This window comes from Perna viridis, chromosome 1 (genome assembly GCF_037379345.1).
Source record: "Perna viridis isolate PV_CMFRI_1.1 ecotype Kerala chromosome 1, ASM3737934v1, whole genome shotgun sequence".
Taxonomy (NCBI): Eukaryota; Metazoa; Mollusca; class Bivalvia; order Mytilida; family Mytilidae; genus Perna; species Perna viridis.
This window is the reverse complement of record NC_142445.1, coordinates 17,063,904-17,125,836: the sequence shown is the minus strand read 5'-3', so window position 1 is coordinate 17,125,836 and position 61,933 is coordinate 17,063,904. Positions and strand designations below refer to the sequence as shown.

The window sequence follows — 61,933 nt, the reverse complement described above, 5'->3', positions numbered from 1 at the left end:
GAACCAGCCCATTCTCTACAATTGTGAGAGAGCTTTTTTGATTTCGAGTTAATGATGCACACTTGGTTAGTCATTTTATTTGCACATTTTTAAACTATTTTATCTAAAAAAAGATCCAAAACATTTTTGCCTTTTTTCTTTTGGAAAAACACATGAAATAATTGTAAAATGCACTCAAAATGCAATCAAAGATGGCGTACGCCCTCGACGACGACCCACCCGAATTCGCCTAATATGCTCGATACACAACTGAAATAACGCCGCTTGTGGAAGGATGGTTTCATTCCCTTAAAGCATAAATCCGTAGTTAAATCGTAAGAATGACGAGTCAGGACAGCGGAATACAGGTGATTGCAAACTTCAACATCGGCGTAGAAGCGGGAGTCGTAGGCGAGGGGAGGGGGGGGCACATACCCCTACTTTTGGCGAATTGGCCAATTGAATGTGAAGTTCTGCTATTATTCGGGTAATACTTTGGTCATATTTGCCTTTGTTGATGTTCTTAATTTCTTTCTTAGAAAATTAGTTAACGTAATTTTTTCCCATCAGCTTTTCTTTTTATCAAGTATGTCTTTAATTAAATTGTTCACATGTACTATTTTTGTTACATAGTCTATAACCTGTCCGTCCGTTTATTTGTTCGAAATAGTCACCTACATCTATAGAAAAAAAATATTAAAAATCTACACTATTTGATCGTCTGATTCTTCTTCTCGGCTTTAAAGTGTTTCACTTTCTTTTTAGTGAATAGCTACATAGTTTATCTTCAAAACAGAGGTTTAGTCAGCAAAATGAGTCGTTTAGAGTTTACATGCAGACTTTACCGGGAACTGATAGGGAATTATGCTTGTGAGAAGAAAAGAACAGGAAAACAAGCCGTTCACCCCATCCCATTAATATTGACTGAACGTCCTTTTATACATTATATCCCAGATACATGATTATGATAACACTATAATTTGTGATATAAACTTCCAGGGTTCAGGCAAAATAATTATTATTATACATAGAATTGCGTTTTTGATTTCAAGAATCACTTTCTCCTATTATTATATATAAAACTACATGTTGATGACTTGTTATAACTTAAAAAACTGGCATGTTCTCCATCCGTTTGTCACAACATTACTTGTCTTTCGCACCTCAAGTTTATTTTTGAGTTACATGAAATATCTCAGTTTTTTTAGCACGGTAATCTGTAAAAAAAACAATTATGCTGATGATGAACTTGGTAAAAGATCGGTCAGAAGACGCAACCAAATATATACCGTGCAAAAATATATACATTCCCAGTTCGCAGAAATGCGGCGATTTTTAAGCGGTCTGTAAAAGTTTACCGTATGTCATATTTTATTTCAGATAAAAAGAGAAATTATCATCTTTAATAGCTATCAAAAGATGTATAAAAATCACTTGACAACGGGACTCGTTAACCCGCCATGCTCTCCTAAAGTGGGAATACTTACCCTTTTTTTTTCGGGTTTTTTTTCGGTAATGTCAAAATTTATTTCGGCGACGTCACATATTTTTACATGTTATACGGTTGTAAATGAAACGCTAGGCTTGCTACGACACTTGTTTCATGTATAGTACGTGTAGCTAAAATAGTGAACGGAGGGCCCTGGACACAGTTTTTTCTTCAGTTTCAAATTACTTCAACGATGTTGGAAAAGGGAATTAAAATATCGAAAAGGCAAAGAAACAAAGTTTTTCAAGAAGGCGATTTACAAATAAATGTAGCATTGTTTAACCATTTTATTTCAGATTGCTTTATTTTATGAATGCATTTTCTGTGTATTCATTTATTTTATAACACGTACTTGTATGGAAAAAAAGATGTCTTCAAAATTAAAAAAAAATGGATACATGATCGCTGCATTATTGTATGGCCTAAATGATATAAAAAGCTCAATGAACATATGTGATATTTGGTAGGCGTGATATTTAATGAAGTCATTGTATTCTTACTGAAGGAGACACCAGCTGACAGTGATAGGAAAGCTGTGAAATCTTTTGAAGTATTACACAATAGGTGCCCTAGAATGAGATACTGATTTTATGGATTATATTACAGTGAATTTATTCCCCGTCATGAGGGGAAATGGGACATAGAAATACCGGTGAATTACGAATTTCGTATAATTCTGTCCTAATCCAATCAGTTTATTGTAGCACATACCAATTTTATTTATGTTCTACACTCCACTACACGTATAGCTACTTGTACTCATAACAATCTTGTTGGAAATACATCATAATAACAGCTTTTCATGGCATTTTTTCACGATGGGTCTCGGGTTTGTTTTATTTTTTTGTCACGGGGCTCATATAAATGTCAGACATGAAAAAAATGCATTCTACTTTTGTAATGTGCACATGCCAAACCACTGTAACCCCGTCAACTTCGCCTCTTTTTGCAAACCCTTGTCTAAGGCAACTGATATTTCACGGGGTATAGTAATTTTGATCGTGCAGTTTTCTAAGGAATGGTGTCAGTCTACGGTATGGTGTTATTTGTAGCACTTACGTTATAGCTCATCAACTGTATTATGAGAAGTACATGTACATGTAAAAAAGGGCATCTGGAGTTCGCTAAATTGAATTTTGACTTGAAAAACTAAAAAAAGACAAACTAGTAGTTTGTAGTTCAACTATGCAAGATTTCAGTGAGTTTTGTGTTCATTCATTTAGGTGTTCCATGTAAATTGACAACGAACCTGAATATCACACAAACTGGCGCACTGCTACGGTGCCAATTGAATTTTACTGTGCTACTTTAAAGACAAATTGATCATTTGTAATCAGAATGGTGAATTTAAATAAATGAGTTTAATTTCGACAATTTACAACATCAAGCTTGTGTTTAAATACGTTTGAAAACGATCCCTATTCTTTCCTTTTATCTTAACCCTATTTTTGCAATTTGACGATTAATTAAAACAATTGATGTAAATTGATTCAGTACAAGAGTGCTTTGACTTATTTGATAGTTTGTTGTAGGGATGCCAATTTGATATCTTGTGCTTTTTCCCTTGACCACCCCCACTTCTTCCGATTACCACATTATTTTGGTTTGATTTCTTTTACCAGTGTTGGACCAAAAGTCGGATAAAAAATTCACGCGGTATTTTGTCAAGAGTGATCAGCAAATATTATCATGTAACCCCTCTGGAACCCACTTTTCAATATCTGTGAATCCGCCCTTGTCTCATGTATCGTGTGGTTTTCTGTCTCCTATTCTCGGAGCTCCCAAACTCAATGAAAGGCCTTTGGCCGTTCATGTAATGTTTGGGAGTGGAGAGATCCGTTCATATATGCTTGAACGACCGAAAATAGCTGTCTAATCCTACAACATTTTGTAGACCGTACTTATTCAGGGATATTTCCTTTTGTATGGCTCTTTGGCAAGATATATCAGCGCAGCTTTCAATCCTTTTACATATTTCTTTTCTCTTTGTGTTTTTTTTTTGTTTTGGTTTTTTGTTTTTACGCGCATTTTTTGTAAGTTGACAAAAATATAACGCACTCTTCCCATACAAATTATTTTAAATTATCGTTCGTCTAACTTGTTTCATGTATATTTTATTCGTCGACATATGACTGGTCATTTATTTTTAATTGGAGAAAGTTTCCAAATTTCTCTTTTTTTTTCAAAAAGAGTGCTGCCAAGACCATATCTTCGCTCAGATTTGCAATTATGCAAGAATAGAGGAGAATTATATACAGTTTTTTACACCTTTCAGCGTATCTGACAGATGTCTACTACTCTTCTATCATGGCCGGTCTCCATTCCAAATTGTCGTTATTACTTTCGTGTGCATTCATTTTTTCTTTCTTGTGAACATCTTCTGGTCTCTCTTTTCCGCGAAGGTTATGTTATTTAGTATAATACAATTTACGAACGAAATATTCACGGGAATTTCAATTGCCGTCAAACATTTTTTTAGTCTGGTCTAAATAGGGAAATAACTCGCATAGTAACGGCAACGACAACGTTTTTTTCCGCAATCCGCTAGAGGCGTTCATTTACGTAACTACTACGTTAAGACGAAAATTAAAATCAAAGAAAGATAACTATATTTGATCAACCGGAAGTTGAAAATTCAATGGAAAAAATGTACAAAAGACACCCGACCTGATCAATCCAATTTCCCCGGCTTGTTCGCGGTTATAAACTTCCGCGATTTTCAAAGCCTCGCGAAAAGTTTATATCACGCGAAAATTTCTTGGTTTACAGTACATTACATAGGAACAAAAAGATCAGTGAGATAAATTTACCCTGTGCCACTCATATCATTGGATCAGCCTGATTTTGTACATGGACAGCTTCTTAATGATTTACAAGACCAAATGAATTTGATTTTAGATACAAGTAAAAACAGATAGATGAATTTAAATGTGGTGCAATAAGTGTAATACAGAAATATCTAATTTTCTAATCAGCGAGAGATAAACTGGACACGGAAGGGGCGGATCCAGACACTTTTAAAATGAGGGGTCCCAATCGGGTTTCTTCAGAGAAAGGGGTGCTGGGATATTATTTACCATTCTTTGTCATGTCAATTTTACCCCTGAATTCGCAACTGGATGGAAAAGGTTATAACTTACGGCACAATTCTGAATATACTCTAACCCATCGGAAGTTCTAAATTACGACTGAAAATATTAGTTTAAAACAGAGTTCTACATCTACAAAAGCTAAATTCATCAAAGTTTTTTTTACATCCAATTAATTCCTTACTCCATATCCTGTTATCTATTAACCGAGTGTATTAATATAGGCACAAAGTTTATCAAAGCGTCTTTTAAGTGCAAACTATAGTTAAGTGTATTATTTTATTAATTTTTTTTTCTTATCTGGTTTTGTCATGTCTCGAATTGTTTCGTTTTCTTTTTCATTTCGTTTCGCAGCTTACAGGTACCCATTTCACGCAACTCGACAGATTAATACGTGTTCGATGTTGCCTTACGTTTATTTCATTTATATATTTAATCTAATGATTTCAGCTTAAGTTAGGCAATTTAAAATTATGTCTATCTGAATTTTCGCAGTAGTCGATGTATTTTTTAACGATTGAATACTTAATCTCTACATTTCAATTTAGATTTATGGCCTTATCTGAAACAAAATGGTATGTTAACTATGTTATATTAACATCACAATAAATAATTAAATTCCTTACGTAACATCAGTTTCTTTATTGTGACTTAATTTATGTCAGAATCTTCTTCAGTAGAAGGATGAATTAAACAATATAAGTCAGATGTACTTTTTGTGAACTTCAATTGAATATATCAATTTATTTAATGTAAGATAATACAGTTAAAACTTTCTTATCAACAAGAGATAACTCAACATACACCAAAAATGATTCTTATACACTTCCATACATTCAGCGACCAACCTCTAATTTGAATAATGCAAGAATTTCTAATGGTCTGTATTCGGCTGTTAACGGGAAAGCAAATTGTTCAATATTCTTAATGAATTTTGATAAGAGTAAGACGAAGAAGTAGTACTGGACAGACACTAAAATAAACCACCAAAATTACCCAAAAATTGTGTCCAAAATAAAGTTCGCTTTTCATATAAACCTTGCATGACCGTTTGAACTGCTAATAAAAGGTACAGATTTATAATGCCCAATAGGTTAGTGGCTCGTTCAGTCGACTATCTGTCATGGTTTACTAAACCTTATGCAATGACAAGAAAAGTAAGCACGGTTGAGAATTTCAAACATGTAAAAGGTTGTTCTCTTCAAAAATTCATTTAAAAAATAAACATCTCCCATGTATATTCATATAAAGCTAAAGCCTCACTATTAATCAACTAAAATCTAAATAACGTTATTTTAATCTTTATTTAAAAAATGGGGTTTTATTTTGTGACAATTAGTGTATAAAAACAATACATATCGTTTCAAACTTTCCTTAACATACGGCTGAGATCTAATTATGAATTTTATTTTCAAATAAACATAAATTAATATCAAGGGTTTGTTTTCTGAATTAAATAAATTGAATTGGGAAGTCCATTTTACTACAAAACAATACTACAATGATAAATTTATGATGTAATAACATGATCATGAACAAATAAAACGTTTACACTATAAAAATTACCTTTCCGTTCTATTCAAACTGTGGTATTCAATTTATAAAACATTAAAAATCAAGTTGTAATTACAAATAGTGTTTATGCATTACATCGGTACGCAAGTTCGTGTTCAGGACTTATTCCACCTCGTGCTCCCCATGTTGGTGCTGGCTTGCAAAGCTTTTTCAGCTTCTGAAATAAAAGAATGGCAAAATGGGTTATTTTTAAACTGATAAAATCGTACCTTATTAGAGCTAAACCATAGAAAGATGACAATACAATAATACTAATGATAATATTTTTTTTTCAATTATGCTATAGAGTATTCTTCAGTTTTATTTTAAGAAACATCCTACAGCATGAAATAAAATTCATATTTGGTAATAGTTGTTTTTTTTCATGTATGCCATTTTTACCTTTTTATCTAGAGTACGTTTTTATGAATGTAAGGATATAAATACAGACGAACAAAAGATGTTAACATCGACTTGCATGTTTATAAATTAAGTTATAAAACGTGTTTCCATTCAGTTATCACATGACATATGGAATTATTGTCTATTTACTGTCTTTTGGTTCTTTTTTTTTTACTACCTGCTGAAAAGAAAACTAATATTTAACAATCGGTAGTGTTGTATTATTATCTGGTAAACGGGAGATAACTCTAGCACAATTTAAAATCTGTGCACTTTATTGTCATTACTTTCTGCACGGGAATACTTCTGAGGGAGGGTATCAAAAACACTGCATAATAGTATTTATTTATATGTACACTGTTTTAAAATTAGTATCATTTCAGCAAAGAGAATTGTAAAAACTCAATATTACCCTGCAACTCTTACAGGTGTTTTGTTCAAATAAAATCTGATAAAATTAGCGGAGGTATCATAATTTATCAACAAGAGAAAATGTTATATTCACCATGCCGCAGGCAAGGTGAATAACATTTTTGATTGATTAATTAATCATGAGTAATTAGTTTATTAAATAAATCAATATGGTTGAGAGACTCTTATTTTGTGTTTCATTTTTTAGATTAAAACTATGACCCTTATAATATATTTCTAGCGTAACCGTGAAGGGCGAAAGAATAATTAATTGAATTTCAGCGAATTTGAGCCATTGTCAAGGTTTAACATGACCTGAGAGTACTTTCAGGCCAATAAAAAAAGAAACAGAAAGAAAAAGTATTCATGTAATAAAAAAAAACAATAGCGACCAGAGATTTATTATATAGTTTATTTTCTGGCATGTTGTGTAAGGCTGCATAACTACAGAATTTATACTAGTATTAAACTCAGGTTGAATTTTTATATTAAACTAAGTTAAAAGGAAAAAAATCTACATGTTGACAACACATTTATGTCATGGTTAATTGGTACTCCACACACTTACCTGAAACACTGAATCAGTGCCTTTCGTTTTGAACACAGCCCAAGGTATATATAGAAGAATGGGAATGATTGAAACAAAGCTCATACACCAACCAAAGCCGATGGCCCAGGATGGATACTGGTAATCTTTGTATGATACTGGTTTCAGTTGAATCATGTTAAATATGATCATTAACTAAAAAGACGCATAGAACATTATAGAATTATATATTTCACAACATTTTATTATAGACCATAATATTCTAATCAAATTAAGAATTACTGTTCTTTAAGATCTTTCCCTATAAATTAACTTGAGGAACTGATACTATTGCAAATCGTAGTTCATAATAATCTTAAAATATTTTTTAACATTTATTTATTGCTCATATGATTTAATCGCTAAGTGCATTTACATAAAAACAATTATTTGGGCCCGGTTGTTCAATGACTGGGAAAAAAAACTTTCAACTTGTATAAATAGTACTAGATGCTCAGACATCGTGTATCCAGTGAATATTTGTCCAGCGAATAAATCTTCTGAGCAACTGGGCCTTTGACTATGTGATAAACTCCATAATTTGACTATGGAAATTTAAAAAGTAGTTCAGCGGTTTTAATGTCTAATCATGAGAACAAATATATATTGCGTGTTTTTTTCTGATATGATAATATACTCACTATGAGCAACAAGGGCACAACAAACTTCCAAAGAATGCTCCATAACATGGTTGGTTCATACCCAAGCATCATTTTGATATCTTTGTAAAGTCTTTTTGTACCTACAAATTAAATTATGTTATAACATCTTGTGCATAAAAAAGTTTTTCATATTAGTTGTAGTTTCATATGCTAATACAAGTTTGATAGGAGTGTTTTTATTTTCTTTTTAATCTTTTCAGTTGTAATTTTATGTTGAATTGAGCAACTGAATATACTACAAATTGTTTTAACTGTCATAAAAGGGTGAAAATTCTTTAGTTTATGATGAATAATGTGATCATAAGATTTCTTTGTAGACTTCACCATAAAGCCAGCCGATAGCAATACATTCTGTTGTCGCTACAACCATTGGTGTTAACAACCCACTGTACCAGTCTACAATCTGCAATACGTACATTCCTCCCTACAATAAACAGACAAGTCAAACTCAAAGCAAGGAAGGTTCAAACAAAATGTATAAGACAGACACAAAAGCTCAACATCTTTATTTATACCCATAAAGTTCTTCTTAAAATCGTAACGGTGTACCAACTAAATTTAAAAGTCTTATGACACCTGTCATCCTTCATATATCAATGGTTCGGACAAATTTAAAGTTTATTGCAAAATTAAAATGCTCAAGTGGGTATTATAAACCCAGTAGCTTCCTAAGTTTGCATATAGTTTCCCCAGTTTACCAGATATCGAAAATGCGTTTGGTCACATGTTGTCAAAGAAACAGTCGGGAAATGTCTAAATTTTTTTTTAATACATAAATTTATTAATAATTCCTGAAAGACATCGAAATCCCCTTACAGCCCAGGGTAGCTGAATAAGGAGTTCCCTGTTTTTACACCTCTCATATCCAGGGAATGTATGAGAGTTACTCCCGTTTCTTAATAAATGACCGTTTTCTGATGCACACGGACTTTAAATTTCTTTAAACTTTTAAAAGTATGTGAATATATTATTTCAAATTATATAAGTAAATTCTATAATGGTGAAGACTTAAATTATACAAAGGTATCAAAAAGATGCACAGTAACATGCCTAACCTGAAGAAACCATTGAAAACATATACATGTAGGGAGTTTCCATAACCTCGGGTACAATAAATGCTACCCGTTCTTATACACGTGTCAAAACTTTACAAATTGCATGGTATATGTAATTGCCTAGTTCGTACTTGATGATATCTGAGAAAAAATTAATTTCATTTATTATCATATTTCGAATTATTAATTTGGTTACAACCTTCTTTTGGTATTCAGTAACATTCCAAATTACCCACTTGACTGTTACCAGAATTGAGTCAATTAGTAGCATTCTCTTATCGGCGGTTTGAGTACCTGGAACTATTACCTTTTCTGACTATGTATCTGGCCAAACCCTATTATTCCACCCAATTATCATCCCAAATATTTCCTCCCAGATTTCTTTGACTAATTTACAGTGGACAAAAATGTAGAGTAAACTGTCGTTTTCTTTACAAAAGTGACACTTCCCGTTTGACCTATTAGTTTTGTGCAGCATTTCTTCAGTGTATGTAACATTATGCAATATCTTCCATTGAAGTTGCTTGGCCTTTCTGCAAGCAAAATTATCAGGTAAACTTGTCCATATTTTTTACCACCCAATATATGTTTGAAAGTGGGTCTCCCATTTAAGTTCTTATTAATTTTTTATCATTAATGATTACCTTTTTTTCTAGTCAATAGAGACCTACTCCTTGTAAAGAGTCTTATTTGTTCCAGTATTTTATGCCACCTTCTATTCACATTTTGTCTAACATGGAAATGTTTCAAAAAACATTGTAGTTGAATGTAATTTGTTGGTTACATCACATATTCATATCTTAAAGGAATTGATAGAGATCTACTACCAACAAAAGTATTGAAAAGAAGAAAGGTAAGTTTGAGTCATAAAGTTGATCATTCTCATTCACTTCATTCATTTTTCAACAGGCTTTATTATGAGGTCAGTGCGAAAATCATTTATCCTATTTATTCACAATCTACATGAGCATAGACAATCAATATTTCCTTTTTTATACAAAACTAATACCATTACTTTTACTTTTTTACTTTGTGATTTTGATAAATCATGTCTTTGTACATGGACAAGACAAGATTTAAGTTCTGTAATTTCTGTCTTACGCGAATATTCAATAGGTGAAAACTAAATGTATTTCCGCTTAATAAATACACGTTCATGTGGCATTGCTTTGAAGATTGTAAACTGAACCATAAAACAAATCTACTGACAATTTCTGAAGGAGAATATTTGTGAATAAATAGTGTTAGAGTAACTATGTTTTATTGTTATTATACCTGCATAATTAGTGGTATGTTTAATAGGAATCCAAGTAAACAAAACCCTATTGTTAAAAATATTTTCTTCTTCCCCAGAAGATTTGGAAAATCGTCTGCTATTGAGCTGGTAACTGTTTCAAATGTTCCAAACTAAAATAGAGTAGTAATATTTACTAAGATATTATTAAATAAACATTATGATTCCAATAACCTTTAATAACGACCATAAACTGTTGGTAAAAAAGCATTCATTAATTAACAACTACTAAGGGAAGTATTTCAACCTTAAATCACCCTCAGCAACATAATTAACTTCAGGTAATAAAGTTGTTTTTCCCATGATTATATTGTCAACATTAGGTGGTTAATTGGACAAAGAGATTTTTAAAGTTTTTTTTCAATATTTAAAACCCAAATTTTGGGGCCTTAATTAATTTATGTCGGCTATGAATGCTATTTGGTTTGCATGTTGATTATCAGCTAGGTGTAAGATTTATGGTGGTACAGTTAGGCTTATTGTGACCAATTTCTAAATTTAGACTAGATCCCTCAATACTAGTATCAGTCACTTGGATCAAAATATTTGTTCACGTGCTTCTGAGTGCTTCCATCATCAGTGGAAAAGTTTACCATCAACTACTCTAGATTTGTTTTGGTGAAAATCGACGACTCAACAATTGTTTTGGTGAAAATCAATTTATTTGGGAGTGCCAACACATCTATAAAAGCATTTAAAACCTAGCAGTTTTAAGCTTCTACAATGGAAATGAGAAACATTATGTTGGTACATTCTGCACGGGAAGTTCACCAGGTAATGTTCATTCAATCGAGGGTAGAACAACTCTATACTTTAATATACTAAGTTACTTTCTGTAATGCGGCAATAATAACTTCAAGGTAATCTTGCTGCATTATGTAAATGTATCAGATACTCAATTATTCGAGCATTAACCTGCTTGGTTTTTTTTTAATTTCTGACTATGTAGAAGGTTGGGTGTAACAATATTTATGATTTCCTTCTTCCATTATGAATTAAACTTGTCTTAGTTTATAATAGACTCGAAACTCATTGCCCTTTTGTTTGAAATTGACATCTTTATTTTAATCTCGGTGTTTCTGTTAATTAAACATTATGTAGAGTACCTTGTAACTGAAACATACCTGCGTGTCAAGGGAGATCGTCACTAACATTAGGAAGAACAGTACAGCCCACATTGGCGAAATGGGCAAGTGTGATATTGCCTCGGGGTAGGCAACAAATGATAAACCCGGCCCTAGAAATATGAATCAAATAAATGTTACCGTCCAAAGTATGTGAAGTAAGCATACTGTAGAATTCATTTATATATAATATTTCAAATCATTTCATATGCCTGCAGAATGTCCATTTTCTGTAAATTCAACTCTTACAAGTAAGGAGTTGAGTTCGATTCAAAAAGTTGCACGCGAATGGCAATTCTATAATTTAATTCATTTAAGTTAATTATCTTTTACTTATAAATATAAATTTGCTTTCCACATGTACTCGAAAATGTATTTCAGGTACAATTAAGAAACATTTTACATGAATAATATGATCGTCTTATTAAGCATTGTATTTAGTTTCTCTTTAAAAAGATTTGATGGCAACTCTGTACCGTGTGTTACACATGTAGTTTTAATGGTTACATTAATTTAACAACTATAAATACAGCAAATTTGACAGATTTTTATCTTTACCTTGTGCTACAACCTCGTCAACAGTGACCTGCTTAATTTTTGCCATATATCCCAACATGGAAAATGTGACAAATCCAGCTAGAATACTGGATCCGCTGTTGATAACTGGCACAACTAATGCTGATCTATATATGTAAAAGCACTAATAGTTATGGAAGAAATCGTATCACGTGGTTCAGTATCATTCTATTTCTTCACTACAAAATGCATTTACAGCTAACTGATTATAAGTGTCAGTCTCCAAACTGTTTCCATTGTCAAATGTTGCATACCCCTTCACTGGACATTGTAACTCATTCTATCTCTTTATTTAGTATTTATCATATGAAATTAAAAAATTGCTTTACCGCCATTCAGCAAATTAATAATTATTTTTACTTTTAAAACATGCTTTTCAATGTGGATAATCTAATTTCCTGCTGGCTAAAATGATGACTGTAATGACCATGCCTAATCATAATGTAACTGAGATAAATAAATTATGTCTACTTAATAGCTCATTTTTTTTTGGTCATAGTTTGACCATCTAAACACCTGAAATGTTTAATAAAAGATATTTTGTCAAATTCAACACAAGATTTACCTTTCTATCGACAACACTGAAGCATTGTGGGATATCTAGTGTTGACTTGGATATTAAAAGTTTAATATCATGTTTTGTGCGTTAGATGGACAAAATATGGCTTAATAAAATATTTTAGGTAGAAAAATTTTGTCTAAATAAACACAAAAAATGTTGACATAGACATATTTTGGTTGAACTAAATAATCTTTTGATTAGTCGACGAACACTGACTGGCATGACGGTTGTGGTAGACAATATGTATTTATCATAAGCAGACAGAGCATTTCTATGGATACAGTATGTATGTATCAGCCATAAGACGACTGTGAATGGTAATATCAGACATTAATTTGTCTAGAAGTGTTAGTGACATGATTATTTTTAACATACCTGTAAATATTGTGATGAAATTTGTTAAATCCCGCAAATGTTATAAGATTCCCCCATCCAGCACCACATGAGTAGAAGATCTGAACTGCAGCTTCACCCCAAACCTGTAGATTCCAAAGAGATTTTTGTAAGCATTTCTAATCCAACTTTTAAGAAAACGCAAGTAGTATGTTTACACGTAACCGGATTCTGTAACGAATATGGATTGTTTCTGTGAAAATCACCAAAGGAATTTTATAATTCAAGATCTAATGGATTCAAATCCAAATATTAAGAATTGATTCGTAATCAATATCATATCATTTTGTTTTGCATTATTTAAATTGCAGAGTGCGGGTTAATCGACGTTACTGATGTCATATATCAAACATCAGCTTTGCTGAAAATAAGAAAACCAACAAATAAGAAAGCTTGTTTCCAATTAAATTAAATAATCATAAAACGATGAATTGCAATTTTGAATACTACCTCTGTTGACAACAGCTTTTCAAACTTTGGAACCAAATAGAATTCGATGCCTTCTCCAGCTCCAGGCAGTGTAACTGCTCTCACCAGAAACACCATCAGGACGACATAAGGGAATGTAGCTGTAACGTACACCACCTGTTTAAAGTAGAAAAACGAACATCAAAATCGTGAAACCTGGCGCTGCAAAGCAGCTTTATTTGGCCGTAAAAATGAATAGGTACGGACTTGGAGGGTGGAGCAGTGTATAAGGGTGGTAACTATGTACATACCACTACACACTTTACAACTCTGGTTGTCAAAAGTACTTGTGTGGTGTGAGTGACCAACTTCGATAAGATAATTTTATAAACGAAAATAAATTTGTACATGAATATTGTCTTGATATCTCATAATTATGTTAACAATAATTGTTCATGTGTGCCAAAAACTACGTATGTTCATATAATATTACTCAAGGTTTTTTACCTCTAGTAGATTTCCCTGCTAAGTTACGCTTTTCGTTTCATACAAACCAATCTACGCGTTTATGCTTGTTTTATGTACATATATATTTTTTTGATTTCATTATGGTTCTATTTTAAACAGTTGTAAAGGATGTGTAAAATACTAAGGAACTATATTTATGATTGTAAATGCAGAGGGAGTGCCAACACATCTATAAAGACATTTAAAACCCTAGAAGTTTTAAGCTTCTACAATTGAAAAGAGAAACATTATGTTGGTACATTGTTAAAATTCAGCAAATCAACTTTGTCATGCGTTGTAAATAACCAAAAAAGTTAACTTTCACAAAATACGGATAATCAAACACCTGAAAAAAAAGACCTAATAAGAGTTTTTTTTCCTTTAAATTTACTGTATCAAAAATTTAATCCATTTAAATGTAACTGATTTGCAATCGGCGTTCTTTGATTTTAATCCAGAAGTTTTCAATTGCTTCCTTCTCAGATAATGGTATCAATGATAACGCAACATTGCTTACTACCAGCTCATCATTATCTTCAGTAAGTAGATAGAACGTATTCGTGATAAATTTGACAGCTCTTCAATACTAGGTGCTAATTGATTGTTTTGATAAACATGTATTAAATAAATACTACAAGAATAGCATTTTAAAGTCATAAACAGCTATTGTTAATAAATGCTTTGAATTGTGCCTATAAAATATTTTATGAGTTCTTCACATGTACTTTCATATGTATGCATCATTTATTTTTCAACTATAGAGACGCAGTTAGGTTGTACATACTTCACTGCTAGACTAAAATTAAACTGAAATATGAGTTAACATTTGAAGAAAAATATACAAAAATTACAATGTAATTTAATGAAGTTGTATGACCATTACCAAACAATCCCGTTCTCTTAGAGGTAAAACTTTTCAGGGAATTCTTTATACCAATGAAATGCACTTCTATTAAACAGGACTTCAACGTTTTGTTTATCTTTCATTCAAAAGCATGTACATGATGACTTAGAGAGCAGGATACATGTACAAATCCTTTTCAATCAAAGACGTTACAGTATGCTTCTAAGTGTACCCCATAAAGTTTGCTGAGAAAACTGTCGATTCTTCCAAAAAACAAGTCGATGTTCTATTACAATAACATACATGTACAGTCGTCTATACAAAAAGTGTTATTATGAAGATTCAACCGACTTTTAAATACGCGAAAGCTTAATAAATTATCTTGTATGGCAACACAATATTTGCCACAAAAATGCAACCAAGTGTAAGCGTGCAAAAAAGTTTCTACATTTATATTACAATACGTCATCGATAACAACCTAAGGTGTAAACTTGGAGAGTTGTTTTATGAATATTCGGAAATATTTTTTCCTCGTAGTGTATTTATTGCACTCGCACACACGTGAAAAGTTAGATAACTAATCATGACAATATTTCACGAACATTCGTACTAAAACCCTATTATATTAATCGTAATGTCGAAAATTATATATGTAAATATCAACCAAAAAATGACGTTTCAAACTAAAACTGTGGGATAAAATCAATCGGCGCAATAGTTCACACGTTGTACATGTATATTATTTACAGGTATGCACATTCAATTTCGTCATTATAAGAACTTACAGCTAAATTCTGATTAACTTTCGTGTTTCCACACAAAATAAATTGGAAACTAGTCGTTGCAATGTTTGCTCTTATTTTTTTCTACTTGCTCCCCCTTAACTTATCCAACGGTGAAGAAGGAATTCGTGAGCTGTGTTTTCAAAGTTACCATGCCTTTCCAAATCAAATGATATATGTATTCTTGCAAGTTATCTAAGTTAATCTCTTCATGGGTGAGAGTCGTCTACATTTTTATACGAATATGACGTCATATCTTTGGTTTTATGTTCTCAAAACAGGATGTTAATGAATACTTGGTCCGTTCTAACAGATAACATGAAGATCGCAAGCAACTGAAAGTTTTTTTTATTGAAAGTCGCCCTAAAAGAAACTTTAACCCTCTCATTCCAAAGATCGATTTAATATGTTTGGAAAAAAACTTCTATTTTAACGCAGGATAAACCAATATACAAACACTGTAAAATTAACACTAGACGAGTTGCATACGATCTTGATGGACAGCGCTTCATAGTAATCATTAAAGAAATGAAGTCACCTACTGTTCGGTAATTTATAAGGATATTTCAATACTCAAAAAGATAGTTATTTACATTACTCATTTCATGTTGAAAGTATGTCTGAGTATTGTAACATCGCTATTCTAAACCGAGACAACAGATTCTGTTTTAATGCAAATAGATGGTTAAGAACTGAAATGTTACTGTAGGACCAATGCAGTTATAGTCCGTTTGTCCTCTACAGGTTCCCATTCACAATTATATTTGGGATGGACAAGGTCATAATTTAAAAAAAATACTTCTAATATTTGTGCTTGTTGTTTTATTGTCAAAGTTGTGGCATAGTTTCGAACAAATTAAACAAATATACTAAACAAATAACTTATCTACATATTATGAAACAAACAAGTTCAAGTTAACTTCAAACAAAGCAAAAAGAGGTCAATGATCTTGTCACGACAAGTCAACGACCATTTTTAAAACTCCAGTGGCCTCCGTAAATAAGATTTTAATTGTTTTTATGACATCTCAATAAGAAATATTTAGATAAATCATTGAATCTGTTGTAAAAATTCTCGCTGAAAAAGATTTGGTTAATAACAAAATGGATTCACAGTTTGGTTTTTTGTGGATTTACCCCCAGGGTCTGTAGAAATAGGACGGACTATAACACAAACAAACGTTGGTCTTCGATCGAAACAGTATATCGACTTCAACCTAAAAAGGTACCAACGTCAAATTAGAGTTATGCAGGTGCGACGAATATATCTATTATGAAATTGACCCATTTAGCTATGATAATTAATCGAAATTAGAGATCTTTTCATGGAGATACTGTCCAAACAATGTCTAGTTGTCATTAAATTGTGTTTAGCACCTTATTTGTTTTGTTAAAGCATTGAACCTGCATAATTCTAACAGAGATTGATATAGAGTATAACCAAATACACTACATCACTAGTGAATTCTGCCTTTATAGTTTGGCCCGCATCGGAGCTCCAATTCGGTAAACTACGATGCCGACTCTAAAATTTCGCTTTACACCCAAATATCGGAAGTAATTTGATAAATTCTATAGCAATTGTTTGTTGAAAAAGGCAAAACCCATTTGTTTTGTCGTGTATAGAATACTTAGCTTTCCTGAACTCTTAATGCCTTTAAACAGACAAATGAAGATGAGCAGCCATGATAATACCAGGCACACAAGAAGTTCCAACCTTAATCCTCCCATATCTTCGATCCCCTCCGTTATTTGCAGAACATTGTATCTGCAAATAACTATTATTTACATCCGGGTTTCTTTGACAACATGTGAATTCATGAAATTCAATATTCATGCTTAATGTCAACTCCTGTGAGTCGCAGATATCTGATCTGCCAAAACCTGTGAGTTTCATTTTCTAAATAAATTTTGCATTGTCATGTATATATACAAATACGAGCAAGAAAACAAACTGTCAAAGCATCAGAACACTTTGCAAATTAAAATGTCAGTCTCTTCAAGGCGCTTAGGATGAAAGTCTTGGGAATCAGAGCCTAGTCTAATTTCGGTATCATCATGCAAAAATGTCAAAAGCTGTTATATGTAAACTAAAGCTTACAATTTGATAATCTTCTATATGGCGGAAAAAGAATTATATCAATTATTTTCATTAGCATGCAAATCGCGCAAAAACACTTCTTCCACAAGTTTGTAAAACCAAACTAGAAAATGAGTGTAATGTACTTAAAATAAATAGCAACATTTATATTATTTATTTGTGTGTCAGTGTGTGTATGCGTGTGTGTGCTAGAGTAAGAATAATGTTTGTAAATGAGGATAGTACAAAGGTACATGCATATTCAAACGACAGTAGCCTGATTTTCTTCAACTTAATGCTTCTTCAAAGAAAGAAAATTCCTAATTGATCGAGGAAAAATACAGTTTATATACATAAACCGTTGCAAAAGTAAAAAGAAATAAAGAGGATATCATGTAAGTTTTTTACACATTGAGCTTTTTACGACTTTACCTCCAAAATTCTTCTGATGCAGTATACTTTGTGGCATTCTTCATAGCCGATGGGTCGGGTAGGGTAGCGTTCGAATCTGATGAATTGTACAAGTGGGATCCAATCGAGGAATAACAATTAACTGTGTTCCATTGGTTGTTGCAATGACTCCATGGTAACACGCTGGTGAAGGAACAATACAGGAAGTAAAGCACCCACGTTAGCAGTACGTTAATATAAATGCAGTAAATCATTGATACTATTAAAGTTCCGTATCCAACACCTGCAAAAATCAAATAAATCCTGCTTTATATTCTATAAAAAAAATCACTGAAATGTTGTATCCTTGGGTACCATTTGGTAAATATTTTTTGTGAAAATGAAAAAAATTGTAATACGTTGAAATATCATATAAGAAAGTTAGACTTCTATAAAAACAGGTTTTTCGTATACGTATACTATAAGATTACTGTTTTTCTCTACTAAAACAGGGTCATTGATCGTTTAAATGTTTTTTTTTCTCTAAATATTGTCCAACCGTGGATACCTTGACTTCACTCTCAATAACCGTCAAATTATGGAGTCGCCTTTTCTGCAGAAATTCGGTAAAGTTTACTATTAACGACTTATAAAACTTGAAATAAAACACAAATATACAATAACATCGTACGTCGATGATCCATCGTATATGACGTCACAAAAAGTGTAGAAAATATTAAGTATGTTAAAGGTAATAGAGCTTCGTTAACGTAAAGGTGTTAATTAGTACAACATAAGATGCTCAAGATGTTAATGACTTTTTCAGTACAACACCGAAATTACGATTAAATACTTTTATAATAATGCTCTGTGTTTTCTGTGGTTTCGTTTATACAAAAGTGGGAACAATTCAAATTACAAATATAAAACATCAAATAAACTTTGCTTTCTGAGAATTTTTGAGGAATTATAATTTAATTATTCATGTGTACTATTACTTTATTGGTGTTTTTGTTATATCTTAATTACATAAGCTATATACTCTAATCATCTATTGAGAAGATATTGAAAAAGATGCTATGTTGATGGGTTGTTGTAAGTATTAGATTAAAGCTTTGAAATCTATGATTTATCAGTTTTACCTTTCAACAATGGGCATATTCTCCATATCGTGACAGCACTTGAACTAGAGAACTGAGCTACGGAGTACTCCAGGAAATATATTGGAATTGCCCCAATCACCATGAATATAAGATATGGAACCAAGAAAGCTCCTGTCATAAAAATAAAAATAGATGTAAAATTTCGAAATTTGGTTGGAAACAAACCATATCGATGACACATGATCAATAGCACTTGTGCAATGTAAAATAAAAACATATAATTAATCATAACAACGATAGCCTTCATGAGAAATCTTTGCGTTGTGTTGAAAGAAGTTCGTACCTAATAAAACAAATACACTTAGTGTAAGTGCATATTTGACACGTTTTGCATGAGTTGCAGAGGTTCAAAATTAGTGAAATTTATTATCTTAAGTCAAAAAAGTTGAGTTGCCATGCATATGTATGATCTCAAGATTTATGGTATATTCTTATAAAATTTACCTTTTGAAAGTTCATGCATGCCTTACACGTACACACATATACGTGTGAGAATGATTTGTTATTAAAAATGCATAAAGTAGACAAAATGTATGTCATATTTAGAAAATAAATATTACAATTGTAGGCAACTCTTCAATGCGATCATACATATACATTATAACTCAGCTGCAAAAAGATGACACGTTTGCTAGATATATTTTAGTGCGTTTCATGTTCCATCTTTAAAGTTTTGTCGCTGTCTCCGACTTTCGGGTTACATATTTACTGGTATAACTGTAATTTCCCTTGAATCACCCTACATCCATTCTTACCTCCTCCGTTTTTGTAGCAGAGGTACGGGAACCGGAATATATTCCCTATTCCCACAGCATATCCAACTGAAGTGAAGATAAAATCAAATTTGCCAGACCAAGTTTCACGACCAGTCGGTTCACTATCATCCGATGATCCTGACGTCACTGTCACCGACTCAGAGTCGATTGTTTTCTCCTGAAAATGAGATTAACAAATGATTCTACTAAATTATGATTGCTACACCTATAAAAATACTTCATTCTGTATTTCAAACTTAAGATTTTGAATGTGTAAAATGTTATTGCTCTCAATATATAACTGTAAAACTTGTCACCAATAATCAGACAAAAAATGTAGAAAAAATACAAATAAAAAGCTTTACCGAGCGCAGCATGATACAACAATTGCCAGTTGAACTATGTTCACTTGGCGCAAGTGTAAACACAATATTTGTTTTTTTTGGATACATTTAACATACTATAGGGACTTACAGTTTATTATCTACACAACAACTCATTTAGATATAATATAGCACCATATTTTGAAATTCAATTAAAGTACGGAGTTCTGTTTCAGGATGCATTCATGGATCAATTAGTCATTATCTCATTAAATGCTTCGCCGAGCGCAGCATGGTTAAATAAAAAATTTTCAAAATCACACCAAAAATAATAAAGAGCTGCGCTTTAAACGCATGATACGCCCGTTACCCCTTCAACTTGTCCTTATGCTTTTAATGAATTTATATGATCAACTAGAAATACTATGAGCCTTGTCAAATACCCTCCCCCACCAAAATAAAAAAGTATGTAAATAGAAAATGCACCAAAAAAAAAAAATTGGCACCATCAAGGTTACCTCAAGTTTATCTAAGTTTGTTGTCTTGATTTTTCACCCATACATTTCTATCATGTTTAAAACACACTTTTCTGACAAGCTTACTAAGTACCTTTTATATTTATTAGTCGATCATCATAACAAATGGTCTGTTTTAAATTATTTTTCAACGAATAAAATTTCCTTAGCCGTCTCCGGCTTTTTTAAGAGTAAAACTTCAGAACACGGGAACGTAAAATTTGACATTTATACAAATGAGATGGGAGCTTACTTCAATAGACATGAACAATTCACCAAAGTTTCATAAAAGTTGAGGAAAGTGTTTTTGAGTTATTGTGCGAAAACTTGAAAATCCCCCCTTTTTAAGTATAAAAATTCATAACACGTAAACGAAAAATCTGAAATTTATAAAAATCAAACGGGAGCTTACATCAACAGATATGAACAATGTACCAAAGGTTCATAAAAGTAGGTGAAAGTGTTTTTGAGTTATTGTGCAAAAACTTGAAAATCCCTCCTTTTTATGTATAAAAATTCATAACACGTAACCGAAAAATCTGAAATTTATAAAAATCAAAAGGGAGTTTACGTCAATAGATATGAACAATTCAACAAAGTTTCATTAAAGTTGGTGAAAGCGTTTTTGAGTTACTGTTCGAAGTGTGGACGGACGGACGGACGGACAACGGTATAATACCATAATACGTCCCGTCTTAGACGGGCCCATAAAAAGTAGACATTTTCAGGTGTTAGCCAATTCAACCCCTTATAACTACAAAACCGTAAGAGATTTATGAAATCTGATTGAAACATGCAGGGAGGGACCATTATGAGGAATAAAAAAATCGAAATCGAACCAAAAACAAAAAGTCGATATTTTCGGGTGTGGTCCTACTTTTCCCCTTATAACTCTAAAATCGTAAGAGATATCTGAAATCTGAATGAAATATGCAGGCAGATTGTTTTAAATTCTCATGAAAAAAATCCAGTTTTGATAGAGTTCATTCTTTTTAAGGTGTGGCTCCACTTTGGTCCCATAGACTAACAATGCTAAATGCTATATAAAACCTGTTAATTCTTAAAACAGAATTTGATAAGAAAGAAATTTTAAAAAAGAAATGTCAAAATTGATTGAAAAGTAAACCTTTTACATCAGTATCAAATAAACACCTATTTTACCTCTTAAGACTCCCTTTTTTGCAGAACGGTTGGGACCATTGATCCCATTTAAAATAGAAAACGTCAACAATATATCAAAACTTCCTGATATTTGGTTCAATACAACTTAAGTTATCGTACGGAAAAGTAACAACCCCGCCGACGACGACTGACGACGACAACGACGATAACATCATATTAACATGATGCGCCCGCATTTTTTTTTTTTTTTGCGGTCGTGTAAAATTAATACATATTCTGAACAGTTTCTTATGACACTTATAATGAAACAAAAGTAGGTGTAGCTTCATCTAATGAAAATATTTCGAAGGGCGAAAATTAGGATTTATGACATTGCCTCAGGTACAAAAAGGTTTGCCGTTTTTATTTCCATTATTTACAATAATACTGGTAATACTTGACATTAAAGTGTTATATAGGGTCGTTACTTCATTTGTAGTGGTTTAATATATTGACCCAGGAACAAGTCCATTGTGTGGAATTTCCCAAGGATTGGTGTGGTTAAGTCAAGTTTATAATAAGCCCATTGTATAAATTAATTGTTATATGTAATATTCCAAACAAATGCAGAAAAAATAGGTCACCTAACTCGTTTTGGCCATGAAATTTAAAAAAAAATAAAATAGACTTGATTTACTTATCGATTTTTCTGCTGCCTCAAACGAAACAAAACACGGATATTTAAACCCGACGATTTACTGCGAAGTTTTAATTTTCACATTCATCGTGTAAGATTCAGATTTGTTAACCGGGTTTGTTCAAACAAACTATATGCACAATGTCTGCAAATAAATTCGTTTTATTTGGTCAAATATTTTACATAGATTTTAATTTTAAAATACGACGCTTTCAAAATGCTTTTTCTTTTTCTTTTTTTTTCTTTTTTTTTTTTTTTTATAAAATTGCGAACAATTACATGTATACATCAATAATATAAAAATCTTTCGACTGAATTTATGTCAATATTTAAAACACAACTGTGAAAATCTTGAAATTTGAAATAGTTCATTGTCATATAGTATCAGAGAAAGTTATTTGATGATAATCAGCAAAGTTGAATACAAATCGAAGGATAGAAGTCATTGAGAATAATCCTACAATGTAGACGACCAACTTGTAAAAGTAAAACAGGCACAGAAAATATGTATACATGAAATCCAAATTTAGAACAGAAATTTCAGTGGTAAAACAATCTCTTGTAAGATATTTGATCCCACTGGAAGTCTTCTCACACTGTGACTCTTATATTAGTTATTAAATCCAATTATAAAGTCGAACAGAACGAAGTTCAAGAACTAGACAATTTTCCTGGCAGGCTCAATCAGTACTATGAGAAAAATGTGACTCTTTCCCGTAATCATTCATACGGTGTTGTGCCTGAGGAAAATATTAGATGTGCCTGCTCCGAACAGACAAAGGGATCTTTGTATAGTGAAAAACAACCACATACATTTTTTTAACACCACTTTGTATTTCATTTGTCGGTCACGGCCAGAGAAAACCAAGTTGAAGGTGAAGGTACAAGGTAACAAATGGAAGCGTTTAGTCCAAGGTACAAGGTAACAAATGGAAGCGTTTAGTCCGTCTGCCCGTCGTACTAAAAGTTCACTGAAAATTATATTATACTTTCGCATTTTTAATCAATTATTAATATGAACAAGTTAACTCAGTTACATGCACGTGTCTAGCTTAATCTCATTTCGTAAAAATATGCACCATACGAATTATCATGGTAACATTAATTTCTTATTTCAAATGAGCAGAAAGCTTCAACGTTTGTCGTAAAGTTTGGTCAATAGTTTTCTTTTACCATCGATTTCTAAGTGTACGTCAAGGTATGAGACTGACTTCACAGTGTCTGATTGATTGACTGAATGTTTGGGTTTAACGCCCGAGCAGCAATACTTCTGCTACATTCAGGCGATGAACATAAAACGGGATGATAAAATGAACATGAAATGAAAAAAAAAGGATGGGACACAAGGATAATAGGGTCGACAAATTTTGATTGTCACAAGATGAAAGGGAGGGATGGGTAGGGTCGGGCAATTCAGCCTCCAGTGGCGGAGCGCTAAGGTTCCTACTCCTATCGAATACCACAGCAGGGTTCTTTAACGTGCGAGGAACGTGGCATCTTTCCAAACACGGTGCACCACTATGGTTTGCGGTCAGGTTTTCCGTAATATAGCCGGACAACCCCAGCATGTAACACGCCAGGGGTACCGCATTCCACCACCTGGGGCACATCTCCCAGTTGCTCTGTGGGCAGAGCGCCTAGCCCCCGGCTAGGTTTCTGAGCACTATTTGGTCGCCTTTTACGACAAGCTTAACGCTGCTGCAGGCCTATTCTTTCGACACCCGGACCTGCACGGGGCTCACAGTGTCTGTAGTATCCCTTACCTCAAGTTATTTTGGGTAGATGCGATATATCAAATTCCCTAAACAAGGATTGTTTAAAGATAATACGTCATCTATAAAGCGGAAACTGAGATTAAAGGATCTAGCGAAATGATATTCGTTATTTCGGATAAGATCAAGCTTGTGGAGTTAGGAACTTTTAAATTGATACAATATGACGTATAACAACTGAGCAATTAATGAATGTCCATGTATAGCCTGAGTATATTAAAGCTGAAAAGAGATGCACACATGATAATTGTACAGTGGAAAACGTACACACCACGGCACCGATTGGGGAAGCATCCATTGTCGTTGTGAAATAATTGCAAAGGACCTCGGCCATTTCCCCCATGATTCTGACCAGAAGTAGGGCCAATTTCAAAAAGTTTCCACATGACATGTCCTGAATTTTAATTGAAGTCGTTAGAAAAAACTCTTATTGGTCCCAAAAATGCAAATTTGTGAAAATTTAAATAGATGAAAAGTACAAAAGTTGCAATAAAATCGTTCAAAAATGCATTTTCGCCATTTTGGGTCTAAATAGAACATTTTGAGTCGGGAATCTCCAGTAGAAGCACATCCGTAACCATCACAGTGTATGATTTTTTTGCATAGTGTGATTTGAGAAAAAGACATTTTTTATAAGCACAAGATGGTTGGTACTTTAAGGTGAAAAAGGAACTTTATCCGCTAAAAATATAAAACACTGAAACAGTAAACGTTATGTAGCTTATTATGATAACATTATTATGTAGTTGTCGTAGCCTAACTGATTGAACAGTCGCACTCTACTTTACTATAAATGCGAAGGTTTTTGTTTCGAGTCTGACCCGGAAATATTTCTTATGTTTTAATTTTTTGGTTAAAATGTTATTATTAAAACCCATTTCATACAAGTACTTTCGATAGTCGATTTGTCATATTTTATCATAGGAAAATTCGTGTATTTTAAAGGTCATGTTGTTACACCCATTTTCCATGCGGTTTCTCAATCAATCAAATATACCATCGATTCGTGACGTGTTTAAATGCCTGAAAGAGAAACTTCGCATACACAAGGCAGAAGATTTATCCGATCCGACTAAAAAATATAGCTAAACCGATTAATTTTTTTAACAATGTAATTTACTTTTTTCTTAGCCAAAATTCTTGTGAGCGATAATGTTCATTGCTTAGCGCCACCTGGTTGATAGAATTACTTTGAACTACTGTATCACTTTTTCGACATATTATTCAAATATTGCCAAGAATTTCGACTGTTAAATAAAGCTTCAAGTCACCGCCGTAAGATGACTTGAGCTGTTTTCCTCAGGGTTCTGACTACAAGCAGGATTGTTGTACGAAAATTCTTACTAACATGCATAATGTATAACTATAATGCTACAGTAATTTTGTGTGAATTTTAATTTCAATTACGGTGGAATTAAATTCTATTGAATACAAGAATAATTTACCTTTCTGTGACCCTAAATAATCATGATTACTGATTAATTTTAATTTTTTTTTATATCCATTGTCGATTATAGCATACATGTATAACATGGTTGAAATCTTCGTCAATAATTTTCACAATTGACAAATTGGGATAAAAATACATTTACTACATCCTACATCTACAAGCCAGACGCAAAAACGCCAACCATTCTTTATTCTTCTGAATCAATTTTAAGGAATCAATTTACAATTTTCTGAACAATGCTTCATGATAGACGTAACTTGACCCACGGATTTAATTAAAACATACCTGCATGATACTGAATAAATGGACTGAAACTATCCAGATGTTATCAAATCTGGTTTTGATAAAGATAGCTTCGGATAAAGTTACAGTGTCGTATGAATAAATATATGTAAATTTCTATTAGAAGATCTAAAACAGCCCCAGAAACTAGTATCATAATATCAAATACATGTATACTGTGACTATATTTTGACAGATAAATGACCGCATTTCCTACGAAATACAAGTAAACATGTTCAAAACGTCATAACACTTTTTGACAGTCGTATGTCAAAAGTGTCATACATTGTTTTTAGTAAGGTAAGACACCAAAACATGAGCATCAGTTTGGTTTAGCTTTTATAGACTAAAAGGTAACGGATTGAACTTAAGAAAAATGTCTAGTATTCACTCTCTTTTAAGAATATGTTGTCAATGAAATTGCAGGTTTTAGCTGGAAAGGCATAACAATACTCGTGCATAATTATGTATAATTCATAAGACCCCATCCCTTTATCGATAATATATGGACTATATATGTTGAAAGAGATAATTGTTTTCGTCCATCATGTGATGGTGGCGACATTAAAGATGTGCATTCACTATATATCACAGAGAATTAATATCGAGACAAACTAAAATTATAAAATGCCCACTTAATCAGTTAAAACCCTACTTTACAATAAAAGACTTACCTTACACATTAAAAGCAATTATACTGATGTACTAAAATTAACACTTAAATTCTTGAACGAATGCTGGACCTCAGATCACATGTTATTTTTTTCTCTTCTTTATTATCTGTTACTATCATATAAAAATACCTCTGAAACACCATGGTCATACATGCAGTGTGTTACTTATTTTACTGTTCTTTGGCATTGTAATCTCTGTATTCATGCCATCAGTACAGTGGTTTGCATGTACATGAAAATATAGGTCTAGACATCCATAAAAGTAACTATGTGTACTCGGGGTTGGGGCCAATGGCAATCCCAAGCTTCACTGTTTGTACCAGCAAATACTACACTGTATATAATACTCTTTCACCTTTTTCTAACTTTTTGAGAAAAAATATAAATTTCAATTAAAGGCAAAACTAACAACTCCTTTATGCTCGAAAAGTAGAAAAAATGGAAATCTCTGGAGCCCTCCCCCTTTTCGAAACTTCTGGGTCCTATATTATCTACAACTGACACGATATAGTTAAATGCTTTAATGAATGATCCTTTTTACCTTTAAAGCATCCGATAATAAATTTCTTTTAAGCACAAAACAATACAACACCTACTATGTACACCAACAAAATGAGTTAAGTGGGCTGTAACGTCGTTACGTTAGGTACGTCCGTATAATGAGATTGGGATTTGATCGGATTATTTCAAGAGGATTTAAAGTTAAATGATACTAGCTTAACTGATATAGAAAAGTTCCTGTCACTTCTTTGAAGTTATTTTTATGATATCATAAGTACCCTACTTCTTAACACTAATCGTAACTAATCCTACAATGCAAACCATTTGTCCTTCACATGCTATATATCACCTACAGTGATGTAATCGCGTTACATTGTGTAACTAGTGTTTTTCTCTTTCGCACAGGTAAAAAGGGGAAAACACTTTGAGCCGAATGTACATATTTATAGATGAATATTTCAAAAAACTCAATAAAAAAGTTACCAATATGTACAAAACTGTATGACTTCGGTCCCATGATTGTTAAAAATGAAATGCAAACATCTGGTTGTTTAAAAGTCTTCAGTATAGCAATAAGAAAGTTAAATCTATTGTTCCTGAAAATAATGCTGTAAAAATCATGTATCCAGTTTAATATCTTGTTGACGCCATACATTTGAGTCATAGTTTTCCTTTCCTCGTTTGTCTACTCCGGACTTGACTTTTTATGAGCAACTCGGTGGGTATTTCTAGAGAAGCAGAGGACGCTTACCCTACCGGTGCACCTAGTCCATGCTGCCATTTTTAGTGGCGTCCGAGTTGCTCATTTGCCTTTGTTACTTTGTATGTTTTTTATGTTCTTTGTTGTGTATGTCTGTTTTCCATGTCTGTCCCTGGGTTGCATTCTTTTGATTACAGCTATAACCTTGGTTCCCTTGCTTATTCTGTCATATGTAAAGTTAAACACTCGCTGGGTCAAAGAAATATGCCGGGTTTGAAAACAAACTAAATTGCCAAATATATAGAGAGAATAACTCTTCAATATGATTCCTAATACAAAGGTCAAGAAATTCGCATAGCAGTTATTTGCACCCGACAGAGTCAACTAAGTTTTCAAACGGGAAGTATGCAGACAATGTGAATGGATGTATCTATTCACCAATCATAAAAACAAACCGATTCACGAGTGAAATCCGATTGAACTCATTTTTATGAGCACACGGATACGTATACCCAAACAACATTGGTACGGGTTATAAATTTAACAGTTCTGTGGGATAAATCGGGACAAGAGGGTATTACAGTGGACGGAAAATAATTACATATACATACATGTAGCTGAATTAGTCTCAACGGAAAATCTACTTATAAAATTTTTTTCGTTCTTCGGCTTTTCACATTTTGATGTTTATGTACAAGATGATGAAATAAAATAAGACTGCCAATCATAAAACTGGGTGATATCCTGCTTGAACTTTATCATTTACAAGCCTAAAGACAAAATGACAAACTTTCTTCATAAGCAGCTATCAAGAATAATCTTGCTGCATGCACACCTAAAACCTTTCAATGATGTTTTATGCCACTGAACGGAGTTGCACTTACAATGCACATGAACGAACAGACGGACGAACGATTAAGGGAATTCATTTGTGAGGGGACAACTTAAATGTATAATAGAATGGCGGCGTATTTATATCAAAGGTTCTTCGGTACAATGAAAACTTTGGCTATTAATACTTGTGATATTTAAAACAATGAACATTTTGCATGCAATCGAAGCGTGATTATTCGAAAAACACATTCAATGTATAATAAATGTCAAACTCGACGATAACCACTGATTGACGCTTAATCCGTAAAAACTTTAAATGAATGGAATCAAACCCTTTCTGAATACCTGGCAAATCGCACGGACAAGCTGTCTGATCTATTTTTATTCAGTCGTTATTGGAAAAATACACATAGCAATTCACCAAATCTTCACCTTTAAACAACGTAATATGAGTCTACATAACTATATTCATCATGCACGCTTAATTAATTATCATTGTTTTCCAAAACACAAATAAACGAGAAAAAAGATACACAGAGTCCCACTTCGTCTTTGTTATAATATTATGGTAGCGATGAAGTACTGGTTAGATCCAGCATACGGCAGATTCTTAACCGAGCATAAATCACAACTGTAATAAAAAATTCCCCCATAATAATAGAAAAATAATTACATTTTAACCTAAGATTAATATGCGCGTTAGGCAAAAAAGCTGTTGCCTGCCCTTAATTTTGCCATTTTTTGGAGATAAAATACATCCAGGAGAGGCATAAATGATGCTCTAAAACGCTAACTCCGCGGAGCTTGGGGTGGGGGGCTAATTTTGCCTACACTTCAATTTGGCCTCAGTTAAGCGCCTGGATTAAGACATGAATGACGCACGTATACACAAAAGCACATGCTGCAATCATTTTAGCTTACTAAATGCCATGTCGGTATAAGATTATTTGTCTGCATTTGTGTGGTTGTTAGGGAGAGTGGTAGTTAAAATACGTTATACATGACCATTGAAACTAAAATCATATCATTAAGTTATTTTCTTGAACTTCCTGATATTATTGACCGCTCCCCTTGCCAAACACACATTTATTTGTACGTCAATATTTCCACACATACACCTTTTCCTATGTGTAATACATTCCATGAATAAAACGCTCTTGTATAGGAGAAACCACGATGATAAAATTTCAAAACATATGACTAATAATAAATAGTAGCATGAAAAGATAAAGTTTGCCAAATCAGTTATACCACGAAATACAAAAAACGAAGAAAATTAAAATAATAATAATAATAATATTAAAACTAAAAATACAATTACATGATACTTACATCTGACTGCAGGAATTTGTTAGCTTCTAGAACATCCATATTAACAGAAGTACAAGAAGAGAATGACTAGTTGAGTCAGATGTCCACTCGGACAAGCTTATTAGTTATTTATTTGTCAGCGTGAATAGAAATAACCTTAATTACGGTATTCTCGTGAATTTAACACAAAGACGTTTAGACATAAATTTACTGAACCGAGCAATGTAAATGAAATACAGTAACACTCGATCTCGCTCTGTCGAGTATCAAACGTTCTCTGAAATGAAAAGAACCCAGATTTGGTAAGGACAAGAATCGATATCGATTGACGACTGTTAAAGGTAAACTCTACTCAGTTTTAGGTCAAAATGTGTGTATGTCATGGCAACACACAAATGGAAAAATTGCGCTCCAATATAAGAATAGTTTTAACAAAGCGTTCATCTGAACAGTAAACAAAAAGATTACGTGAGATACCCAGTACAGGAAGTGCCAGTTAGATATTGATCGTTATATGGTTTCTGATATACATTCATTTCTTATGTTTGCCATTGATGTCAGTGGAAAATTATATTACTCATACTAAGTCTTGCCCAATTATTTATTTATTTATGAAAATGAATACCTGGTATTCATGATGAATTTCATTATAGAATAAGTATGTATAAATTATTTGAGCTAGGACCCTTATTATATGTTAGAATTGGCGATCGTCAGTGATTTTATGCATTGGGTTTTATACCGTAGATTTAACTTACATTCTTTTTTCGAGGAAGGGACGGTCATGCAATATAAGTTATAAGCTGCCAGGTCACCGTCTATGATTATTTAGACAGTCAGTAGATTTTGTTGGAGGGTGAGGCATTGACCAAATCCCTCCAACAGATCTACTCACTGTTTAAATAATCATAGACGTTGCGGGAACTTAGTGTCAACGTTATTCTGCAACTACTGTTATCATTGATGAATGGATTTTCCTTTTATGGTCATTTGCATATTTCATTCAACTATTTTCATCGATGTCGGACAGATTTGTCTCCATTTGCATATTGCTGCTTCGGTTATTTGGACGAATGGTTTTATCCAATCACGAGTGGTCAACACAACGCAAAATCGTACAATTGTAAAAAAAATTAGAAAAATAAAAAACATGATAAGTTAGGTTTTAAATTAAAAAAACTTAAATAAAACTTTATCTTATTATTTTATTGATACATTTATAATAAAAAAAATGCGTCTGTCCTAACGGAGTCCTATCAGAATGTAATAGGACAAGTGAGTGTTCTATTGCATTTTTCACCGTGCCCAATCCATAATAGATATTGACCGCTCCTTAAAACTATTCACTCCTGTTTGGATAAGGCATAAGAGCGTAATAATAGTTGTCGATAAACTGGTCAATATCGTGATTTTTAGACTGCCCACAGGACAGCTGTATTGACTAAGACCGGGATAATGATCGAGCGTAGGCGAGGTCATTATCGCTGTCGCAGTCAATACCACTGTCCTACGGGCTGTCCAAATATCCCGATATTGACCAGTTTATCAACAACTATTATGTTTATTTCATTGAGGAACCATATCCTCGATTTTTTTTCAGAAAGCCATGCAAATCGTGTTTCTGCATATTTACATTGACAACTGCTTGATCACGAACGCGTTTTAATAAGGGGATGTAACTCTAAATTCGTAACCGGGCATTACCACATTATGATATTGACTGGCAAAACTTTATACTGCAGGTTAATTAATACCACGTGTAAAGGTTTTATCCAAGTGAAATTACTGATTTTTTACTGATATGAAATAAAGTTACATGTTCATCAAACGCCTTGTGGGCACGAAACCATTGTTTTTGGTAGTGATATTTAAAGAGATTGACATCGATAATGCTTTGTGATACGTATTTCATATGATAAAGATTAATTTGCGCAAGGAAACTTCAGTGTCAGTCCATATCAGAGCCTCTCTGACTGTTAGATTCATTTTGGTGCTAACGCATCATTGTGAAAAAAAACTATGTTACGAGAGGGGTGTTTTATGTGAGCACACCTTTTTTGACAGCCACACATAACCTCTTTCTTATTACATAAATATCACTCCAGAGATCTGGTTGAAAATCATAAATCCGTTCTATCCTCTTTGGTCTGTGTACAAAATAATAGGATTGTAATCTTCTGTCCATGTACTGGATTCGAGAACTGTACAAGAATCCATAAAACAAATGTTTCATAATTGGATGCACTACATGTACCAAGCCACTTTCATACTTACAGCTGTCAAAGAGGGTCTTCAGTCTTACCACGATACTTGTTACTCCCTTAGTGATATCAATTCTATGTGGATCCTGAAAAATTCGAAAGACCTTCTGAAAACCCTCAGGGATATGATATTAGAATCAGAACCTTTGATTTTGCAGTTCTTTACTACAGTAACTATTCCCCATACTCATTTGAAATCCTAACTCAAATTCATTATTGATATATGTTGTTACTGTGAAAAAAAAATGGAACACCTAGACAAAAATACGTAGTACTTGGTAGAGATTCTCTATCTTTTCGAAACAAATCCAAATCATCTTTTAAAGTTACCGAAGATGTCAAACTGCTGGAATTTTTTATCGACATCTTGGTCCAGTGTGGTAGCTTAGAGAGACGAACAAATTTCAGTCAAACTATTAGAGTGAGTAGTATGGTAAGTACAAATTTTAGTATCATATTTGGAGCGATGCTTCCAGCTCCATTATAATCAAAGTATATATATTTATTTCGGACAGCTTATTGTTATGTAACAATTTAGGGACGGGCATACTAATTTATCACTCAATACATTAGACATTATTTTATTTACATGTACCAATCATCCATAGGCCCTTATCAGGCAAGATACATAGAAAAAAATCATAGGGGATGTGCATGGATGACTCTTAATACCATTAAGCTACTCTCGTCACGTGAAGGATATACAAATGTATGACATTGATAAAACATATCTTCACTAAAACTTAATTACTAGAAGTGACCAAAAATAACAGAAAAATGAATGCATACGTCCTTCAAAATTGTTTCATGACATTTGATAGACCGCAATTGTTTTATATCGCTATGCGGTCATTGTACTGTACAGTTATAATTGTATAAATATCCATGGTACATAAATATTGATTTGAATGTAAGTAACGCTTCTGTTATTTACATATTAACTTTAGTACAGAGAATAAATAGTAAACATGACTTAAGGATTCATTATTTGATAGCCTTGCATGAGTGATTATAAATAAGTATTTAATTTAGCGTATGTTTTATTCCAAATAATTAGTTTGACTTTCTGTTTGACTTCACGTCTTTGTATCCTATAAGAATTTGGGATTCAATCGTAATGACGAAAATTATTTCAGCGCATTTGATTCTTCTTATCTTAAGTCAATATACCTTTAAGTGTAAGTATTTGTAATAATCAAGCAAAACGGGAACATTTTTTCAATAGAATGTTATAAAAATGAGGTTTTCAATTGAGTTATCTGACCTTGAAATGTTTTTTTGCAGTGCATATCAGTGAAATTATAACTCAATTTACCAAAATGTTATGGAAAATCTTATCTGTTTTCATTGATTACGATGGTGCAATTAATCAAATTAAATATTCAAATGGTGATTTTGTTTTCATGCTATGTTTCACCTAGCTACTACCCGATTCTTACAGAGACTGGCACTTAAATATCAACAAAGGAACTATAACCCGTTAATTTTTTAATACTTCTTCGTATTATCAAGGAAACATCATTGATGATGTGTAACAGTAACAATGACCTATATACCTACAACTCTGGACATGCGTACTAACCGTTGACCAACAATTATGCCAAAACGATTGATTTCACTAAGCCATGTATTCCACATGAAGAATACGTTGAAGTTTGTTTGTTTGTTGTTGTTTTTTTTTGTTTGTTATGCGTCATCTTTTACTTATTATTGATAAGGAATCGACCAAGGATGACTTCAATTGCAAAAATGAAAGCCTGAAATGAGCAATTTTTTTTGATATACCGATATTTGTAAATATATGTTTTTTTCTAAACTTTCCACACCCTGCACATTAATTACTCCTTTTTTATGTTATGTTTTAGCGAAACATATCCCTACAATGTGTATAGGGCTCAAATTATATGAATTATCTCAAGGCATGCATTTTTAACGTCAAAATATGGCGTGTCCTAAACGTATCACCGCACATTACCACTCGAAACTACTAGTAATATTCACATGTCAAAAAAGTCAAACAAAAAGTTGAAACTGAATACAAAAGTATGCTGCACTCCATAACAAGCTGCATCGTGGAGATGCCACAGACTGGAAAGGTATGTAAACATTATTCATTTTTTAAATAAGTCGTGCAACAGAAATGCATAAATAAAAACAAAATACATTTGAAAAAAAAAACAAACAAACAAACAAACACAAGCTTTCACTTCCGCAATTCCCGACAACGATTTAAAGTCATTCATGTTTATGACCCTTACGTCTATACATGACGCTTTGTTCCACTAAATGTAATATGGATAGAAATGATGCTACTTATACTCGAGTTGTTTAAATTGTTGCTGCATGTTCTGGGTGATGTTCCAATCAACGGTGACATGTGAGACTTTCTGAAACACGCGTACCCGCTTTTTGGGACTGCATTAAAGGTTTAAACAATGATATACGAATATTATTTACGTCATTTCTGACAACGATTTTTCAAAGCCTTCGCCGACGGTCCTTCCCTTAACTTGTATATGAACTTTGGTTAAATAAAACAAAACGATTTACATTGTTTTATACCTTTCTTTTGCAGTTTTCATAAATGTCGCTTTGACTAAAATAAGTAATGTTCTTTCCGCATCACAATGTAGTTTTGTTTTCGATTGATGAATTAGTACTTCAGTTTGTAAAATTGGTTTATGTCATCAAGGACTCATTTAACTCATTGTCAGAATTCTTAAGCTTCGAAAATTCATTGATTGAAACATCCTTGCTTGTTCTGTTTTAAAGACGAATATGTTAGTTCAAATAGCAAAAATCAACGTACATTATATCATTAAGTGAATGGATAGAAAACATTTTGTACTAAGGTCAAATATTTTGTATACTTGCAATGGTAAAACAAAGATTTATCTGAATTTTCATCTTTTTGTTTCGTGATGTTCGGTTAAACATTGCTTATATGTATCCATGTATTTGTTGTTTTTGTGAATTTTTTAAACATCGCTTACACGTATGGTATTTCCTGTTTTTTTGTTTGTTTGTTTGTTTGTGTTTTTTTATTTTTGGTGTTTAGTAAACATTGTTTACATATATATTATTTGGTTGCGAAATAAATACATATACTAGTACTTAAAAAATTATATCAATGAAAGTTATCATAAGCTAGGTTAGATGTTTAGTTAAGCATTACATTGTACTTACATACTAAAACTCAGTTGTGTATACATTTTTTTGTAATGAAACAGGCAGTAGTCTTAATAATGTAACGTATATTGATTCTCGGCTATGTTACATGTATTTTTTTCTGTTTGTATCATGTTTTTAACAGCTTAATAAGGTCGTACTACTTCAGTGTATTGCTGTTCAATACAGAAGAAATAAGTAATTTCTGGAAGAAGTGCAGGAAGTTCATATGTTTTCCTGGCCTATGAGGACCATAGCAAAGTTAATAACTCGATAGAAATTAATTTTTTTATAGTTCCACCATTATATATATGTATATAACGTCTCAGAATGTGACGACTCTATTCGCTACACTGCCCCATCGGATCAAATTGATACAGGGAAGATAACGTAAATTTATAGAAGGGTCTGAAAAATTCCCAACGATGTTAGAACTGTCAAATTTGCGATGCAAATTTTTGGTCGTTCCCTCCGCGGGACTCGAACTCCTGTGACATCTATGGCACACGATGTATGGTAGTACGGGACAGTTCATCTAGGTGTTATTATGTAGGATAGAGGATCAAATTGCATAGATGTCACCGCGGTACGAGTTCGAGTCCCGCGGAGGGAACGACCAAAAATTTGCATCGCAAATTTGACAGTTCTAACATCGTTGGGAATTTTTCAGACCCTTCTATAAGTTTACGTTATCTTCCCTGTATCAATTTGATCCGATGGAGCAGTGTAGCGAATAGAGTCGCCACATTCTGAGACGTTGTATAATATTGATTTGTTGTGACATGCATCATTAATTTGATCCTCTATCCTACATAATAACACCTAGATGAACTGTCCCGTACTACCATACATCGTGTACTAAGTTACAGCCCTAGATTAATCCTACGAGAAGGAATGACCCGGCCATCGAAAGCTATATTTTAATATAGTCTAGCTGGCCGAGTGGTCTAGGGCGCTGGAATTAGCGCAGGCGGTGTTGCCATAGATGTCACAGCAGTACGAGTTCGAGTCCCGCGGAGGGAACGACCAAAAATTTGCATCGCAAATTTGACAGTTCTAACATCGTTGGGAATTTTTCAGACCCTTATATATATACTTTAAAAGTAACTGTTCTTCTTGTTGCTTATATCAGGATGGAAGTGGGTAATTACTGTCTGTTCTTTTTAAAATCCCATTCTTCATTAAGGTGTATCATATCTAAGACTACTCTACTGAAAAACTTGTAATTTGAATCTTTTTTCCTAATCTCTACGTGTTGCAAGCTCCAAAAGGTTTGTAAATTTATAAACGATGATCAAAGAACTCAGCGTCACATACATAACTGAAAAAAAATTGGTCCTCATTTTTATTACCGATATTAATAAAATGTGTTAAATGACTTGCTCATTCAAATCACAAAACGGCTTCTCCGTAAGATGTGACCTATTCAAATCCGATAACATTTTAAATTCAGAATCATAATAATCGGTCGTGATTTGGTTACCAAGACAATTTTTAGTTGTTGGTTATTTGACAAAAAACAATGATTGTGTCAAAATTTCTTCTGAAGGTTATCGTTTCTACCAAATAGTTGTTTATTTTCAATTTCGTGAAAATTTATATTTTTGTCAACACAGAAATTGAAAAATACAATAATATTTTGTCAGCAGTCAGCACTTAGCAACAAAAATGGCGGAATAACAATGGAATTTATAAAATTATTTTTGGTTGTACAAATCAATCGTAAGTAATGTTGTTTGTTTTTTTCTAGCTGAGAAACGCATGGAAAATTAAAAAAAGAAAGACAACTCTGCCTCGATAAATGAACGCTGAAGAAAATTATGATTCAATCAAAAATGGACTTGAGCTGATGTCACATTTTCATCCGAGTCACCAAGGAAATGTAGCCTCTCGACTGAGTTCGTTCGTCCACCACACTTAGGGGATTACCTGAAACTAAAAAAGTTTCACTATGCACAGTGCATCTATTAATATGGAGAAATTTGATTATTTTCCTTTAAAATTTAACCATGATTTAACTTGATTATTTTGCCGTCACATAAAATGTTGTGGATGGTATCCACTTTATGTTATACATGTATGTAACTCAAAAAGTGTGAAGCCAATATTATTCAAACTGTGCACAGTATTTTTATACGAATTGTAGATGTACGACTCTAGTTAACCTGTGATTGTGTTGTTGGATTATACGGTTGATAATCCTTCAATACTCTTCAGATATAGCCATATCATGCATGTGATACACGTGATATATAAAATCAGTTTAATATGGTGTGGGAAATTCATTATGGAAATTCTGCCTTACATGTATATAAAGAAGTGTTACCGTTCTGTTACACACCGTAGATTTTATTACTTTTGTTGTCCGGACCTTTCAGAAAGTAATAAACCTTCTTTAAGGTTATACGATGAGGCATTTCTTGCGTTTCACCATAGATATCTGTTCTTTTCTTACTGCATGACATTTACTTAGTAATCATTTTGAGCATACATGTATGAACAGGATCAACATTTGTTTAGATTATGGAAGAAAAATTATAATCAAGTCTAGGGGCCCATCTACTCTGGAATCGATACAATTCTGCAACATTGCGATTTATATATTTAAATAACACTATAAGAATAAAGTAGAAAAAGAATGACTTTCTGTGAAGAGTGGAGAATTGAAAAGTTTGGTTGACGATAGTATACATACAAATGTTTCATGTATCTATGTATATGTATTTTTGTTATCAAAGACTTTAAATTAACAACATTTTCCTTCAGTAGTACAAGTTATAAATTATTTCTTTATTTGAGATAATAAAATTCAGATTATTAACAGCTTTTAATAAGTAATCACGTATTATAATTTGAGTTCTGAGAAATAGTTTAAAGCAAAAATAGACAGAAGGGATCTTTCTTCCATGAAATCTGTGGCAAACTAAAAAAAATGTCTTAATGTTGTGAATCTCCCGCATTTATTTAACCACTGTCTTGTAGTTAACAAGTCACAATGTGACTTGTATTATTAATCATTGCCTTAGAATGGGAGAAATATAAATTTAAATTTTCTATTTTAAGTCACTTACCAGATATTTATGCTGTATAAAATATATACATGTAAAATAAACTATATACATTGTACATACCAATTATAAGAGATGTTATAATTCAGTTTTAATTAGATTAACTGCCAATAATCCATACTATTATACTTGCCCTCACTGGTTAGGTTGTATCAATTTACATTTCTCAGTTCACGTCATTATCTTATACTTAATGTACATGGCGATGATTATATACATGTAAGTTCTTTTTTATGCAGCATACACTTTAAAACTCGAATAAAAACAAAAGTAATATCAATTATGTCATATTTTGTGTGTTTGTGGGTGTAGTTATGAAACATATGATTCATCACACACAAAAAGCGAAAGAAAATGGGGGGGTTAGTATTTGTGAGTTATCAAAGATATCATGCTCACTAATTTTTTATCCGATTTTAAGAGAGCGCGGATGCTTTCTCCATCCAACACCCATTATGAATCTGCACCAGACCTCGTGTATGCACATGTAATATATACACATAAATTCTCTCATAGAGCCTTTATATAGAAATTAAAACACTATATTTAAAAGCAGGTTTTGACATGACAAGTTCTTATACTTCAGATTCCATAATGTATTCAACTTTTATAACAAGACAATACTCCAGTATAGGTGAATATCTCAGAGCTGTCAATTGGTAACAGAAGGGGTCATTATACCACAAAATGAAGGCTGGTATGGATTTGAAATAAAAAAAAAATTACCAGTAAATAGTGTGTGTACATTTTCAATTATATCACAATTGAGTTCACATATTCGACATGTACGTGTAGCACGTGTACTTCCATTTACATGCACATGTCGTACATTCTTACTTCTAACCAGTACAAGTTCAACTCGTATCCACATATATTACATTTAATGTGATTATATATATGAATCAGTTATGCAGGAAATTAATTGTCGTTATGTTGCCTGTTTGTTTGAAGAAGTTCATTCTTTAAACAGAGCCAAATAGAGGCTTGTTTCATATTTTACTAGAAATAAAAGTTTTAGGTCTCAAATGGTTCCACAAGGCAAGGGTTGTTAGTTAAATCATTACAAGGACTTGATCCTATTGAACATAAATATGCTCTATCAAGCAGACATTTTTATAAACAAGCATCCATAAAATGCCAAAAATTCTCCACATATTAGTGCTACATGTATATGTACAAGTAACTACCAGGCGCGGATCCAAGGAGTGGCGTACCGGGCGTACGCACCCACTAAATCAATAAGAAAAAAAATTTCATCACAAGTTTCACCCCATAATATTTTTGTCTTGCTTGGCACGGCATTTAATTCAATTAACGCCCCCCCCCCCCTTAAACTGAAATCCTGGATCCGCCCCTGACTACAAGACTGTGTACAATTAATTAGACGCAATTGAGTGACCCAGATTCGCAAGTCTTCATACCTGCATTTGAAGAGAAAATGTATTATTTCCCTTTATGTATCAACAAAAAGGAGCTATGAACAGTCTAAAGTGCTGAAAGAGTTTTCTATCTATAGCTACAGCATGTACTACAAATATTATGCATGGTTTTCAAGATGAAAGTCTGTTCACACTACAAACAATTACTTGATTTCTTGTGTTTTTACTGGACTTAAATTTGCTGTCACATAATGGTTTGACACTGTCGTTCCTATTGTCAATGCATGCATGACACTTAGTTTCATGTTATAGTTACATGTAATGTAAGTATTAGATTATTGCTCAAGTTTTGAAATAAAATAAGAAGGTTGGTATTGATTTTGGAAGATGTGGCCTCAAACGTTAGGGAATTAAGGGCCAAAAGCAAGCATTTCATAGAATTGAATTATATACATGTAAATCAAGTAAAAGCAAATGAATGTCTCTTATAGTGCTCTACAATTTTCTATATCTCTAAGGTTAGACTGGTATTGATGGTTAAGATTTGAACCCTTAAGGTATGATAGGTTCAAAAAGGGCCAGAAACAAGCATTACCATGATTTCTTAACAGTTACATGTAAGTACCAGGTTCAAGTAAATTGATCTTTTTGAAATTGTACTACAAGGTGCCATTTTGGGAGTTGTGACTTGATCTGATTTAGAGCTAGGGATCAAAAGCAAGTATTTTCCTGATGTCTAGATGATAATTTGAGTAAAACAAAACTCTTTGATATTGTACCACAATGTGTCTTTTCTCCAAAGGAAAGTTCAGACTGATTTGAACCAAATGAGGGCCAATAAGGGCCACATCAATTCTGGTGAAATTCTCGTAAATCAAATTTATTATAAAACAACATAAGTTTTGGCTCTCTGGGCGAACATTTCAACCTGCAAAAACCTGCATTTTTAGTATGTGGTAAATTTGATCGAAATCTATTATAGTCTGTTTCACGTTTCAGATACGATGTACACCATAAAACCATCATAACTTTTTAATCACGATATACATTTACAAGTATATGTATATATTTAAACGTGTTGATTGTGTTGGTAAATCAGTTTTTATAGATGTCGTATATTTGGCGCACTACATGTACTATGGCCACTCCTGCTTAAAACTACAGAAGCACCTAAGAAAGTCACATCTGTGCGAATTCTTTGAAAGTCTCGAGTAAAAAATCATTCAGTCTACAATTTTACTGTTCAGGTATTATTTATTTTCTCATTTGACATCAGGCGAGTGTACGCTGTAGTGTAAGAGAACAAAGTTGAATATATTGATATTTAAAGAAAAATAATCGTGCCTTTTACAGTTTGAAATCAACTGGGATTTATTTTTCTTTATATTTAAACCTTAAGATGCTCAATTTGTTTTTGTTTAAGATACGAAACTAATAAAGGTCCATATTCGGAATCTGTCAGACTGAACTCGGTCCCTCTTTGTTTTCTAAGGTCAAAGTTTAGTTTTGATTACGGTTATGGGGACTTCGTCCTTTGTTGAAGATTTTGTTTACATGTTTGTTGTTCTACAATGTACCTGTGTGTTTATTGTTTTCACAAGTTAAATTTTACACCTTGTCATTACGGTTTTATTTTTTTTAAATGTATATAAATATATATATATTAATTGTTTTATGCACATCATTGCTTATTATACAACCACAAAATTAGCAGTCGTATAATGGTATGGTGGTCGTTGTACATAGACACTTGATTTTTCGTGCGATGACTTGGTTTGGTGGGTTGTTGGTCTCAAAGAGTTCTTACAAGCTTCCAATATTGGTATTGACTTTTGAGGTTATGGCTTTATGGTGCTACAGTTAGGGACCAAAAAGGGGTTCGAAACAATCATGTCATAGAATTCAACATATTTGACCAGGGAAAGCATATGGATACTTATGATATTCCACCATTTTCTTTACCACTAAGGTCATACCAGGATTGACAAAAAATTGAATATAATAAATGAATTGATCTCTTTGAAATTTCACCATGATGTGTCATATTATCAGAGGAATATTATGATTAATTTTGGGGTTGTGACTTAAATCACTGAGGATTTAGGTATCAGGCAGTTCCTTATGGCTAAATGAAAACTTCAGCAAAAAGTCATGAATCGCTTTGAAGCTGCACTACTAAGTCCCGTACCCCCAAAGCAAGATTGGGATTGATTTGAGATTAATATGACTGGAACCATTAAGGAATTTTAAAAGTGCCAAAAAGGGTCACTTTAAATATAGTAATTTCTTATCCTTTGTCAATTGTCAAATGTTCAATTGCAATCAAACTTATATGGTATTCATACTTGCTCCAAATGTTCAGGGTTCGACCTCTGCGGTCGTTTCAAGCTGCACTCCTCGAAGCATTTCATTCGTTATGATTTACATAGTTACGCTGAATGATTTAAAATATTCAATAATGCGGCCAGCTACGTATAGCGTTTCCTACACTAAAAATATGGAATCGTTTAGCGAATTTAAAGTAGGTACAATATCAGTAAATTTAAATATCTATATATGGATCTTCATAAAAAGACGTTCAAATTCTCTGTTGTATTGGAAGTGAAACAAGTTTAGTAGGCTTGTTTTCCATTACCTGATAAAAATCAACGTTCACTAATAATATATACTTCCGGTATAGCTGGTGGCCGGACTTATAACGAACCACCCCGCACAATACTGAAAAGTTACGGACGCTTATTGCGTTCCGCAGTTTTACCATTACTGGAGCACATAGTGCTCATTTGTTTTTATTCACGTGTCTTTTCATTTGGTTTATACATGCTGCTTGTCTTTTCTATCTATAAATGGTTTTGCTTGATTCCTGTTTGTCGCTAAAGTTTGCATACATTTTTAAAGTTTATACCGTGGTTGCTTTTCACTACTTCTGATATGATATAGACATAGAGTACGGATCGAGACGACTTGGCACATTGCTACATTGGTAGAATGGTAAACAAGACATAATGGTGAGTTGATTATACAAGAAAAATCTAATAGCAACGGGTGATAGAACCAAAACAGAATCGTTATAAATTGTGTTAAAATATGAATGCATCTTTTATGGTGTATCCATCTGCACCATGAAAACAGATTTATTCAGCGGGTCATAGTTTTCCTTTCCTCGTGTGTACACCTCGGACTTGACTTTGTATGAGTAACTAGGTGGGTGTTTCAAGAAAAGCAGAGGACGCTCACCCTACCGGTGCACCTGGTCCATGCTCCCAGTTTTTAGTGGAGTCCGAGTTGTTCATTTGCTTTTGTTACTTTGTATGCATGATTTTAGTTACTTTATGTTCTTTGATGTGTATGTCTGTTTTCCATGTCTGGTCTTTATCCCTGGATTACATTCTTTTGATTACCGCTTTAACCTTGGTTCCCTTAATTACTCTTTCAGATGATAATGACGACAAATTGACAGTCATCGCAAGGTCGTTGTCTTATGTTAACCGCGTTTGGACCCTTACATCGTAGGGGAATTCTGTTATTTATATTTTTGCACGTTAAGTCATAAACAATGCATACAGCGTACGATAAACAGCCATTTTAATGTTTATACCATCAAATAAGATATTTATCAAAACGTTTGATCCAATGATAATTATATATAAATAAAAATGCATTAATCATATAAATTTTATTAAGAAAAAACAATTAACCTACTACGTTTCCTTGTGAATTAATAGTAACGTATCGTGAAGAACACGTTTTAGCTACATCATTCCATGTAAGATTATTTGGGCAGACGTTTTCAAATATATCTCCCCAGAGATCGCATTGGTAAAACTTGTGTGGATCAGGATGTGGATGGAACAAATCGTCAAGATTATTCGAATTAACTTTACATAGCCCGGATGGAAGTCCTGTTCCTGTGCCTGTACCAGTTCCGGTACCGGTGCCTGTTCCGGTTCCGCTTGTAACAGCTGGTGCCGTTGTTGATGTTGTAATTGGTCCGCCTGGAACTAGGTCATACACACAAGATAACCGTTGCTGGTTCCAGACAAGTCCGGTGTTGCATTGAAGGATCATAGCTTTGCCTAGCAGATCACATTCAATAAATTTTGTGTTGTCCAGTGGGAATGCAAAATAAATCATACCCTGTGCAATGTTGGCATTTGTGCATGGGTTGAAGGCGCCTGTCTGGGGAGCCTGAGTAGATGTTGTTGTAGGGCGCATTGTTGTTTGTGGCTGGATGATAACAGGAGGGTTTACTGTTCCTCTTGTACATGATGCAGTATTTTTATCATAAGATTCTCCCTGAGGACATTGAATTATGTACATACGTCCGAACAAGTCACATTGGATAAATTTTGTGGCGTCAGTTGGGTGGGGTAAATAAATTGCTTTCTGAGGATTGTTCTGGCATGGATTTGGAATATTGGACCATGTATCTTAAAGAAGAAACAAAACGTGTAGTATTAGCACTTACGTTATTATTTGTCGGTAGAGAAGTTGGAAAATGACAATTGAGAAATAACTCTGGTATGTTTCCTCCAAACTTTCGACTGTTTTAATCGTCAATTTTGCATATCTTGGTTTGTGCCAAAATGGTTTTTTGGTTCAAATATCAACATAAGAAAATGAGACATTTACTTCAATTCGCTGTCGAAAGGGGTTTGCAGTCTGCTATTTACATACTCATATTTTGATAATAAAATACAAAAACTTCAATATTTCCATAAATCTTTAAATGCAATATTGTTTGTTTTTAGATTATAAAAACGGTTTAATTGGAGGTCGTACTTGTGTATGATCAACCAATATAAAGTGGAAACAGCCATTTTGAGGAAACAAAACTTCTTATAAGAATGAAATATCAATAAACTTGTTTACACTTCATACCGTATTGAAAAATCTATGATCTAAAAACTCTTTTGGGGGTTATATGTATCTTCTAATGGTATTCGACTTTCAATAAACTTAATATTTGCATTCATGAAAAACGAAAACAACGGTGGACACCTCATTAAGAATTGCATACCAAACAAGTAAAATGGTATCTTTAAACATTGATCTTCAAAACTTGCATACATTATATGCTAACATCATGAATAGTTTTTAAGCTGCTATGGGAGAATCGTTCTATCTAGGGTAGAATTTTCATACATTGTTTCAGCCCAGATTCTAGACAATGATGATTTATAACAACTTCATAGGGATATATGTAGTCTGTGAACAGTTCAACAGTTCTCCACTACATGTGCAACAATCCAAATGATTAGCTTATTTTAGCTAGAAATGCTTTGTATCGCATAGTTATTAAACATGGTCGTCACAATAATATAAACAAAAACACAGAAGAACTTGATTCGTGTAGGAAATAAAAAACAACTTTGCATTATTCATACAAAGAAATATATTATCAACTTACCGACGCAGTTGACCTGTCTTCTGACTGAAAAAAAAACAACACGGGTTTTCAATATATTTGTACAGAAGTTGCATAATTTATATCACTGTGCCAGAAAAAAAAACTTGCGGAAACTCACATTCATAGATGAACCGCTGCTTATACGATTTTTAAGGGAATTTGATGAATTCAAGTAATTAAAAAAAACATTTCTCGTTTATCATTGAGTTTTAGAAAAATCCACATTCAGTTATTTAAAATATCGTTTTTAATGTTCCAAAGACAACCAAATAGCAATGTAAGCACCGAAAAAGGAGGGAAAGCTGTCTTCCATATTTAGTTTTAAGAACTACATGTACCTACCACGAATTGAAACAGTTCCAGCGATAAGACCCAACAATATCAGCGTGCACCTAATTGAGACCATCCTGATGTTGACCCTCCAGCAGATGGTAACAGAGAGATCTTGTTCTTATAACCGTAAAGGTATTTAACCCTAATCTCATCGTGACCGTGCTGGGGTTCGCTTATCTGGGATTCCTCCCGAAGACGCGTAGCAAAGTGCCGTGAGCGGATATAAGAGAATCTAGTTATCTTAAGTTACTATTAGCATAGTTTGGACTGAACCTGTTGTTGTTTCCACCCAGGTGATAATAGTAACTAGAGGTAAATAAAATGAGATAAATATTTACACCATTAAGCAAATTTTGGTGCGATTAAAGTAAATTTTATCTATCAAATAAGTCGAATAACAGGTGCGGTGGTCTAGCATTTTTAGTTCTGGGTAATTTTCCTGAACTACATTGTATTCTATTAACTCTGTTTTTTCCTAGTATATATATTATGTACAAAATAGCACGACGTTGGTACATCATATCTAAATGTAGATGCAGATTTAAAAGTCAATGCAAATTAGAAGGACGATTCGCGTTAAAGAATTCTGAGATGTCTTTGCATTTCTAAATTCATAATGTGCAGGATTAATGTGAATATGTAATTTCAGTAAACAGTTCAAATTGACCCCCGATCGACGCTTGTCCAGTAGCAGCGTTTGTGTGGAGTGTGAGGGTCTATGGCTTGTATTACTAGCAGTGTCATACTATTTGATGTTGGTAGTCGCTGCCTCTCCAACATGCTGCGCTTAGTTATGGAGATCAAGTGACGACTGGTTGGCCTTGAAAATATTATGTGTTATAGCGATATATGCTTTACCTTCCTATAAGAGGTGCTGCTTTCTCAGCTAGCAAATCAGAAATTCATCCTATCAGATTGTACATACATATACATGTATATGTAGATCTAGAATACAGTAGACCTGTTCTGTTAAGTGCATGTAGCTTCAATTTTCTAGTACCGAAGTAAAGATCGTGTTAAAAAAATTTTAATAATAAAAGAAAAAAAACTGCTGCAACGGATTTGGAAAAGCTTTCGACAATCTACTTACTACATGTAAGTTAACGCCAGGCATCCTAGATCACGAAATGCCCGGGTGTTTGGGAAAAAAGAATTGCACTCCTCATCAAGAAACTCGAGGCCATGTCCAAATATCCAGTGTTTTTGGACCAATATCAGTGCACATCCAAACCTAGTAATTAAAAGAAAAAAAATGCGCGTGGGATTGTTTTTAGTTGAGTATTGTTATGGAAGTCCCTTAGAGACCCGGTTATTGATTTTACTCGTTAGATGGAGTTCGACCATAAATGGGGACATGCTCAGTGTTGTAAATAAAAGGTCAACCCCGATGAATAATATAAATGCATGGACGTCTGCCTTTTTGATTTTTGCTAGTGTTATTTTTCGTGAAATGACCAAAGAAAGGATTCGGGTAATTAAAATACCTGCTGACTAATTTATTTAAACAGCGACCGTTTAATATCCCCCTGTGTATCTACACTTCATGAGTTGAGGCTGTACTTTGAGTGTACATTTTCATACCAAGTCAGGTAGTCTGAAAAGGTTGTTGAGCCATCCTCGTCATGTGGTCAGGTTGACTTAGAGCTGTCGTATGTATGTTTCAAACCCGAACTCGTTATTTTTATGAACTTTTTTTAGAACTTCCCTTCTGGGTAATGATAATTACGAGGGCCATTTAATGTAGCACACTTGTCTTTTAAATCTACACCCACATCTAGCAAACCAGGCATTTGCCAAATGTTTGATAAAGAGAAATGTACATTCACAAAGTAATGCAATTTAACTTCGGATTTCCCCACAAATGTGCAAAATGCTTCAAAACTCATTCTGTCACTTTGTGCAAATCTTACTAAAGTTTGTTTGAGTTATTTGATTACCATTGTAACATCATTAATGTTTAGTATATTGATGTTTTTCATATGATTTGGCCAGATCCTGTCGATCATTCAGTTTTTTTAATGCTATTTTATAATAGCACTGTATCGCACAAAGGTATAGCATCCTCCTTATATCAAGTTTAAGTTACTTACAGGCACAAATTAAATATTTTAAATGAATACTCGAATTTCCTTATTCCATGTCTTTGAAGGTTTTTTTTAGAGCCTGCCTCAGACAACTGATGTACGTGTACCCATTTCATAACCCTTTACTAAAATTTTTAATTTGTAGTCTAACTAGTATTTGTAAATATTCACACTGAGCTTGCCTTTCTCGTTGGCATATTTCACCTGGTTAAGACTGGCATTCAATCGACAATGGTAAGGCTGCAGAGGCTGCAAGAAAACGCATACTCATTTACATACATGTATAATTTAATTTAACACGCTTTCTGATTGAATAAAACAAGTGTCATTCATCTCATAAACAAAATTTTGTATGTGACTGACGTCATCAACTTTTTTTGATGATTTACTTATTAAATTTTGGTACTAAAATTAAATCATAAGACGACATTACAATATGATTAGGTATTGGAATTGACTTATAGACATGCCTGATACACGACTCTGTAAACAAGTTTCAACTGGGACCAGGAACGATGCTTGAATAATTGGTCGTCGGAAATCAAAGCTATTATGAATAACATTGGACTTGCCGAGCATTTTACCAATACATTGAAATGTGATCTTCCTAGTGTTAATGACAAACTGTTAGAAAACTATACACATGAGTGGAAAATCCAGGTTGACAACACTGCTAAATTGAGAACTTATAAAACGTTTAAGTCTTCCTACAAAATAGAAACATATGTTGAAATGAATGTGACAAAGCGTGAACGATCAACGTTGTCACAGTTTAGATGTGGAATACTGCCTCTCCGTGTCGAAACTGGACGTTATATTAGTGAACCCTTAGATGAAAGACTCTGTATTTTATGTGATGCGGGTACAATTGAAGATGAAACTCATTTTCTGACCGACTGTATTTTTTTCATAGAATTTAGAAATGAACTTTTCTCAAATATTGAAGGAAAGGAAATATTTATAAATCTACCAAAATGTGAACAATTAATTCAATTGATGAAATACTTTGAATTCCGAGACAAACTGCAAGATATATATATAAATCTTATCTAAAGCGTAGACAGTTCATTTATTCCAAATAATCTATGTTTGTTCTTTTTATTTTGCTTAATTACTTCTCGATAATAATTAACTAGTTTTCTAAGTTCTAAGTGACTCTATCTATCTATCGATCTAGCTATCAAGAATGACTGTTATATATTTTTTCGGTCTTTTTGAAATAACCTCAATGCCCGTGGTACACACTTAAAAACAACCTGCACAGGTAATTAAGGTTAATATTAATTTCTTGATAGACCGAAAAATATACACTGTGTAACAATCATTCCTTAAGTAAAAGTTGAATGAAATTTGTTCTCTCTTGTAAGTCAATAATTATTGCGCTAAGGATTTTTCCAACTTTAATACTTTTTTGAGGGTATACGGCTATATTATATGTCAATGGAAAGGCAAATCTATGCAGTTTTTGAATATAATTTTTTTCCAACAAAAAGTGGTGAACTTTTCTGCTATTTTGCAGTAATTAGAGGAAGGGTCAAAGAGCAATCGACCCAAATACACTTTGATAAGTAATTTAAGTCAAATCGTTCTTTGTAGGTATCGGAAAACAAGTGACATGTAATTAAAAGATCACATGTGTACAATTTCAAAAATGTAAAAAAGACTTTTTTCCGACAACTGTTTACTATTTAAGTGTAAGTATTTGTAAGAATCAGGCAAAATGGGGAAAATCAGAAACATGCATGTCAAAACACTAACGATCTGACATTGTAATACCACTCAAGGATACTTTATTTGAAAAGACCATTATTTGAACTCAGCATCACTGGCTTTGCTCAGAAATTTGTCCATAGAATGTTAGACAAATGAGGTTTTTGACAGAGTTATCTACCCTTGAAAAGTTCATTATCAGTGCATTTCAATGAAATTATAACTCAATTAGACAAAATGATATGGAAAATATCCTTTTTCCTTGATTCTGATGGTACAATTAGTCAAATTACACAATCAATGTTTTTTTATACTATGTTTCACTTACTGCCCGATTCTTACAGGGATTGACACATAATCAATGAACAAATATATATGCCCCTAAAATTGTTTGCATTTCAGTACATTTTCAATGACTAAGAGATAATAAAACACCGTAGAATATTACAATGTATATCTAAATATTCTGCATTGAATAACTATTATAATAAAACAAAATTCTCGATTCGATCAGCAATATGAGCTTTGCAAAATGAGTTTTAAGTTGCAATTTTTCACATATTTAAATTATTAATTGTAGTGACATTATATAACATGGAATCGTTTCCGGACAATTCGTTTAGCTTCAGGGCTGTTTTATGAACAGAGACACATGTAAAACATCGAGTCTACCTCACGATTTGACGAAAAGATCCTAAGGTTTTGAGATTTACCTTTGCACATACAAAAATCATGCATATTTCTTTTTGCATTTATCTTCAGATGTTTGGACTTCAAATAAAACGTTAATGATTTAACCATGAATCGTGGATTCTCAAACAACTTAGTGCGACTCGTGGGTTCAAGGCTGGATTTCGTAATAAATTTGACAATGCATAAACTGCGAACTGTGTACTTTGCATGGAATCATGTGCATACATGTATGCATGTTGTCACAAAATTCATTTATTATAATGTTTAACTTAACTATGCGCCAAGCTGATGCTTGTAATGCAATATCCTCTGCAGGAGCGCATCCACACTTTGAAAAGGAGGGGTGCCAGCTGGGGTTCCTCAGATAAAGGGGGTGCTAGCACATTATTTACCATTTGTTGTCAATATTACACATGAAAATGGCAAATTTTCCACTAAAAAAGCGGGGGTGCCATCCCCTGCACCCCTCCTGGATCCGCCGCTGCTCTGAACGGATTAAGGTAAACGATTTGATACAAACAAACCAGATTCCTTGTAAAAATTCCAACGCAAAAAAAAAGAAGTTCAGATGCGATAGAACTTCTAAGGTTTTTTCACCTCCCAAAAAACTCCAGATTTAGTAGCCGTATGAGTAGGACACAATGATAACATAGTTATTTTAGTTTTTTTTAGTTTTTTTTTTTTTTTTTTTTTTTTATATAGAATATTATACTCGGCGTCACATAAATAACATACTGTTAAATTTGAATAAAAATATTTTCTACGACTTTATTGACACCTACCGTCGTTTAAATTGTCTTAAATGACTTGCTCATTCTTTTAGCCAAACGGCTTCTCCCTAAACATTGAATCGTTAAATTCCGGTCAGATTTTAATTCTCGGTGCCAATATTCGGTCGGCCATGTTTACAGTGATTGCTAGGAGATGTTGTTTACGTTTAAATGGTTTATCCAAAAACCGAAGAACCCAGAATGCATTTCGGCGTTATTTCGGATATCTCGGATTTATTTTACGCGAACAACGTACAATACCGAGAAGTTGATCAAGCAGACGATTGTCACCGGAGTTCGACGGGAACTTACGAACTTCGTTTGTAAACAAATCGTCCCGTAGAAACCAACATGGCGGATATTAGTATGGGATTTTCCCGTAAGGATTTGTTACGCATGATTTAAGCTAATAAGCGACTTGTTTAGGGAGAAGCCGTTTGGCTAAACGAATGAGCAAGTCATTTAAGACAATTTAAACGAAGGTAGGTGTCAATAAAGTCGTAGAAAATATTTTTATTCAAATTTTAACAGTATGTTATTTATGTGACGCGGAGTATAGATCAAATGAACATCATTGTCCAGAGCAGGGGCGTATCAAGAATATTAGAAAAACAGAGGGGCTCTGATCGAGACGTTTTTGAACAGGGGATACAGTCTATCATTTGCTATTTTCTGTCTATAAGTTGTTAAAACACACTTTTTTGCCGCACAAACATACATGTACAGAGCAGTTATGGGAAGTGGTTTACACATTGAATTGATTAGTATAAAAATGTAGAAAAGTTGTTTTGAATATTTACAATGTCATAATTTTTATTTTCGGGCAGCCAAACATATCTGTCTGCTTCACGTAAAGAATGAATAAGTGAGCCACTTTGTGGTTCACTTCTCGAATTCTGATATTTTATAATCTAAATACCAACAAAAAATAAACTGAATCTGGGATTTATTACATTCAACTGTAAAAGCATCTATGCTAGCCAAGGGTTACGGTCCTGTCCTATCCCTCCACGCAATGACAGGAGGAAATTAACCGTTGCCTAGCGAAAATGCTGAAAAAAACTAGGAATTGGAAAGAAGTCACATGAAACTTGGAAACTTTTTATCAGTCTATATTATAGTGAAGACCGATTTTATTTGAAATAATCCATTTACAAAAAAATATTTGTATCGTTCTTTTTTCCACCGTCACATACTTAACGTTACACCCTTCAATTTCGTGCATTGTAGAGCTAGGACCTCGTTGCTTCAAGTAGATAATTTGTAAGTCTTTTTTGGATATAAACCACTAAAACCCCCCAAAAACTCTTTCGTAACACAGTGTGAGCCAATCAACTGCACGATATGAGTGACTATGGCCATCAGCTGACTGTTCCTATACTTTGTTTAATTGTCGTTTTCGTGCTAACATACATACTCAGTACTGTTCGACCCGGCTTGCACTCATATGTGGTATTTGTATTACATGACGGACTGAGGGGTTTCTTAACGCCCTTGGCTATCATTTAAGGTCTCTCAGGGACGGTGTAAAGCATCAAAGCGCTTACACAGTCCCAGTGCGTAGTCATACCCGTGAATATGGGTCATGGTGTATTCGGGGAAATTGGTTGTCATGTGACCACGTTCATTCATTAAATGCCTTATCACGTGATTTAACGTCGATCCGTGACCTGGTGATCTGTATGCTGTACAATCTTTGACACAGCAAAATTTTTCTTGGGATAAAATCAATACTTTCCAGTGCATGTAAGACAGATTGGTAAGTCAGCCAGTCAATTGTTGAGAAATCTTCAAGGCCGATAAAACAATGTTTTGTTTCCGATCACCATTCTAAAATTTTGTAGGGTCGGTAGGTATTGATTTATTTTTATTTGAATTTTGAAATGAAATGTCGTAGTGACACCAAAGTCAGAATTCCATGAAAACCGAATCTGTAGACTAAACATGTAGACTTAGTCCGCGGCCTAACTCCTTTTGGGATTCGGCGCTGGAGATATGTTTTTGTTTTGACGGAAGTGGCCAAAACAAAAAATATCTCCAGCACCGAATATCCACGACCAAGAGCACACTCACGGCATGTATGTTTACAATTGATTCTAAATATAAACAAACAGTATTCCTGTTTTTTTTTTTCATCTAGGATAAAAGAAAAAAAATCGGGCTTTGAAAGACAGTCGGCAGACTTTTCAATTATTTTATTTTCAAAATTACAAATAAAAACTTTTGGATAGGGGGTCTGAAGGAGAAACATAACAATTTTTCGGGCCTAAATGAATGCTCTATATTACTCCAGTAGTGCTAGAGGTTTTGTGGCAAGCTATTTTCTGACTTAGCTGGGGTATGGAGAAACGGAATTCCAACTTATTACACCGTAGTCTGTAGTATCTATATTCCTCGTAAACATGACAGCGGACAACAAGTGACACATTCATTGACGAAAAAATGATGTACATATACATCGCAAACATGTACTTCTTGGCAAGTAATGAAAAATCAACACAAATTGTAAATTTGTGGACAGCCCCTCGTAATGTATAACAAAGAAAGGACGTTTTGTTACAGTCCCAAAGTTTTTGATATTTTCAAACGCTTTTCTATGGAATCTACTGTATAACCATCCTAACTAGTGTCTTACTTGCACCTACCATGTTTCTTCTTCAAACACCTATCGCTCACGTCAGAATTAGCTGCGGCTGTTGCTCCACCTGATCGAAATGAATGAAGGCCAATGTTGGACCCAGGGCAAACCAATTTCACTCTCTTAAGAATTGACTCTTTAGCCGCCATGTAACTTAGCTTTTTATTCTTATTTATTAAAACTTATTACATGTTGTGCCTGATCTATAAACAGGTCTAAACAAATAAAAATCTGAAAGCATCTTACCTTCAAAACCAGCCAATTTGATATATCTTAAATACATGCTATATGGGCAAGCGATTGTTCGACCTTTTGAAATAAGAAATTCTGAGCTCTGTTTGTAATGATCGGTTTTACTCAAGACCAAGTGTTGAACCTTAACATATGAAAAACGTAGGGAACTGACATCGTCATATCTGAGAAAACCCAAGTGACTCAAAAGCATCATTCACAAATCTTTGACTACAAGATTTGAGATATTTATAAAATGTTCACAAAGAATTATTAAACTTTAAGTAACAGCTGTAATTGGTTCTTTGTTGTCAATTTTCTTTGGTGCAACCTTTGGTGCAACCTTTTGGGAGATTCGCGTATTAAAGTTATGAAAGTGTTTGTAGTGGGATCTACGAGTCCGTTAATTTCATGTGCCCATTTTATACAAAAAATCGCCTTGTATACGGGATGAAAAGTTAAACCATTGTTCAATAAATGAGTCAAGTATAGTGCTACATGTACAGACGGAGCTGGCATTGCATTATGACCTTGTGAAGTAATAAATAGCTTCCATCTTTTGAAAGAGTTAAAATAGGATTTCACAGTGTTATCGCTCCTGGAGGTAATAATTCACACATCTTTGGATAGAGTTTAAATATATAACAGTTTTATTTAACACCACTTTTCTGGTATGCCTCTCCTACTGTGCTGTTTAATTTGATCCATGTTCATCATGTATTTCCCAATCGTTACAATCGAAAGTTCTACTCAGTGCATCATCATGTTTGTTTGATTGCCGTGGTAACCATGCTACACTTAAATTGATCATATTCCTACCACAAAATTCGTGTATAAACATGATTATTTTGTGAAGACCTATTTTTCTGCTACCAATATTCAAAACATAGATATAATTATTCTCGTACAGAAATAAATAAAACTAAAAATTAAATTGTAACTAAGCATTTAGAAATGTATCGTTAAAACGCTGACTTATGAGACAAGGATTTTTAATTCTATTAAAAAAAAGTGTTTTTATTCATAATGGACCAGTTACATGTCCTCGATCAGTAATAATGACCCTTGGAAGACTGTAATAGTCATCGACATTGCTTCAGACCTTGGACTGGTTCATCTATGTATACTATAGTACTGTCTGTCTGTTTGTTAGCAAGTCGTATAAAAGCCTACATGAAGTAAAGAATATTTTTATTTATTGGAAGTTCCCTTCCGTTTCTCATCTTTTACTTGAGAGTATCGATGTGTAATATCATATCGATTCTACTGTATACGTGTATGTACTTATGTTGACCTTAACGAATAAAGACTTGTGTAGAATTGTTATTATCTTGAATGATAAAATAATAACAAAATGTTATCATATCCTTTTTTTCAAAAGTGGGCAAGTATGTATTTGTACCAGCTATTGTTTTTACTCTGACTTAAGACCTAGAGAATTAATTATTGTATGAATCAAAATGATGAAGGTTTTACCAGTCGGGGAAAATTGGCTTAGAAATCTGTTGAAAAATGAAGAGGTATTGTATTCGTGGTTCAAGAAAACAATAAGTTGTAATATAAGTTTCATATGGGAACAGTTTTGGGATTAACTCTGTTTCTAATTTATATCAACGACATCGTACAAGACATTATGTGTAACATCAAAAGTTTGCTTTGAATTATTGAAAATGAATATTAGACAGCTGACTAGCTTAGCCAGTATTGGTCAAATAAGAGGTTTGTCTTTCCTTTACCTTAGGCAGAAGGAATCTAAAACCATCACAAAGATGGAGAGAGAATGGACCCGCAACTACCACCATTTCATATGATTGATAATACATGTATCATAGAAATTCATATTCAAAAACTTCAAGTTCTCTGCCGAAATGTTATTGAAAGCAAATCATCTATACTGACTTTTTTCTCTCTTATTTAAATCCTGAAACTTTTCATTTTTGTTCATTTTATTAATGATGGAAGAAGCCAATATGGGACAATGTAACCGACTTTTATAAAATCGATTAGAGAACTTAGGCGACCGATTCGTTACTGGTGGAACGAAATATATTAATAACACAGCCCCATAAGCAACATTACTACTATATTACAGTAGTACAAAATAGTACATAATACGGCCAATCAAATCGCTGAAGTTGTCTTTCTTTGATAGATGACTGACTGTCTTTTTAAAGGCAATACTTACATGTAAAAAAACATTTGTCTTTTTTTCAGAAGACAGCTAGATTTATATTTATTTAAGGAATGCAAATAATATCTGAACAAGGTAAGTGAATGTATAATTATTGTGCAAACTAAAAAAAATAATCAAATAATTATTTTCATAGAAACACTACCATTGTAACTTTACTCACTGTCCTTAAAATACATTGTTCTGCGAGTCGCATATCACCATGAATAGTGTCGGGTAGATTAATTTATGATTTTGTTTCAAATGTTCAAATGCTTTTAGAACAGCAGCGGATCCGAGTTTGGGGAATGGGCGGTCCGGTGTTATGAACACTCTTTTTGTTGGAAAATTTTTTGAAGTTTATGCACAATTTTTACAAAATTGAGCAAGGAAATTATAGCCTGGATCCCCCTTTTATGATTTTCAGTAATGTAATCCCTCTTTATATATGTCTGGATTCGCTCCATGCAAGTGTTACAATGTAAGAACCAAACTAATGAGCGACATACAGTGGGTTCTAGAAATTTGCAATACAGGATCTAAATCTACTTTTTGGTCTTAAAGAAAATCTATCAGAAAAACAATATCAGGTTGTGTTGGACCGTGCATATTCCTTCGTTAAATGCACTAAAATATTCCCCATTGCTATTTTGTTTTTTTATTTTAAAGTGGTTCGATATAAACTACACATACACAATGAGCAGAGGCTTTGGCACTTTTTATAAAATGTTTTTTTGTTCTTGAAAAATTAGACAGAGATACTAATCGCAATAGATCTCGTTTCATGTTATTCTTCTATCAGATTCGAAAAGTATCAAAAGCCAAAGTGTTGCCGCAACTTTCTTGACATCATTGTAAAGCTGAGGTATTTTGCTACATGATGATATCTCTGTTTAGTTTGTTCACACATGCTGTCCTAGGAAGACTTCGACGCTCGAAAAATTGAGTCACAAAAATATTGGTTTTTTGACTCAGTGGGGTACAAATACAGGTTTTTATTTAAAAAGAATCCGAGAATATTCTTTGGCGACAAACTAATTCGGTAATGGGGGGTATAAAGGTACGTAAAAATCACCATGAATGTGATGAGTGGAGGGGATGCATCCTCCCAGCCCATGGACTACTACATCACACACCTAGACATATTTCACAAACCGTATATTGCACCCTACACAGAACACACATGACCTATACATGAAATATATGGTACAACGAACATGACATGCCGAAATCTGTATGCTATGGAGTATCAACCCTCGACCTATATCACCATGCGGACTGGTGGCCCTTGAGTTGATACAGGAGTCTCCTGTTGATACTGCCTGTAATACAGATTTTGGCATGTGATATTCAGTATGGAATTTAAAGCAAATGTAATACAACATACATGTGTATTATATCCTTGTAAGTCATAATTGATTATCAATATGTTTCTAAGTACATTGTCAAGATATACAAAATACATTTGTTAAGAATGCAGCTCATAAAGTAAGATACGGGATTTTCATGACAGTACAAAGACACAGGCAAGTTGGTAAGAAATTCTTTGTTCATGAAAGTGCATTGAAAATATGATGGATATCAAGGCATGCTAAAGTAGACCTTTCCTAAGAGCTGATTTTCAGGGACATTCATACAAGTACAATATACTAGATAAGTGTTGAAGGTATATATTGTCTATTCATATACTTCGTATGTACACATTGATTTAAAACTTTCCAGACTGGTGATGTGTATAACTGTAAACATTGCTAGTGTAGAACAGTAGTCATATTTCTTTGCAAAATTTGTAATTTACAATTGTATTACTGTGAACAGGAAACTTACATTGAAAACTACAAAAATACACGAGCATGTTCTCTAACTATGGATACTAGCATATGCAGTACAGTATTAATTAAAGATTCAAATTTGAAATTACGATTTGTTCGTTTAATTTATTACCAAAAAGTTCCACATCGAAGTGAGCTTAAACAAGGACAAATCGTTTGCTCATTTCTCCCTTGAGATTAGGTCCTTGTTCAACCTCCCTCAGTCTGCAGGATTCATTTCTACTTCATGCATATTCAACCCTAAATTTCAATGTGTGTATCCATTCTTACTTTGAAAATTCATCTAATCGTGATAGTCAGTGATTCCCTGTGAAATTAATATTTAAAAGAAATGCTTCTTTAAGTGTAAAGTGTCAAGAAATTTGAGGATATAAACGTACACAGCCATGAATACCAAAAGCAATAGTACACAAGAAGATCCATAAATACATTAACAAACAGACAGTGTAAGTATGCATTGCAGTACAACAAATGGTAACGCATTTAAAGGACGAAGTTTTGATCGGTTTATTTAGCTTTTAATTTCGTTACATGATTAATTTTGATTAATTTGAGGTTTTTTTGACTCAGGGCCTCAGCACGTTGATTAACGGATTTTTGTATTACTATATACAGAATGTTGACGTTCTTCGCTTGTACTAAAAAGGTTTATCATTTTTTGTCGTGTAACCTAATATAACTGCGATCAAATATAAAATTATGTCATTGGTAAGTGACGTTTGACCAATTTTTCATTACAATTTTACAAAAAAATGAAAAAAAATCAAATTGTGATGCGAACTTTTGGGTTACATGTCACAACATACACTTGCAAATTTTACAGATTTTATGGGTCCTTATTTCGTGTTTAAATGTGACAGAATTATGTGTTTCATATTCAAATAGTGCACGTTTAGATAAATACTTTGATACTAAATATTGATTAATTTAGTGGTTTGATTTTAACTCTGTGCAGAGTAAAAGTCATGCATCGACTCCGAAGTTGATACGAGTACTGTTCGTCGCGTCGTTCCCCTAATGTCGATTGCCTGTCATGAATAGTCACATTTTAATTATCCAGTTTATTCCACATAAAAAGTTTAATGAAATATATAGCGGATCCCAAAACTCCACAAGAATCCATGAAACAACGTTTCATATCTGGATCTGCAAAACGTACCACCAAAAACTCTTTCAAATCTTTTAATTTCTATACCCACAACTGTCAAAAGAGGGTCTGCAGTCCTACCACAACACTTGTTACTCCCGTAGTGGTATTAATTCAATGTGGATTCTGAAAAAATCGAAAAGTCTTTTGGAGACAATCAGTTCAAGACTATTATTAGAATACAATAGCATTATAACCTATAATTTTTCAACTGTATACTTCTATTCCCCACACTCAGTTAAAATCCCGACTTCTTACACATCGTGTTTTTCCAAAAAAGATGGTACACCTAGATACAAATATATAGTTCTGAGTGGAGATTCCTTATACTTTGTAATTATTCCTAATAATCTTCCAAATATATAGAGGAAGGTGTTTACAAAATGCTTGAATTTTTAATCGACAACATATTTGTCCAGTGTGGTGGAAAACTTTTTTAAACAAACGGTCGGCATTTCAATGGGAACAAATTGTGCTCCTCTACTTGCTGACCTATTTCTTTACTCTTATGAGGTGCATTTATAGCTGATCTGAACCGAAAGAAAGAATATCGTTTGGCTAGATCTTTTAATCTCAGTTTCTGCTAAATAGATTACGTATTATCTTTAAACAATCCTTATTTAGGATACTACAGACACTGTGAAGTCAGCCTCATATCTTGATCTACACTTAGAAATCGATGGTAAAGGAAAACTATTGACTTTACGACAGACGTGATGACTTGTCATTCAGAACTGTCACCTTTCCTTTCATCTGTGTCAACATCTCTTCAGCACCTGCGTATGGAGTGTTCATATCACAACTCATACGTTATGCCAGAGCTTGCCGAAACTACGCAGACTTTTTGTATCGCGCTAGAATTCTAGTAATTACGCTGTTGGAATAGGGTAATGTTGCTACAAGATTGAAGTCATCGCTACAGAAGTTTTATGATCGTATCATGAACTGGTGGATCGTTACGGTGTATCCGTCTGCGCCATGAAAACTGATTATTCAACGTGTCATAGTTTTCCTTTCCTCGTTTTTCTACCCCGGACTTGATTTTTTTTATGAGCAACTCGGCCGGTGTTTCTAGTAAAGCAGAGGACGCTTACCATACCGGTGCACCCGGTCCATGCTCCCAGTTTTCAATGGAGTCCGAGTCGCGCATTTGTTTTTGTTACTTTGTATGTATGATTTTAGTTACTTCATGTTCTTTGATGTGTATATCTGTTTTCCATGTCTGGTCTTTGTCCCTGGATTACAATCTTTTGATTACCGCTTTAACCTTGGTTGCCATGATTATTCTTAAAAACGTCTACGTGCTGACAACCAAAGTCTATAAGGAAAGCAAAAACGTGACGTAGTAAAAAATAATGACAAACATTGTACATGTATAAGCCAGTTGATAAGTATATCAATAGTATGTGAGTGCAGTTTTTGTTTAAAAAAAGTGAACAATAAAAATACAGACACTTCTCCACATCGTATATGGCGATAAAATCAAAGTCTTTGGCAAGAAAAGACGGCTTTATAAAGTGTTATGTAATTCAATTTTTTAATTTTGAAATAACGTTGTTGTGAATTGGTTACTCATGCAACAAATTGAAAATGCCAAAACATGATTAGGTATATGTAAACATTTACTTTTTTTTCAAACACAACTAAAAGGAAACAGCTGAAAAAAAGAAACGATTAAATCCTTATGATTTATTTACGAGAGTAGTGGTATTTTAGTGAATTTAAACAATAACGACCTTGCAAAAATAATTACGTCGGAAACATGTCGTTCGAATGATTTTCGTTCATGAGTTTTTGTTATAGTAAAGAGATCGTGATATTCATAATCCGGGATCAAAGACTAGACCAAGGTATCCGACCAAGCACAATAAAAAGACCCCAAAAAACAAAACCGAACCAAAACAAACCGAAATAAAAACAACAAAAACAAAAACAAAAAATAAACAAAAAAAAAAACAAAAACAAAACAAAAAACAAAACAAAAAAAAAACAAAAAAAAAAAAACCACAAAAAGACAAAACAAAATTGGAAGAATATACACACATTTAAATTTACAAAAAAAAAAAAAAAACAATTCTGAATCTTCAAAAATAGGAGTATAGGTTACAGACCACCAATTCAACCAATGAGCATTTGGAACGTACGCAAAAATAGTCCTACGCAGAAATTACCCCTATTTCTCATAGTGCTGTGAAAAAAGTTCTCATCTTATTTAAAAAAATTAAACAGTTTCTGAAAGGAAAAACATTTCTGTACATTTTATAGGTGCATTTTGCTTCTTGTGATGTGAAGCCTAATCTCCATAATGATTTTTAAATATACCCCTATCTGGTGAAAACACTGGGATTTCCCATGCTATTTATAGACCCTTCACTTCCGGTGACCAGTACTGCACTGCAAGTCTGCTAACCCCACATGCCATTCTGAGGATTGTGAGCTGACATATGTAGAATCATGCTGATATATAGTCCTCTGCAGGTTAAAGTTAAGGTAAAGTCCAGAGAAGCCATTGAATATTGTGAAATTAGCATAGAAGCCTATGGAATTAGTGGTTTTTAGCCTATAGACCTAGTGCACCGGTAGTCTGAGTCGAGTTGCTTAAGTGATGTCTAAACCGGGTTAAAATGTAAACCACGACATTGTGAACACATCTGTTCTCCTGACGGCAGCCATGTAATACATAATGAATGGGAAAACTGACGACTTTAAATGAGAAGGCAGTCTCGAGGGAATTAGAAGATGTCTCCACTCGAGAAAGCTAAATATAAAATAT

At 33.3% G+C, this 61,933-nt stretch overlaps 2 protein-coding genes, 1 long non-coding RNA gene and 1 pseudogene across 4 annotated transcripts; 1 reads left to right on the top strand and 3 right to left on the bottom strand.

The window, feature by feature from the left end:
- Positions 1 to 5,842: 5,842 nt before the first annotated feature.
- LOC148627520 (sodium- and chloride-dependent glycine transporter 1-like) lies at positions 5,843 to 30,601 on the bottom strand. 2 transcript variants are annotated; one of them, XM_088574280.1, is made up of 14 exons: positions 30,288 to 30,601; positions 20,107 to 20,284; positions 19,331 to 19,462; positions 18,231 to 18,492; positions 17,356 to 17,486; positions 13,627 to 13,763; positions 13,159 to 13,262; positions 12,204 to 12,328; positions 11,646 to 11,758; positions 10,503 to 10,634; positions 8,497 to 8,596; positions 8,152 to 8,252; positions 7,493 to 7,666; positions 5,843 to 6,289 (listed from the first exon to the last, which is right to left on the bottom strand). In XM_088574280.1, exons 1-14 carry the CDS (start codon positions 30,324 to 30,326, stop codon positions 6,197 to 6,199), a joined length of 1,821 nt encoding a protein of 606 aa, XP_088430406.1. In that variant the 5' UTR covers positions 30,327 to 30,601; the 3' UTR covers positions 5,843 to 6,196. The 2 variants fall into 2 exon arrangements, with proteins under 2 accessions (XP_088430406.1, XP_088430409.1); XM_088574283.1 differs by lacking the exon at positions 30,288 to 30,601 and adding an exon at positions 26,250 to 26,270.
- Positions 30,602 to 34,064: 3,463 nt separating this feature from the next.
- Positions 34,065 to 38,516, top strand: LOC148627519 (uncharacterized). The gene is made up of 2 exons (XR_015920926.1): positions 34,065 to 34,623; positions 37,446 to 38,516. It is a non-coding gene; the product is annotated as an uncharacterized LOC148627519 (long non-coding RNA).
- A 5,293-nt stretch (positions 38,517 to 43,809) lies between these two features.
- On the bottom strand, positions 43,810 to 46,080 carry LOC148627518 (uncharacterized). Its single transcript, XM_088564668.1, has 3 exons — positions 45,895 to 46,080; positions 45,553 to 45,576; positions 43,810 to 44,572 (listed from the first exon to the last, which is right to left on the bottom strand). The coding sequence occupies exons 1-3, from the start codon at positions 45,956 to 45,958 to the stop codon at positions 43,836 to 43,838; spliced, it is 825 nt and encodes a 274-aa protein (XP_088420794.1). The 5' UTR covers positions 45,959 to 46,080; the 3' UTR covers positions 43,810 to 43,835.
- Positions 46,081 to 53,698: 7,618 nt separating this feature from the next.
- LOC148627517 (uncharacterized) lies at positions 53,699 to 55,103 on the bottom strand (annotated as a pseudogene).
- Positions 55,104 to 61,933: the final 6,830 nt, after the last annotated feature.

What these genes read in the sequence shown, in the direction of transcription:
- LOC148627520 (XM_088574280.1), bottom strand. Translation starts at nt 30,326, where the DNA reads ATGGATGTTCTAGAAGCTAACAAATTCCTGCAGTCAGAT. An exon ending in CTGCTACAAAAACGGAGGAG is followed by an intron (nt 19,463 to 20,106) that starts GTAAGAATGGAT and finishes TTTTTATGACAG; the next exon opens with GAGCTTTCTTGGTTCCATAT. An exon ending in AGGCATTAAGAGTTCAGGAA is followed by an intron (nt 13,764 to 17,355) that starts AGCTAAGTATTC and finishes TCTACTTTAAAC; the next exon opens with AGGTGGTGTACGTTACAGCT.
- LOC148627518 (XM_088564668.1), bottom strand. Translation starts at nt 45,958, where the DNA reads ATGGTCTCAATTAGGTGCACGCTGATATTGTTGGGTCTTATCGCTGGA. An exon ending in TGGAACTGTTTCAATTCGTG is followed by an intron (nt 45,577 to 45,894) that starts GTAGGTACATGT and finishes TTTTTTTTTCAG; the next exon opens with TCAGAAGACAGGTCAACTGC. An exon ending in AAGACAGGTCAACTGCGTCG is followed by an intron (nt 44,573 to 45,552) that starts GTAAGTTGATAA and finishes TTCTTCTTTAAG; the next exon opens with ATACATGGTCCAATATTCCA.